The sequence below is a fragment of the Saccopteryx bilineata genome, chromosome 2 (assembly GCF_036850765.1).
Source record: "Saccopteryx bilineata isolate mSacBil1 chromosome 2, mSacBil1_pri_phased_curated, whole genome shotgun sequence".
NCBI lineage: Eukaryota > Metazoa > Chordata > Mammalia > Chiroptera > Emballonuridae > Saccopteryx > Saccopteryx bilineata.
This window is the reverse complement of record NC_089491.1, coordinates 193,241,358-193,313,446: the sequence shown is the minus strand read 5'-3', so window position 1 is coordinate 193,313,446 and position 72,089 is coordinate 193,241,358. Positions and strand designations below refer to the sequence as shown.

At 41.7% G+C, this 72,089-nt stretch overlaps 1 protein-coding gene across 2 annotated transcripts; it reads right to left on the bottom strand.

Annotated features, from left to right (window-relative positions):
* Positions 1-15,281: 15,281 nt before the first annotated feature.
* Positions 15,282-62,419, bottom strand: FGF9 (fibroblast growth factor 9). Of its 2 annotated transcripts, XM_066259030.1 has the most exons (5): positions 62,225-62,419; positions 61,842-62,123; positions 61,309-61,600; positions 51,889-51,992; positions 15,282-18,777 (listed from the first exon to the last, which is right to left on the bottom strand). In XM_066259030.1, the coding sequence occupies exons 2-5, from the start codon at positions 61,863-61,865 to the stop codon at positions 18,532-18,534; spliced, it is 666 nt and encodes a 221-aa protein (XP_066115127.1). In that variant the 5' UTR covers positions 61,866-62,123; positions 62,225-62,419; the 3' UTR covers positions 15,282-18,531. The 2 variants fall into 2 exon arrangements, with proteins under 2 accessions (XP_066115127.1, XP_066115125.1); XM_066259028.1 differs by having other exon boundaries at positions 61,842-62,419.
* Positions 62,420-72,089: the final 9,670 nt, after the last annotated feature.

The window sequence follows — 72,089 nt, the reverse complement described above, 5'->3', positions numbered from 1 at the left end:
TGGAAAAGGCAACACACAGACAGTTAAAGATGAGTGTTGCCAGAGATTTGAGGGGAGGAAGAAATAAATTATCAGAACACAGGGGATTTTTAGGGCAGTGAAACTATTTTGTTTAAAATCACAATAATAGGTACATGTTATTACACATTTGTCTAAACTCATAAAATGCACAGCACCAAGAGCAAACCATAGTGTAAATTATGAACTTTGGGTAATTATGTCAATATAGGGTCATCAATTGTAACAAATACACAACTCTAATAGGGGACATTGATAATGGGGAGACTATGCATATGTGTAAATGGAGAATATGGAAAATTTCTGAACCTTTCTCTCAACTTTGCTGTTAAGTTAAAATGGCTCTAAAAAAATTAAGTTTTTTTTTTAAAATAGAGAGAGATAAAAATAATAAATTAAGCATGTCAGATCTCTTTTACAATGATTCTGTTGCCAAATGCATTTTCTTTCTGGGTGTTTGCTTTTCAAGATAAAATAGAGAGTAAGAAAGATAATTTTTAATTAGGTAGCTATCTATGTACAGGTCTATTTATGGACTCTGTGTTCAGTTTCATCTATCGATTTGTCTATCTTTATGCTAGTTCCCATCTTATCTACTGTAGCTTTCAAATAGTGTCAGTCATTTAATCTTATTCCTTTTAAGAATTGTTTTGGTCATTCTAGATCTTCTGCATTTTCGTATGAATTTTAGAATTAGTGTGTTAGTTTCTTTAAAAAATTTTAAAGCCTGCAAGATTTGGATTGCAATTGCCTTGCATCAATAGGTCAATATAAAGGAAATTTTTATCTTCATAGTACATCAACATGGTATATCTCACCATTTATTTAGATCTTTTATTTGTCTCAGCTGTGTTACATTTTCTGCAGTGTGTTGAACTTGGACACCCTTTGTCATATTTGTCCCTAAATATTATTATCCTATTAAACATTTTTATTTTGATATCTGATTCTCCATTGAGAATAGGCAAAACTAGATCTCATGAAATGCCAACTGTGACTCCTGTGCTAAGAGCCACAGGAAATATTGTCACTGGGACAGAAGAACAGACTTGGGTTGTAATAGCTGTGGGAGAACTTGCCATCTTTCCCAGCCTGCTAATGAACTTCAAAACTAATCTTCAGAAGGAAGCCACACAGACAACATCAAACACAACACCACAGCTGGCTACCAGGACAGGATACAGCAGTTGTGAATTGTGGATTAGTCCCATTCCTCACTGCTGGTCTCTCCAAGGCAGACTTTAAGACAAAGAAAGAAGCTGCATGGGCCATGACCAACTCTACAAGTGGTGGAACAGTTGAACAGACTGTATCTCTCATTCATGTGGCACATAGAACCACTGATGAACATTTTAACGGCGAAAGATCCCAAAATTAATTTGGTGTCTCTGGATGCTGTTTTGAGTATCTTTCAGGCTGCTGAGAAACCAGAGGAAACTAAGAAACTTAGTATACTGATTAAAGAACATGGCGGTTTGGACAAAACAGAAGCTCTACAAAACCATAAAAAGGAGTCTGTGTACAAAGCTTCATTAAATTTTATTCAGAAGTATTTCTCCATGGAGGAAGAGGAAGATCATAATGTTATGTCAGAAACTACCGCTGATGACTACGCGTTCCAAGTTCAGGATGGTACTCCTGCGATCTTTAACTTTTAGGTTATAGAGCTGAGACATAAGAAGTTGTTTGTTGCGTACCATGTTGGTGTAAGTTTGTGTTTCTGTTTCTCTACTAAGAACTCTTTTTAAATGTGATTTGTTATTGTAGCCCTTTTACAATGAAACTATAATTGAACAGTTCCAAGTTATTCACACTGTATAAAGCTTCCCTTCCAATGGATTTCTTATTTCTATATGGAATCATGTCTTCCAGTATCCTGTAAATAAAGATTAAATCTCACACACACACACACACACACACACACACACACAAAGAATAGGTAGAAATACAATTGATTTTTGTATACTGCATATTTTTTATCTTATAGCTGTATAATAATTAGTTTAATAACTACTTCATGGCTGGGCAACAAATTCATACTTGTCATTTAAATAAAACAATAATGAACACCTTTGGGTAGAAGCTTTAAAAATGTTTACCTATTTTAATTCAATAAACCATTTTTTTTTTTGGTGTATAATTTAAAGAGAAAAATCCAAAATGAAGTCAGATATTTATGTGATATTTGAATTCAAACTTTTTTGTCTGCATGTGTGTCATTGATTTTGCATATTTGTATTGATATTGTACTGCACTTTAGAAATGTGACTCCACTGTCTCCATACTTACATTGTTTCTGACAAGAAATCCACTGTCAATCTTAATGTCATTTCTCTGTATGTAATGTGTGTAACTGGTTGTTTTTAAGATTTTTTTTTCTTATCACTGGTTCTCAGCAATATAATTAGGATGTAGCCTAGTGTAGGTTTTTTGCCATTTTTTAATGTTTTATTGAGCATCTTGGATACGTGTTTTTATAATGTTTATCAAATTTTGAAACTCTGGCTATTATTTATTCAAATATCCTTTGTCTCCTCCCTCTCTGTCCTCTTTCGTAAGGACTCCAATCAACATGGATATTGTTTTTGAAGTTTTCCCACAGCTCAGTGATGTGCTGTTCAATTTCTTGAATTCCTCTTTCTCTCTGTCTTCCACTGTAGATGGTTTCTATTGCTAAATTTTTGACTGCATGCATCTTTTCTTTTCCAGTGCTACATGGCCATTAATCACATTCAATGAATTTTTTCACCTCACGATCTGTGCATTTCATCTCTAGAAGTCAAATTTGAATATGTTTTTGTAACTTCAGTGCTGCAAGCTTTTTTTGAAATTATAGTAACTACTTCAATGTACTTTTCTGCTCATTCTAACATCTTTATCAGTTTGGGGTCAGGTTGAATTGAATAAATTTTTTTCTCCTACTTACAGGTTATATTTTCCTGCTTCTTTACATGTCTGGTGATTTTTGACTGAATGTCAAATATTGTGTTTTTATCTTGCTGTGTGCTGAATTTTTCCTCTATGTTTGTTTTGTTTTGTTTTTGTTTGTTTGTTTGTTTTACAGAAACAGAGAGAGAGTCAGAGAGAGGGATAGATAGGGACAGACAGGAACGAAGAGAAATGAGAAGCACCAATCATCAGTTTTTTGTTGCAACACCTTAGTTGTTCATTGATTGCTTTCTTATATGTGCCTTGACCGCAGGCCTTCAGCAGACCAAGTAACGCCTTGCTTGAGCCAGCGACCTTGGATCCAAGCTGATGAGCTTTTTTTTTTTTTTTTTTTTTTGCTCAAGCCAGATGAGCCCACACTCAAGCTGGTGACCTTGGGGTCTTGAACCTGGGTCCTTCTGTATCCCAGTCTGATGCTCTATCCATTGCACCACTGCCTGGTCAGGCTGTGCTGAATATTTTTTATTCTGAATATATTTTATTGGTCTTATGTTTCCTTGAAAATAGTTTGATACATTTTGGTGTTTCTTTTAAAATGTGTTAAGTAATATTGGAACTGTGTTTAGTCTGAGGCTAATTGTGCTCCACCCACTACTCTATGAATCTTGAGGTTTTCTAGTCTGCTTGGTAGGAAAAGGCACTATTTATGACTCTGTGAATTTCAAGTGCTTTCATGGGGCTCCCTCCCTGTCTTCAGGCAGTGTCTTTACCTTCATGTACTAATTGGTACAAAACCCCTTTCTAGAGAGCATTAACTAATCAAATATATTTATAAAGTGTTCATACATTTGTCACATGCTCCTTAACATAATTCCCTGAGCGTTCTCAGAACCACTGGGTGTGATTCCCAAATAAGATAGTCTCATGACAAGCTATCACATGTTTCTGAGATAAAAATAGTCACACAGGAATTCTGAAACTTAACTACTGTTCTAAACTAAAAATATAGACTAAACATTATAAAACATGCCCAAAAGTTATGTTAAATAACTTTATATTGACTTCATGCATGTTTTATTTTTTTAGAGATATTTTTCAATTCAAAATAAAACCAAGAAGTTCTTTGGGAACGATTTACACACCCAGTTGAATGAGAACCAAAAGATCTCCAAATGACAGTAGTTCATTATTTAAATTACTTGCTTTAAAGAGATGGCATTTTGCTTTAAACGCATCCTAGTCCACTTCTTCAGAAAGAAGTGGTATTTTATATAAGGCGGACAAAAAGAAAAGCTTATGATAATTACTTTGTGACACTTTCACATGAGATAAGCACAAGTCAAGGTCAATATATGTTAATACTGTATATAAAGACAAATTTCAACAATTATGTTTCTACCGTCATAATCCCAGAAATATAGTATATATCAATAACTGCTGAATAAATTAATGAGTTTCAATAAAAAGTTTCCTCCACTTGAATTTTGCTCAGGTTCTAAATCATCTATTGGGTATTATATAAACATGTTGAAAATCATCAGTTTGTCTAAGAATAAAACTTAACTCTTCAAGTAGTGAGTTTTTTCCATGCTTGCTGACCCCTGCAAGTGAGTTGTTTTTTTTTTTAATGAAATTAGTTCCAGTTAGTTTTATTAACTTAAAATCATGTTTGTTTTATAACCAATTTATGGAAACAAGAAGAACATACATTTGTCTTTTTTAATGTTGCCTTACACATTTTTAAAATAAAATTTTTTGTACAATTGTACTCTGGATGGTCAGGAGACATGAGGACATCCATGAATGTTTGTAATACTCAAAGGGTTAATAGTTGATCAACTGTAAAAGGTTTGTTTTTGAAAATAAATAAAGCACCAAATGTGACCCATGACTGCAAAAAATAACTTTTATTTATCCAAAACTACAATAATAGATGTTATTTCTATTGTATTTTTATTTTTTCTATAATCTGAGATTCTACTACTTGAATATAAAAAATATGGCCAAGTACCTTTAGCAATCAGTTAATTAGGGCACAGAACAACCCATTTGAGGGTCAGTTTGACAATTTTAAGTTGCTAATGCATTTAGGAACACATTCAGGACCATGTGGAACACAGATGGGGCCATCGCTCATAGGTATGGGCTACATGTGACTGCACTGTATTTTCAGGCAGGTTAATCCCCATACTTCAACAGAAAGCATTGTTAATACAACTATTCTGCTTAAAAAAACTATATTTTAACAAAAATACCTGGAAGCAAATAAAATTTTTGAGATGGGGTAGTAGAATTCAGCCTTCCTGCACAAGAAATATGTCAGGAATAGGAAGAAACAGGAAGCAGATATATGTGCACATTAGAATCACCACAAAATTTAAAATTGCTTCTCTAAATCATATTTTCAGGCAAAATGGCCTGATTTCTAATTTTGTGCCCACTTACCAAAGATTCTTTCATGGCTCAAATCTATCTTCAGATGGCATTACAGATACCAGGTGAATGGCAGCACCAGGGAATTCTGTCCTTTGGTTCTATCCAACCAGGGACAATCATGATGTGTCTCCTGAAGGATGGAGAGCTTCTTATCCTGCCAGAATGCCTGCCCTGCTTTGAGTCCTGCTCTCATTCAATCAATCCTCATTTCCTAAGTTTACAATCATGAAACTCTTCTGGGGAAACTCAGAACCAACCATCCATCACACTCTGTCAGTTCCACTCATTCTGTAACATGAGCCTAAATATCTCTATTCCATAATTGTGGGATCAGAGAAGGGAGACTCAAGAGGGTGGGAAGTCACAGTACCCCAATAACTAGAAAAGGATATCAAAGCAAGCCACATGGAAGCCACAAGCTGATTAAGTACAGGTGTGTAATTCTGGGGATGACAAACAAAATGAAAAGTTTTATACTTCTAATTCAGTGGTGGGATTCAGCTGGTTCTCACCAATTCAGCAGAACCAATGCCTAATTTTTTGTTGAGTTTGGCAAACCAGTTGTTAAAATGGCAGTTGTAATCAGGGTTCTCTCTAGATGGGCACCTGGGCAGCTGCCCAATGTGGAAATCACAAATTTACATTCCTTACTCTTTTTTAACATTCATCTGCACAACAGCATATTCTAAGCACCTGAAGTAATGTTCATTCCGTCCATAGGTGAAAAAAAATTGCAAGTGAGAACGCCAATCAAGAAGCAATACGGAAACATATTAAATAAGTTTATTGTTCTTTTCAGGTGTTATTTAATATTTCTCATTAATAGTTTAAAACTCTTATAACAATCTAGTTTTGTGTACCTCTTTTATTGTTCTTATTTAAGTATTAAATGCACGAAAAAATAAACTACCTTTTGGTATATCGGTTTTTTATACTTAAAACAGTCATTAGGGCAGAGAACTGGTTGTTAAATTATTTGAATCCCACCACTGCTCTAAATCACATGCATAATTTCCTCTCTCCTGTATTGAAACCATGGTTATATGTTCACTTCTTTGTCAGTGGGGTGGATTCTATATGGGATGAGGTATTTTCCAAAGCTTCATTAGTTCTTTTAGTATCACTAAGTTCTGACACCCTTAAGATACCACAAATCTACAACTGACTAACTCTTGGAATTCCATTGCCTTTTTCTTTGAATTTTCCCCAAGGAAAGAAAAATGGAGTAGCCTCCATTCTGTCTACTCAGTTACTGCCAGTAGACAGAGTTCATCTATTTAATCATCAAATTTGAGAACTTTTTTTAAATGCTGTCCTCTTAAAAAAACAGAATTTGAATGGGGCTGCATCTGACTGAATTCGTATATCCTTGCATATAATTGTAAGTCAAATTCATAGTTGAAGACATGGGAAGTTTACAGAAAATTGCCAGCATTGCCCTAATTGCCTTGTAATGTGGACATCCGAGTCCCACAGTATCTTAAACAGGTACTGTATGCTTATAAAATCATAGCCTAAAACCCAGCCCAATATTTAAGTAACAAGATCAGAATATCTTCTGTCCTCCTCTTTGCTATATATCCTCAGCTGTTCTCCATGTTGTGTGTGATTGCTCAACACCCATTTATTGAAAGAATAAAATGGTTGTTTAAAAAAAAACAGGTTTAATATTTTCATCTCTCTTATTTTCTTATGTTTTAACTGCTATTACATTGTGAATTTTGTCTATGACAGGAGCTAAATGTGAGGAAAAACATTAAAGGGAGTAATATTTACAAAAATGAACAATCCGCATCTCTGGATAGACACTAAGAATAACAAGAATCATTTCAGTCATGGCCTCAATAAATCCAGGGCGACAGAGCTGGTCTAAATCGTAGATGGTGTCGATTACCACATAAGCCACTGCCCCTGGACAGAGGCAGGACACCTAATGAATGCTGGACAATGGGGCTCGGTCATAGTCATCCAGGAAACATGAAAAAAAAAACTGTGAGGAGCCCAATTCTCCAAGTACAAATTCCTCTCTTAGAGCTCTCTTAGGGACCTCCTACAGACAGCTGCACCTCGCCTTGGACCTGCAACTCTGTATCAGGTGCAGCTTCAGTGCCACAGCCCCTAGCTCCTCGTCACTGTCTTCTTCATGAGCTACCAAGATGTCGGTTTCTTTAAACTCTGTGTGTGCCATCAGGACTGGGCATGTTATTATGCTAGTGCTAGCTCCACACAATAAAACAAAAAAAGGAAGAAGGAATTGGGAAATAGAAAAATAAGACAAAATGAGCAAAAAAGAAGGGAGAGAGGGACAAAGGGAAAACTTGGTCAACCACAGAGAAAATGGATGTTCAGAGTATGGCTTCCTTCAGAAAAATCAGTTGTAACTGTAACACAGGGGTCCCCAAACTTTTTACACAGGGGGCCAGTTCACTGTCCCTCAGACTGTTGGACGGCAAGACTATAAAAAAAACTATGAACAGATCCCTATGCACACTGCACATATTTTAAAGTAAAAAAAACAAAACGAGAACAAATACAATATTTAAAATAAAGAACAAGTAAATTTAAATCAACAAACTGACCAGTATTTCAATGGGAACTATGCTCCACTCACTGACCACCAATGAAAGAGGTGCCCCTTCCGGAAGTACCGCGGGGGCCAGATAAATGGCCTCAGGGGGCCACATGTGGCCCACAGGCCGTAGTTTGGGGACCCCTACTCTAACATATTCATAGACTAGTAAAAGCCTTCCTTTTATTAGTAAGAAAAAAAATCCCACAACACTACTACCAGCCCTATACATACAATCAGAGCCAGAGGTACAGCAAGGTACAGTTCACAGGATGTTTTGCAACAACCAAAAAAATGTTTAGAAAGAAAGCCAACATGAGTATTTTTAAAAATAGGTTTCTACAAGCAGGGCCAGACACACAGTATAATGCTTGTCCTTCCCTTGTGAGCAGGGTCATGCACACTGTCATCCTGCTTGTCCTCCCCCTATGTGAGCTGGGCTATGCACACTGTTATCCTGCTTGTCCTTCCCTGTGTGAGCTGGGCTATGCACACTGTCATCCTGCTTGTCCTCCCCCTGTGTGAGCTGAACTATGCACACTGTCATCCTGCTTGTCCTTCCCTGTGTGAGCTGGGCTATGCACACTGTCATCCTGCTTGTCCTCCCCCTGTGTGAGCTGAACTATGCACACTGTCATCCTGCTTGTCCTCCCCCTGTGTGAGCTGGGCTATGCACACTGTCATCCTGCTTGTCCTCCCCCTATGTGAGCTGGGCTATGCACACTGTCATCCTGCTTGTCCTCCCCCTGTGTGAGCTGAGCTATGCACACTGTCATCCTGCTTGTCCTCCCCCTGTGTGAGCTGGGCCATGCACACTGTCATCCTGCTTGTCCTCCCCCTGTGTGAGCTGGGCCATGCACACTGTCATCCTGCTTGTCTTTCCCCTGTGTGAGCTGGGACATGCACACTGTCATCCTGCTTGTCCTCCCCCTGTGTGAGCTGGGACATGTACACTGTCATCCTGCTTGTCTTTCCCCTGTATAAAAAAGGCACAATGAGTTGCTCAGCTTAAGGTCCTCATTACACTTCTTCAAAGTCATTAGTTTCCAGTATTAACTGTTCCTGGCTATGTCCACTAGTGACCATGGAAATTTAAACAAAACCATAAACACAGTTAGAAGGATCTTCAAAGAAGAAGGAAAAAAAGCAAGAGCAGGTTGCAAACCAATGTGAAAAAATGCTACTGAGATGTCAGTATGCCTACACATTTTTTTAAAGTTAAAAGCTAGTTTTTTAAATGTTTTCCAAGATATAATCTGGAATATAGTGGGAGATTACGAGGAATTCTAGGAATTTTCTCTTTTACTATTAACAAATGCTTGTCCTTCCCCTGTGTGACAAACAAAATAGCAGAGAGGCATCTCTTGTCTGCTTCCTGGCTCCCTGGTGGCCACTATGACAATCGCCCAACCTGAGGGCTGGGTGTCCATCCCCCTAATGATTGTGCTTGCAGCGAGGCAAGGGGAAGACCACACACAAGGAATACTCATCTCACTTTCTTTCCAAATGCAATTGCATAAGAAACTATTTCTTATCGTGGCATGTTTCTCCCTGTGAAAAAATGTTACATCAGAAATTCTGTAGGTCCTGGCTGGTTGGCTCAGTGAATAGAGCATTGGCCCAGCATGCGGACGTCCTGAGTTTCATCCCCAGTCAGGGCACACATAAGGAGTGACCATCTGCTTCTCTTCCATGGCTCAATTGGTTCGAACATTGGCCCAGAGCACTGAGGATAGCTCAGTTGATTCAAGCATCAGCCCCAGACACTGGTTGCCAGGTGGATCCTAGTCAGGAAGTCTGTCTATCTCCTGTCCTCTCACTTTAATAAAAAGAAAGGAAAGGAAAGGGGAAGGGAAAGGGAAAGGGAAAGGGAAAGGGAATGGGAAAGGGAAAGGGGAAGGGGAAGAGGAAGGGGAAGAGGAAGAGGAAAGAGGAAAGGGGAAAGGGGAAGGGAAGGAAAGAAGGAGGGAAGGAGGGAGGAAGAAATTATGCTAGATGATGGGTGTTAACTGCCATAACTCTGATCATTTCACAATATATATATATAAGTGAAACCATTATGCTGTACACCTTACATTTATAAAAGAATGTGTGTCAAGTCCATCTCAATAAAACTGGAAGTAGTTCTTCTAAAGACCTCAGAGCAGGTAGCTACTAGATAAAAAGCAGAAATCACATGCTAAGGCACTACTCATGCCTTTGTAACCAACCTGTTGTGGCCAGGGTTCATTCTACAAACCTGAGTCCCAGAATTTGGGGCTATATACTGAAGGTGGTAGGCACAGTTTATTCTTATAATTCCTCCCTGTTCCACTTTTAACAAAAAAATAATCAATTTTAAAGTGTGAAATGTTGGGAGGTTCAAGAAGGTAGCATCCAAGTCAAAGGATGCTGACCGTCCTCCCTTGTGAGCAAACTCAAATACACACATGCATAGGCAACATTACTTCTATTAAGACGACTGAGCACTGAATGGACAGCTTCTGACAATGTACAAGAGAAAAAGACCACATGGAGATGCTGGGGGCCACAGGAGCCCTCCGGCATTGTTTATGTCCATCTCCATGTCCATAGGGTGGACGGGATTCTATGCAGGTGCTCTGGCCTGCCTGCAAGGTAGCTGCAGTGTGTTCCTGAACACATTGTCTGAGCCCCTTTTGGCCCAAATGCAGGGAACAGGCAGAATCAACAGGGCATTACTATACATATTTGGCCTCTCCACCTAGAGCTACTCCAGCTAAACAGACCAGTGCCTCAGGTTCCTTAAGCACTTGCTTGACTCCTACCTACCTGCACGATGCCAAAACCACCCAGCACATGGTCTACACCAAGACCACCTCCATATAGGCCAATTGTTCAGCACTGGAAGAGAGAACTATCCTTTCTAATTCATACAAACTATGAAAAAAATATATATCATAGAACATCAAACAAAACTTAAAAACAAAGTTTAGGAATTCAAAAAATATATAGGAATATTATTCAAATGAAGAAACAAGAAAAGTTCCTGGAGGGTGGGGTGACTGGGGGGTAGACCCTAAGGATATGGAGGGAAAAGTAATTTGCCTGGTAAAGAATTCAAAGAAATGGCCATAAGGATGCTCACCAAATTGAAGAGTGCAATTCAAGAACTGAGGGATAAGTTCAGCAAAGATTTAGTAAAAGAAAGAACCTAGCAGACCTGAAGAATATAAGAATATAAGAGTGAAAAACACATTAGAAGGAATCAACAGCAGATTATCAAACACAGAGTAATAAATAAGAAACCTAGAATACAGACTAGTGTAAATCAATTAATCATAACAGCATAAAGAAAAAAAAGAATTTTTAAAAGTGAGGATAGTTTAAGGAACATCTGGGATAAATAACATCAAGCAATAAAACATTCGCATTATAGGGATTCCAGAAGGAGAGAAAAGAGAAAAGGAACAGAAACTCTATCTAAGGAAATAATGGCTAAATATTGTTCTAACCTGGGAAAAAAAAACCAGACATCTGGATCCAGGAAACCCAGAGTGTTCTAAACAAAATGAACCCAAAGACATCTTACCAAGACATGCTGTAGTTAAAATGGTAACACTTAAAGATAAAGAGACCATCTTTAAAAGAAAAATAAGTTATGTACAAAGGAAACCCTGGAAGACTATCTAAGCTGATATCTCATCAGCAACTTTACCATCTAGAACAAGGGTCTCAAACTCAACTCAGCATGTGGGCCGCAGAGCAAGATCACAGCCGTTCGGCGGGCTGCACTAGGTCTACAAAAGGCAACTGTTATGCAACACTTTTCTCACTGCAGTTGAAAACAAAAAAAAATCAGTACAACAAGCACAATCGTACATGCAGTTTACTCAGTGTCACAAAACTACCAGAAACTGTAGTTCGTATCACAACTGCTGTTAACTAAGCTAATATCTAGCTAGGATGCTAGAGAAATGAAAAATACAAGTAGGCCCCTAGGCTTACTTAATTTTATCCAAAATATTTTGAACTTCGTGGATTAGTCTGCGGGCCGCACAAAATTGTTCGGCGGGCCGCGAGTTTGAGACCTCTGATCTAGAAGGAGTAGCAAGACATCTTTAAAGTCCTCAGTGAAAGGACCCTATAACCCTACAAGGATAACCCAGCAAGGTTATCCTTCAGAACTGACAGGAAGATAAAGATTTTCCGGGACAAGCAAAAACGAAAGGACTTGATCACCATTAAGTCAGCTTTTTGAGAAATAATAAAGGGTCCTCTTTCAGTAGAAAAGGGAAGGCATGGCCCTGGCCGGTTGGCTCAGTGGTAGAGCGTCGGCCTGGCGTGCAGAAATCCCGGGTTCAATTCCCGGCCAGGGCACACAGGAGAAGCGCCCATCTGCTTCTCCACCCCTCCGCCTCTCCTTCTTCTCTGTCTCTCTCTTCCCCTCCCGCAGCCGAGGCTCCATTGGAGCAAAGATGGCCCGGGCGCTGGGGATGGATCCTTGGCCTCTGCCCCAGGTGCTAGAGTGGCTCTGGTCGCAACAGAGCACGCCCCGGAGGGGCAGAGCATCGCCCCCTGGTGGGCAGAGCTGTCGCCCCCTGGTGGGCATGATGGGTGGATCCCAGTCGGGTGCATGCGGGAGTCTGTCTCTCCCCGTTTCCAGCTTCAGGAAAAAAAAAAGAAAAGAAAAAGAAAAGGGAAGGCCATAATCAGAAATTTTTTTAAAATATGAGGGCCCTGGTCGGTTGGCTCAGAGGTAGAGCATTGGCCCGGTGTGTGAATGTCCCAGGTTCGATTCCTGATCAGGGCACACAGGAGAACCACCCATCTTCTTCTCTACCCTTCTCCCTATCCCTTCTCTCTCTCTCTCTCTCTTCCCCTCCCACAGCCAAGGCTCCACTGGAGCAAGATGGTGCAGGCACTAAAGATAGCTCCATGGCCTCTGTCCCAGGTGCTAAAATGGCTCAGGTTGCAACAAAGCAACAGCCCCAGATGGGTAGAGCATCACCCCCTAATGGCCTTTCCCCAGTTGGATCCTGGTTGGGTGCATGCAGCAGTCTGTCTCTCTGCTTCTCACTTAAGAAAAAAAACAAATATATATATATATGAAATATATATAAATATGAAATATATATTATATATATGAAAGAAAAAATCCAAACATTCAATAAATACAGCAATCTGACATTTAAAAACTACAAAAGTTAGAAGAAAAAAAGTATCAAATGTAACCCAAACTACAATAAGTAGTTAGATATATAACACAAAAAAAATCTAAAATATAACATCAATACCATAAAGCTTGAAGGGGGAGTAAAAATGTGGTCCTTATAGAATATATAAATTTAAACACCTATTCGCTTAAAATAGACTGCTATAGACAAAGAATGATATACACAAACCTCATAGCAACCACAAACCAAAAACCTACAAAAGATGTACAAAGAACAGAGAGAAAGGAACCTAAACAAAACACTAAAGAAAAACAACAAACTATAAGGAAAGAGATGAAGAAATGAACTGAGAACTACAGAAACAACCTAAAAACAATTAACAAAATAGTAATAAGTACATACTTACCAATAATTCCTCTAAATGTAAATGGATGAAAGGCTTCAATCGGAAGACATACTTGCAAATAATACATTTGATAAAGGGTTAATATTCAAAATATATAAAGAACTCATATGACAACACCAAAAAAATTAAACAATCCAATTGAAAAAATGGGCAGAGGATGTAAGCAGACACTTCTCCAAAGAGGACATACATTGACCAATGGACCTATGAAAATATGCTCAACATCACTAATCATCAGGAAAATGCAAATTAAAACCACTATTGAGACATTATCTCAAACCTGTCAGAATGGCTATCATCAATAAATCAACAACCAGTACTGGTGAGAATGTAGAGAAAAGGGAATCCTCATGCACTGTGGGAATGCAGATTGGTGCAAACACTCTGGAAGACAGTATGGAGATTCCTCAAAAAATTTAAAATAGAACTACTTAATGACCCAGCAATTCCACTTCTGGGTATTTATCCAAAGAAACCTAAAATGCTGATTTGAAAAAATATATATGTACCTCTATGTTCATTGCAGCATTATTTACAATAACCAAGCTGTAGAAGGAGCCCAAGTGCCCATCTATAGATGAGAGGATAAAGAAAATGTAGTGCATATATGCAATGAAATATGACTGAAAGTTATAAAAAAGAATGAAATCTTGCCATTTGTGACAACATGGATGGACCCGGAGATTATTATGTTAAGTGAAATGTCAGAGAAAGACAAATACCGTATGATTTCATTTATAGTGGAATCTAAAAAACAACAACAAAATAAATGAATAAACAAAACAGAAACAGACTCATAGATATAGAGGACAAGCTGATGGTTGCCAAAGTGGAGGAGTGGGGGACGGAAATAAAAAATAAAAATTAAATTAAGCAATGTAGCCTGACCAGGGCGGTGGTGCAATGAATAGAGCGTCGGACTGGGACCTGGAGGACCCAGGTTTGAGACCCCCAAGCTCTCCAGCTTGAGCGCAAGCTCATCTGGTTTGAGCAAAGCTCACCAGCTTGGACCCAAGGTCACTGGCTTGAGCAAGGGGTCACTCAATCTGCTGTAGCCCCCCCCTTGTCAAGGCACATATGAGAAAGCAATCAATGAACGGCTGAGGTGTCACAACAAAAAACTGATGATTGATGCTTCTCATCTCTCTCCGTTCCTGTCTATCCCTCTCTCTGACTCTCTCTCTGACTCTGAAAAAAAAAAAAAAAAATTAAGCAATGTATGTCCTAAATTGTGTAGGAGTACTTTGAGGCTCAAGGAATATGTTCTAAAATTTCATGGTAATGCCCAGATATTATGCTACCACACCACAGTTTGCTCTCAGAAGTTTTACGAAAACTCAAAATGATTGAAGTGGCAAAAAATATAAATAAATTTTTAAATAAAATGCTCAATGTCTATGGACACACGTGGGTATTATATAACATGTATGACACACATACAGACACATGCCCTCGAGAGGTGACTTGTAGCCAACACATTTTCTGAATCCATCTGGCATATCCCACACCACCACTACCACCACCACTGCACTACTCTTTTATTCAAGTGACAGAAAACAGTGGATCTAAATACAATACGGCGTATCAAGGTCAAATGATTCAGCAAACAGAATTTGACCTCAAACAATGTGACTTTGTCCATTCACCCATCCACGTAGATGTGCACACTTTGTCCTTGCTGCGACTCCAACAATGTCTGTCCCGGAAGGTTACCTGTTTCTCCATCTATCGCTTACAGAAAGAAAAGGCTTCCATTTATGTTTGCACCTCCCCCTCCGTCCCTACCCCTACCCCTTCAACACACACGCAACAGCTGTAAGAGCAAGAAGAGCATGTTTTTAAAATTCCATTGGTAGGCACATAACTTGAAGCAGCTCCAAAATGGACATCAAGTAAAAAAAATACCAGTTTTCCAAAGTCTGTAATTATGTATTTACACAAATTACATAATCCTGTATGTATTTACATACAATTACAGATTATCAAGGAGATCACAGCAAGGTTGTAGTGTTCATGAGATGAGACAGAATTAAAACACCATACACCAAATCCATTCATTAATCTTCACAACAGGACCTGGTGGGGACAGGTTCCCCAATCTGGCACATCCTTCTACACTGCCTGGGATAGTCACATGACACATGACAAACAGGAGAGTGATTCAGTCTTGCCTTTTAAGTCTTTAACCACGGTGCATGTGATGGCACCAGTAACATAGTGGTGGGCTGTCCAAGCATCTGTTTGTGAAAACTGGGACCACCCACTCCACAGTAGCTCAGGGCTGCCGTCCAAAGGGTTCTGGGTCTCTTAGGACAAGAACCAGATGTAAACCCATGCACTGGGAATAATTCGGTCTGTCCCAACAGGACAATGCCCACTAATCGCCTGAGCCAGCTCCCCACTCAGAACACTTATTTACATAAATTGCATAAGTCAATATTTATTTATTTACAGACCATTACAGTTTGTTGTATTCATTGCCAAAAACATATAACATCTTTTTTCTTTAAAAAAAAAAAAAAACAGAACCAAAAAAAAGTAACTCCAAATGTAGACATTAAAGTAGCATTTTTCTAGGAATGCATGGAGCTTTCATCTTTTTCACAAATTGTTTTCTTTCTTTTGGACTAATTAGCACCTCATGCTACTTTAAGATTATTTTTGGTTATCTCCCAAAATTAATTTCTTTTTTCAGTGCCAATTACCGTACCTATAACTTCCTAGAAACTTGAATCTTCCCTGTGGTCAGATGTTTAAATGTTTTTCAGTCAAAAATATTCAATGTCATTTGGAAAAACTAAAGTCTGAATATGTGCACATTTTAGCAGCAGCAAAGGGTTAAAGTAATAAATAAGGCTATTACATCTTGGGGTTAAATGCAGTTTCTCTTTAGAAAGTTAAAAGAAAAACAAAAAAATAAATGAAGAGAACATTCTGACCTTTATCATAAATCAACTATCTTACATTGCTTCGGTCCCCTCCCCCGAAAATATTTCTTAATTCCAAATGTTGGACTTCATTTTCCCTTAATGCTCATGAGCCGGAGGGCTCTGCTGTCAAGGGCCACATGTGCTCATGGCAGTAAGTCATGGGCTTCTACTTCAGAACTTTAACTCACCAGTGACATACTTTTATTTTTCATAGAAATGTGCATCAGAGCAAAACAAATGTTGGAATATTAAATTTTAAAATTAACTACACAAATCCCAAAACACATTTTTCACTATCACTTTCCATTTTTCAATGTAACTGACTAGAAACTCTTCTCTGTGGTATGAGAATTTGTTATAAATTCCTTTTTCTTAAATATTGCTTTAAGAATTTGGCTCTTTTCTCCTTAGATATAGTAAGGAATAGTCCCCCTTGCCCAAGGGCAAGTTCCAAAATTATTGCTACTAAAGAAATAGTTTTTCTTATGCTTTTTAGCATAAAATGTTTTATAAAAGCCTTGTAAAAGATATTCTATATAAACTTCTCAAAAAAATTAGGGGATATTTTATCGCTTCATATTAATTTGGAAATATCCCTTAATCTTTGTGAGCAGTACAGTAACCTCCCCTCTAAAAAAGCTGAGTGCTCGTGAAGACCTTTTGAAAAACAAAACACAGTCAACAAGTGTAATGCCTTCCCCCTTATTGTTATAATTGATGAAGATTTGAGTTTGATTTGCAAGTTTTACTTGAACGGTCTATTACCACATACTATGACAGTTCACACCAAAAGCAATTTTCTATAAAAGATATTACAATGACCCCTACGGTACTTGTATAATTTCATATTTGATAACCAAATGCACAAATAAAAACTTTGTGAGAATGATCCCACTAATCTGGTTCAGGTGTTCCTTTTTTTAGGAAAAAAAAAATCTGAGCTATGTAAGCTTCCCCCCCACCATTTTTGAGAATTCTAAATCAACACAATGTTTGATGTTCACTCTGCTGGTGTGCAGACCAATTTAAGTAAGAGCATGGCTACCACTTGGCTTTGATATATTCTGCAACAGATTTAGACAAGTTGGAGGTCCACCGACCCTCGTATTTTCCAACCATGACATTACGAGGATGGCATCAGAACACTTATGAGAGAGTAAATAGTACGGACACGGAATAAAGTTTGAGACCCAGTTTATCTTTAATCCTCTGGGATAAGCTATGAAACAAGCAGTCTGAAGAGTGAATACTCAGTGTCATGAATGATGTGCATAAGTTTACAATAATATGGGCACAAAAAGAGATTGTCGCCTTCCGTACATTATTAAGGGTCATCAGAACTTCTCATATCCATGCAAAGTTATATTAACCTTGCATGAAATTCACCACAGGTTCGTAGCTGACTTTCCCATTTAATGCTTACAGAGCCTAAAGCTTCCAAAATGCCTATCTGGCCTGTACATATTTCATTAAAAATAAACTCTATATAATAAATAAATATATAAAATAAATAAAATGTTGCCTTTGGAATTTCTATAAATAAATTTAACTTTTTTTTATATACTAAGAGGTCTTTGCTTTCAATTCACTGGGACGGCACCAGCGAGAATTAACTGAAAAGGTCTCTTAAGTAAGACTGCACCCTCCATGCCCTCTGAAAATGCAGTGTACCCTCACACAGGCCACCAACCAAGAACTCAATGAGCCGAAGTGTATTCACTGTGCTGAGATGGGCTAAAAGACAACAGATTGGACATGTGAGAGTGTGTCTGTTCCCAGCACGCATCGGGCCATTGTCCTCTTACTTTGCTCCTGTCTTCCATTCCCTGCTGCGTGCGTGCACACGGATGCACATGCACACACACACGCACACACACTCACACACACACACATACCCTTGTCTGCTCACCTTTGCACAATAAATCGAGTGGGCATAGGCAGGATCCCCGCCGAAAACAGGCCTGTAAGTGCAAGACAAAACTAGCATGTCCCCATCCAAGCCTCCATCCTTATGTTATGCATGCGACAAAGTTTGGCAACAGTGGAGCGGATGGGATGACACAGCTAATCAATTAAGAACCCACTGCACAGAACCTTTATAGTGGTTACTTTTTTTTAAGGGCTCAAGTGAAGAGATGTGGTCTTTCGTCAACTTTGGCTGAGAATATCCTTATATAGTTCAGGTACTTTGTCGGGGTCCACTGGTCTCGGTAAAAAATGTGTGAATTTCTGATGCCGTTTAGTCCTCGTTCCTTCTCTTGGGGTCCCATCTTTGTTTAACGCAACATAGTATCGCCTTCCAGTGTCCACGTGTTTATAGAGATTGGAAGAGTACGTGTTATACCAGTTTTCTTCAAACTGTTCTCTGAATACACACTCTTGGGTTAGTTTTTCCTGTTTAAAAAAAAAAGTAAATAAGTTTTGGGGTTTTTTTGCAAAATTAGCGACTTTCTGTATTTAAAACAATATTCAAATGTGACCCACAATATAATTCTGGCAAGAAAATGGTGATTCTAACCCACTATAATCATTTTAACACATCTTGCAAAAACTGTATAACTATAAATTTAACACACATTCTCATTTTTTCTTTCAGAACAACTGAAGCACAGAAGCTTCCAAGTGTCTTCTAGTTAAGACTTTTCCTCCCACCAATTATCAGAATGGTTCAGACAGGCAAAGGACAACTAACAAGATGAGCAATTCTCTTTCTTACTATAGCAATTCGGGCAGTGACCATCCCAGAAAAAGTCAAAGGGTCAGGTAGACTGTTTCACCTTTTCTATATTTTCCATAAACTCCTTGCTACATAGACCAGCATCGCCAGTAATGTCAGGTGTTGTCTGTTCACTTATTCATCCATAAGTGTGGTTTTCAAACCTCAGTCTACACAGGAGTCACCTCAGACACTTTTTACTAATAAAATGCAGATTTCCAATCCCCGACCCTTTAAATTCTGGTCCAGAAAGTCTGGAAATACGCACTCATGACAACCTTTGGGGCAACTCTGATGCAGATATTCCTGGGTTCACATTTTAAGATATAATGCTTTTGCTCATAAATGAAGTCAAAACAAAATGTTCTAGCCCTCCCATTTCCCTGAACTTTGATGGAAGAAGATCCACCCCCCAAACTTAAAAAGCCATATTCCCAGGCGAACATGGCTACCAGGAGAGGGCTGTCCTCATTCCTATATTCCTAAAGCAAAAGGTCCAACATTTTCATAAATGTGGTGTACTTCTCTCCTACCCCCTCCCCCATAGTCTGGGGCCCCTGAACTGCCTGTCATGGTCATGGTTTGTGACCAGAAACAACATGCATGGTACATCCCAGAGCCGTGAATGGTGCTCCATGCACAACCTCAAGTTGCTCACCTGGCACCTGGAGATAAAGGGCAACAGGCTGAATGGCCTCTCTGCTCTCTCACCCTAAACTGACACTTTTAAAATCAATACCCTCCTAGGTAGCACTTCTAAAAAAGTAAACACAAAAATGAGCCCTGGCCAGTAGCTCAAAGGTAGAGCATCCGCCTGGCATGTAGATGTCCTAGGTTCAATTCCCAGTCAGGGCACACAAGGGAAGCAACCATCTGCTTCTCGTTCCCTTCCTTTCCCCCTTTTCTCTCTCCCCCTCCCACAGTCAGTGGTTCAATTGGTTCAAGCATGGCCCTGGGCACTGAGGATAGCTTCACTGAAGGGCATCAGTCTCTAAAAATAGCTTGGTACTCAAGCATTGGCCCCAGCTGGATTTGCCAGGTAGATTGCAGTGGGGGTGCATGTGAGTCTGCCTCACTATCTCCCCTCCTCTCACCTAAAAAACAAATAGAAAAAAACACAAAAATGGCTTTTTAAAGTTTCCCCCTTTCTCTTACCCATCTGGCACTTAAATATACAAGAAAACAAATACAGGTCCACACCTGAGTTAAAACAGCAGAACAGATCAAGACATTTAACATGCTTCCTATTCTATCACCCAAGCCCAGAGGGCAGATAACAAAGTTTACATCCCCAAAATGCAGACATCCACTTCATGTGTACACACCTGAGAACAATACTTAGGACACTGAGGTCACAGGTATCAGCTGGGCAGAATCTATTCTCACCATCTACTGCGGAGTAAGTCAAGAGAGCCAAGAAGGGGAGGAAGGTAGGGAGCCTGACAAAACCAGCAGTCCTACTAAGGGCACTTTCTTGTCTCCTTTAACTAACTGAAGGCTTTAAAACCCACTCAAAAGCACACAGGTTCCTGCATTTCCTGACGGGTGCACCTCCAGGTGATCAGAAAGCAATAGGTTAGGTCTGTAACAAAATGTTATCTCACTGGAAAGTTTCTGCTAAGTGAGGGGGACCAGGGGAAAACAAAACCTGAGAACACCTGGCAAGGACAGACATGATGAGAATGTTGAGCTGTTGATGCTGAGTGGATGGGGACAGATGGGTGACAGGAAACAAAAAATGATCCACACCCCCCTCCGCAAGACCATTCCCATGTGGGATGCCAGACATTGTGCCCTACAGGAAGGGGCCCTTTGCCTTCTCTGCACATAAACTGGAGGCATATTCTTCTGAGGCGACAGCCCCCTGCACCTTCTGCACTAGGGAAGTGAGGCTGAACTTCTATCAAAACTGGCGAATAAAAATTGTATTCAAGACATGACTATTTCCATCCTTTCTTCCATCTGTATGGTAAATATTGTCTTCCCAGACAAGATTGTTCATGGAAAAGTTGTCTGGTTTGGGTTTGCAGTGATAATTCAATTTCCTAAACAGAGTTTGTTCACTTTTTCTTAACGTCATCAAGTGGACCAAACTAGATAGGAGTGTATGATGAACCTTTTGTTCTTCAAAGGACGTGGATCTTTCTCCTTCTCACATCATGTGAGACAGACATTTTTAAAGAACGGAACTCTCCCTCCTCCTTCTGGAACATGAGCTGGGCACTTGCTTGTGCACAAGTCACATTTAGCTGTGCACACCAGCCTGTCCTGCATGAGGAACACGCACTGATAACCGCAGCAGGAGACAGCTGGCATGCCCAATAGCTCCAGAGTCAGAGGTCCATGCAGACCCCAGCTCCGCCCCTCCTCACTGGCCATGGGCATTACAAGTACATATTAGCCTCCCACATCTCAGGAGCCCACCCTGAAATAAGAAATAAGGATCAAGAGAGACAACTGTCACGCAGCAAATGTTACCAGTCACACAGGAAACTCTCCAGAGACAGAGCTTAAGTTAATAACATGGCCACTCAGAGCTCAAACAAGCCATAAGGAGACAGCTGGTGCAAGTTTCCCCATCAAACATGTTTGAAGTGATCAGCCCCCCCATCTATGTCACAGGATCTTGTAACAGTAATGAAGCCACTAGAAGTCTCTGAGGTCCCCCTGGTGACGCAGGCCCCTCTGTTCTCCAAGGGTCACTAAGCAGTGTGATTCCTCCAGACCCCGCACAACAGTCTGGGGTGGGGGGGCACTGGGGCTGCGCAGCCACTCTTCCTAACCTGCTTCCTTCTTTCTTTACCTCAAAAATGTAACTTTTTAAAAACACTATTTTGCAGGAGGAATGTGTATGGATGAAAGGAAAACCAATCATGAACAAAATTCTACCATGGTAGTGATACCACAATCTAACAATGAACACATTTATGTTCAGTATTTAGGAAGAAAAGATTCTCATTTTACATGTTCTGGGTCTTGCTGTTTAGTTTTAAAAAAAGATTTTTTTTTAAGTTGAATAAGCTAAGAACTTGAATAGACCTTTTCACTACTCAGTGAAGAAGTATTATATTTCCCCAAGCAGGCTAGGTTAGCATTGTTTATATACACACACAATATAACTTTCTAGACAACCCAGAAAATATTCCATTTCAAAAAGTATAATCTAAGGCCAGCATTTGTTGTAATGGTTAAGAGTTTAAATGTCTAATACGTGGTCAGGCTGGGACTTCCCTTCAAGAGTTGAATGGGGTTGTGTGGACATTGCATCGCAAAACCACTGGGGCCTTTCAGCTTCTGTAGTATTACCGCTGGTGTAATGCTACGCAGGTAAGCTTATATACCTTAAAATGTTTAATAATCATTAAAAATTAAAGACCCCGTGACTTTGCTGTACCATGTATCTGCTTTTAAATAATTTCTTCCTCTTACTGGGGATTATGTTAATGCGTGATTTTTGTTTTACACAGATCAATAAAAGCAGCAAGATTTACAGAATAAATCTCTTTATACTTAAACTTTAGTACTTAATAATAAAATATTTAATTGAGATAGTTAGAAATGTAATGCATTTGTACTCCAAAGTGATTCTTCTAAGTTAAAAATAAATAAGTAAACAAAAGCAAACTGAAACAGCAAAAAATGTTAACCTATATTCTTATAAAAATATATGCAGAGGAGAAAAATTTCTGCCTTCAAATAAACTATACACTTTAGAATGATAGAAGTCAGATGTTTAAAAACTCACCAGATGTTTCCAATATAGACAGTTTATAGAGTATTCCACTATAATGTGATCAATTCTTGTTTTATGGTATTTCCATGTTTCAACTTTTTCAGATTACTTTCCTATAGCTGTTTATGGCATACCTATCTTTGAACTGTGGGACTATATCACTAGGCTTGGGTGAAGAATGTGGATTTAATTCAAAAGTCTACTAAAGCCTTTGCTTTGGAACAAAATCTGGTGAATCTTAGCAACTATGAAAACTTCTTCATTTTGTGTCATCAAACTTTGAGGGTAGAGGAAAACAAATTAAAATAATGTGAAAATTACAGTACACTTCCAGAGAATGTTTAGAGATGTTAGAAGAATAAACTCATACAGACAATAATCTAAAATATTAGACAATTCAAAACCATGTCATCCACATGGGCTTTGCCATGCTCAGTTCATATTTGGAGCCAGCTAAAAACTGAAATCAGAATTTTTCAAAATCTGAGACTCAGTCCCATTGAAAATGAATAAACTTTATCATGATGCTATTTTAAAACATATATGTATAAATACATATAATACATATATGACTGACCAGGCAGTGGCACAGTAGATAGAGTGTCAGACTAGGACTCAGAGGACCCAGGTTTGAAACTCAGAGGTCGCCAGCTTGAGTGTAGACTCATCCAGCTTGAGCGTTCAATGCTTTATAAATTAATGATCTGACATAATAACTAGCTCCCTTATGTGCTGTGTGTCAGGCATGGCATTTCAATCTCCCTGAACCACAACTACCCATGCTTGTGTAGTCCTCCTCATTGATAAACTAGCAGTAGCATCTTAATGGGAGTTGTCACAGGGATCAGGGTGGTTGAATATAACAACTAAGGGACCATTAATAAGGAGACAGACAGGTCTTTGAATTCTTCTCTCCTGGAAAGACAAACAGATAGCAATAACACAGAAAGAAAACAGGCAAGCAGCACTATTACTTGTTTTATTAACTCCTCAGCTGTAAGAAATGATGACAGCCTGGCCAGGTGGTGACACAGTGGATAGAGCATTGGACTGGGACGCAGAGGACCCAGGTTCGAAACCCCTAGGTCATCGGCTTGAACGCGGGCTCATTTGGCTTGAGTGTGGGCTCACCAGCTTGAGCATGGGGTCACTGACTTGAGCATGGGATCATAGACATGACCCCATGGTCACTGGCTTGAACCCAAAGGTCAATGGCTTGAGCAAGGGGTCACTTGCTCTGCTGTAGCCCTGGTCAAGGCACATATGAGAAAGCAATCAATGAACAACTAAGGTGCCACAACAAAAAATTTATCCTTTTCATTTTTCTCCCTTCCTGTCTATCTGTCCCTATCTGTCCCTCTCTCTGTCTCTGTCACAAAAAAAGAAAAAAAGAAAGAAAGAGAGAGAGAGAGAAAGAGAGAGAGAGAGAGAGAAAGGAAAGAAAGAAAGAAAGAAAGAAAGAAAGAAAGAAAGAAAAGAAAGAAAAGAAAGAAAGAAAGAAAGAGAGAGAGAAAGAACATATTGCCACTTACAACAACATGGATGGGCCGTGACAACATTATACTGAGTGAAATAAGTATATTAGAAAAAGCTGACCCTTGCTGGTTGGTTCAGTGATAAGAGCATCAGCCCAGGATATGGATGTCCCAGGTTCGATTCCCAGGAGAATACACAGGAGAATCGACCATCTGCTTCTCTACCCCTTCCCCCTCTTCCTTCTCTTCTGCTTTCTCTTCCCCTTCCACAGCCAGGGCTCTATTAGAGCAAAGTTGGCCTGGGTGCTGAGGATGGCTCCATGGCTTCGCCTTAGGTACTAAAATGGCCCCAGCTGTGATGGAGCAATGGCCCCAAATGGGCAGAGCATTACCCCATAGTGGGCTTGCCGTGTAGATTCCGGTCGGGTGCATGCAGGAGTCTGTCTCTCTGCCTCCCTGTTACTCACTTATGGAAAAAAATAAAAGAAAAAGCTAAGAACTGTATGATTTCATACATAGGTGGGATATAAAACAGACGATAGACATAGATAAAAGAGAGGTGATTATCAGGGGAAGGAGGTTGTGGGGGAGGCGGGCAGGGGAGGAGGGGCATAAAGAGGGACAAAGGTCATCCAAACAGAGAATCAATAAAGATATAGTGGCCTTAAACGAAATACTACAACACCTGGATATGACAGACATCTACAGGACACTTCATCCCAAAGCAACAGAGTATACATTTTTCTCTAGTGTACATGGAACATTCTCAAGAATTGACCATATGTTGGGCCACAAAGACAATATCAGCAAATTTAGAAAAATTGAAATTGTACCAAGCATATTTTCTGATCATAAAGCCTTGAAACTAGAATTCAACTGCAAAAAAGAGGGGGAAAAACCCACAAAAATGTGGAAACTAAACAACATACTTCTAAAAAATGAATGGGTCAAAGGAGAAATAAGCGCAGAGATCAAAAGATATATACAGACAAATGAAAATGACAATACGACATATCAGAATCTCTGGGATGCAGCAAAAGCAGTAATAAGAGGAAAGTTCATATCACTTCAGGCCTATATGAACAAACAAGAGAGAGCCGAAGTAAACCACTTAACTTCACACCTTAAGGAACTAGAAAAAGAAGAACAAAGACAACCCAAAACCAGCCGAAGAAAGGAGATAATAAAAATCAGAGCAGAAATAAATGAAATAGAGAACAGAAAAACTATAGAAAAAATCAATAAAACAAGGAGCTGGTTCTTTGAAAAGATCAACAAAATTCACAAACCCTTGGCAAGACTCACCAAGAAAAAAAGGCACAGGACTCAAATAAATAAAATACAAAATGAAAGAGGAGAGATCACCACAGACATCATAGAAATACAAAGAATTATTGTAGAATACTATGAAAAATTATATGCCACCAAATACAACAATCTAGAAGAAATGGATAAATTCCTAGAACAATACAACCTTCCTAGACTGAGTCATGAAGAAGCAGAAAGCCTAAACAGACCAATCAGCAGGGAGGAAATAGAAAAAACTATTAAAAACCTCCCCAAAAATAAAAGTCCAGGCCTAGACGGTTATACTAGTGAATTCTATCAAACATTCAAAGAAGACTTGGTTCCTATTCTACTCAAAGTCTTCCAAAAAATTGAAGAAGAAGCAATACTTCCAAACACATTTTATGAGGCCAACATAACCCTCATACCAAAACCTGGCAAGGATGGCACAAAGAAAGAAAACTACAGACCAATATCTCTAATGAATACAGATGCTAAAATACTAAACAAAATACTGGCAAACCGAATACAACAACATATTAAAAAAATAATACATCATGATCAAGTGGGATTCATCCCAGAATCTCAAGGATGGTTCAACATACGCAAAACGGTTAACGTAATACACCATATCAACAAAACAAAGAACAAAAACCACATGATCTTATCAATAGATGCAGAAAAGGCTTTTGATAAAATACAACACAATTTTATGTTTAAGACTCTCAACAAAATGGGTATAGAAGGAAAATATCTCAACATGATAAAGGCCATATATGATAAACCATCAGCCAACATCATATTAAACGGCATAAAACTGAGGACTTTCTACCTTAAATCAGGAACAAGACAGGGTTGTCCACTCTCTCCACTCTTATTTAACGTGGTGCTAGAAGTTCTGGCCAGAGCAATCAGACAAGACAAAGAAATAAAAGGCATCCATATCAGAAAAGAAGAAGTAAAGGTATCACTTTTTGCTGATGATATGATCCTATACATCGAAAACCCGAAGGACTCCACAAAAAGATTATTAGAAACTATAAACCAATACAGTAAGGTCGCAGGATACAAAATTAACATACAAAAGTCCATAGCCTTTCTATATGCCAACAATGAAATATTAGAAAACGAACTCAAAAAAATAATCCCCTTCACGATTGCAACAAAAAAAATAAAATACCTAGGAATAAACATAACAAAGAAGGTAAAGGACCTATATAATGAAAATTACAAAGCATTGTTAAGGGAAATTGAAAAAGATACAATGAGATGGAAAAATATTCCTTGTTCTTGGATAGGAAGAATAAATATAATCAAAATGGCCATATTACCCAAAGCAATATACAAATTTAATGCAATTCCCATCAAAATTCCTATGAGATTTTTTAAAGAAATGGAACAAAAAATCATCAGATTTATATGGAACTATAAAAAACCCCGAATAGCCAAAACAATCCTAAAGAAAAAGAATGAAGCTGGGGGCATTGCAATACCTGACTTTAAACTATATTATAGGGCCACGATAATCAAAACAGCATGGTATTGGCAGAAAAATAGACACTCAGACCAATGGAACAGAATAGAAAGCCCAGAAATAAAACCACATATATATGGTCAAATAATCTTTGATAAAGGGGCCAACAACACACAATGGAGAAAAGAAAGCCTCTTCAACAAATGGTGTTGGGAAAACTGGAAAGCCACATGCAAAAGAATGAAACTCGACTACAGCCTGTCCCCGTGTACTAAAATTAATTCAAAATGGATCAAAGACCTAAATATAAGACCTGATACAATAAAGTACATAGAAGAAGACATAGGTACTAAAATCATGGACCTGGGTTTTAAAGAACATTTTATGAACTTGACTCCAATGGCAAGAGAAGTGAAGGCAAAGATAAATGAATGGGACTACATCAGAATAAAAAGTTTTTGCTCAGCAAGAGAAACTGATAGCAAAATAAACAGACAGCCAACTAAATGGGAAATGATATTTTCAAACAACAGCTCAGATAAGGGCCTAATATCCAAAATTTACAAAGAATTCATAAAACTCAACAACAAACAAACAAACAATCCAATAAAAAAATGGGAAGAGGACATGAACAGACACTTCTCCCAGGAAGAGATACAAATGGCCAACAGATATATGAAAAGATGCTCAGCTTCATTAGTTATTAGAGAAATGCAAATCAAAACTACAATGAGATACCACCTCACCCCTGTTAGATTAGCTATTATCAACAAGACGGGTAATAGCAAGTGTTGGAGAGGCTGTGGAGAAAAAGGAACCCTCATACACTGTTGGTGGGAATGTAAAATAGTACAACCATTATGGAGGAAAGTATGGTGGTTCCTCAAAAAACTGCAAATAGAACTATCTTATGACCCAGCAATCCCTCTACTGGGTATATACCCCAAAACCTCAGAATCATTGATACATAAAGACACATGTAGCCCCATGTTCATTGCAGCACTGTTCACAGTGGCCAAGACATGGAAACAACCAAAAAGCCCTCCAATAGAAGACTGGATAAAGAAGATGTGGCACATATACACTATGGAATACTACTCAGCCATAAGAAATGATGACATCAGATCATTTACAGCAAAATGGTGGGATCTTGATAACATTATACGGAGTGAAATAAGTAAATCTGAAAAAAAACAAGAACTACATGATTCCATACATTGGTGGAACATAAAAACGAGACTAAGAGACATGGACATGAGAGTGGTGGTTACCAGGGGTGGGGGGGAAGGAGGACGCAGGAGGGAGGGAGGGAGAGAGTTACGGGGAGGGGGAGGGGCACAGAGAAAACTAGACAGAGGGTGAAAGAGGACAATCTGACTCTGGGTGAGGGGTATGCAACATAATTTAATGACAAGATAACCTAGACATGTTTTCTTTGAATATATGTACCCTGAGTTCTCCAATCAGATACAAAGAACAAAAAAAAAACAGAGCCACAAGTAAAAGCTCCAAGAAGAACACAATAAAACCAAATTTAAACTGTGACAACAACAAAAAGAAAGAGGGGGAGAAGACAGAGATTAACAGTAGCAAAGGACGATGGAGTGCAAAAGTACTCACAAAATAGTTCGCTACAATGAACAGGGTAGGGACCCTTTTCATTACTCAAAGGTAACCACCATTGAAAAAACCACCACAGAAGCACATGAGATAAAAAAGATAGCAACAGAGGAAAGATGTATGGAATACAACCAAATAAAAACAAAAGATAGAAAAACGAAAGAGAAGGATCAAACAAGACACAAAACTAACATAAAGCAAGATATAAAATGGCAATAGGGAACTCACAAGTATCAATAATTACACTAAATGTAAATGGATTAAACTCACCAATAAAAAGGCACAGAGTAGCAGAATGGATTAAAAAAGAAAATCCAACTGTATGCTGCCTACAGGAAACTCATCTAAGTAACAAGGATAAAAACAAATTCAAAGTGAAAGGCTGGAAAACAATACTCGAAGCAAATAACATCCAAAAAAAAGCAGGTGTAGCAATACTCATATCGGATAATGCTGACTACAAGACAGGAAAAGTACTTAGAGACAAAAATGGCCATTTCATAATGGCTAAGGGGACACTGAATCAAGAAGACATAACAATTCTTAATATATATGCACCAAACCAAGGAGCACCAAAATATATAAGACAGCTACTTATTGATCTTAAAACAAAAACTGACAAAAATACAATCATACTTGGAGACCTCAATACACCGCTGACGGTTCTAGATCGGTCATCCAAACAGAGAATCAACAAAGACATAGTGGCCTTAAACAAAACACTAGAGCACCTGGATATGATAGACATCTACAGGACATTTCATCCCAAAGTGACTGAGTATACATTTTTCTCCAGTGTACATGGATCATTCTCAAGAATTGACCATATGTTGGGCCACAAAAACAATATCAGCAAATTCAGAAAAATTGAAGTTGTACCAAGCATATTTTCTGATCATAAAGCCTTGAAACTAGAATTCAACTGCAAAAAAGAGGAAAAAAATCCCACAAAAATGTGGAAACTAAACAACATACTTTTAAAAAATGAATGGGTCAAAGAAGAAATAAGTGCAGAGATCAAAAGATATATACAGACTAATGAAAATGACAATACGACATATCAGAATCTATGGGATGCAGCAAAAGCAGTGATAAGAGGGAAGTTCATATCACTTCAGGCATATATGAACAAACAAGAGAGAGCCCAAGTGAACCACTTAACTTCCCACCTTAAGGAACTAGAAAAAGAAGAACAAAGACAACCCAAAACCAGCCGAAGAAAGGAGATAATAAAAATCAGAGCAGAAATAAATGAATTAGAGAACAGAAAAACTATAGAAAAAATTAATAGAACAAGGAGCTGGTTCTTTGAAAAGATCAACAAAATTGACAAACCCTTGGCAAGACTTACCAAGGAAAAAAGAGAAAGAACTCATATAAACAAAATCCAAAATGAAAGAGGAGAAATCACCACGGACACCGTAGCTATACAAAGAATTATTGTAGAATACTATGAAAAACTTTATGCCACTAAATTCAACAACCTAGAAGAAATGGATAAATTCCTAGAACAATACAACCTTCCTAGACTGAGTCAAGAAGAAGCAGAAAGCCTAAACAGACCTATCAGTAGAGAAGAAATAGAAAAAACCATTAAAAACCTCCCCAAAAATAAAAGTCCAGGCCCTGACGGCTATACCAGCGAATTTTATCAAACATTCAAAGAAGACTTGGTTCCTATTCTACTCAAAGTCTTCCAAAAAATTGAAGAAGAAGCAATACTTCCAAACACATTTTATGAGGCCAACATAACCCTCATACCAAAACCAGGCAAGGATGGCACAAAAAAAGAAAACTACAGACCAATATCTCTAATGAATACAGATGCTAAAATACTAAACAAAATACTAGCAAATCGAATACAACAACATATTAAAAAAATAATACATCATGATCAAGTGGGATTCATCCCAGAATCTCAAGGATGGTTCAACATACGTAAAACGGTTAATGTAATACACCATATCAACAAAACAAAGAACAAAAACCACATGATCTTATCAATAGACGCAGAAAAGGCTTTCGATAAAATACAACACAATTTTATGTTTAAGACTCTCAACAAAATGGGTATAGAAGGAAAATATCTCAACATGATAAAGGCCATATATGATAAACCATCAGCTAACATCATATTAAATGGCACTAAACTGAAGGCTTTCCCCCTTAAATCAGGAACAAGACAGGGTTGTCCACTCTCTCCACTCTTATTTAATGTGGTACTAGAGGTTCTAGCCAGAGCAATCAGACAAGACAAAGAAATAAAAGGCATCCATATCGGAAAAGAAGAAGTAAAGGTATCACTTTTTGCAGATGATATGATCCTATACATCGAAAACCCCAAAGAATCCACAAAAAGACTACTAGAAACAATAAGCCAATACAGTAAGGTCGCAGGATACAAAATTAACATACAGAAGTCAATAGCCTTTCTATATGCCAACAATGAAACAACTGAGAAGGAACTCAAAAGAATAATCCCCTTCACGATTGCAACAAAAAAAATAAAATACTTAGGAATAAACATAACAAAGAATGTAAAGGACTTATATAATGAAAACTATAAACCATTGTTAAGGGAAATCGAAAAAGATATAATGAGATGGAAGAATATACCTTGTTCTTGGCTAGGAAGAATAAATATAATCAAGATGGCTATATTACCCAAAGCAATATACAAATTTAATGCAATTCCCATCAAAATTCCAATGACATTTTTTAAAGAAATAGAGCAAAAAATCATCAGATTTATATGGAACTATAAAAAACCCCGAATAGCCAAAGCAATCCTAAAGAAAAAGAATGAAGCTGGGGGCATAACAATACCTGACTTCAAACTCTATTATAGGGTCACGACAATCAAAACAGCATGGTATTGGCAGAAAAATAGACACTCAGACCAATGGAACAGAATAGAAAGTCCAGAAATAAAACCACATATATATAGTCAAATAATTTTTGATAAAGGGGCCAACAACACACAATGGAGAAAAGAAAGCCTCTTCAATAAATGGTGCTGGGAAAACTGGAAAGCCACATGCAAAAGAATGAAACTGGACTACAGTCTCTCCCCCTGTACAAAAATTAACTCAATAATGGATCAAAGATCTAAACATAAGACCTGAAACAATTAAGTACATAGAAGAAGACATAGGTACTCAACTCATGGACCTGGGTTTTAAAGAGCATTTTATGAATTTGACTCCAATGGCAAGAGAAGTGAAGGCAAAAATTAATGAATGGGACTACATCAGACTAAGAAGTTTTTGCTCAGCAAGGGAAACTGATAACAAAATAAACAGAAAGCCAACTAAATGGGAAATGATATTTTCAAACAACAGCTCAGATAAGGGCCTAATATCCAAAATATACAAAGAACTCATAAAACTCAACAACAAACAAACAAACAATCCAATAAAAAAATGGGAAGAGGATATGAATAGACACTTCTCCCAGGAAGAAATACAAATGGCCAACAGATATATGAAAAGATGCTCATCTTCTTTAGCTATTAGAGAAATGCAAATCAAAACGGCAATGAGATACCACCTCACACCTGTTCGATTAGCTGTTATTAGCAAGTCAGGTAATAGCAAATGTTGGAGAGGCTGTGGAGAAAAAGGAACCCTCATACACTGTTGGTGGGAATGTAAAGTAGTACAACCATTATGGAAGAAAGTATGGTGGTTCCTCAAAAAACTGAAAATAGAACTACCTTATGACCCAGCAATCCCTCTACTGGGTATATATCCCCAAAACTCAGAAACATTGATACGTAAAGACACATGCAGCCCCATGTTTATTGCAGCATTGTTCACAGTGGCCAGGACATGGAAACAACCAAAAAGCCCATCAATAGATGACTGGATAAAGAAGATGTGGCACATATACACTATGGAATACTACTCAGCCATAAGAAATGATGACTTCGGAACATTTACAGCAAAATGGTGGGATCTTGATAACATGATACGAAGCGAAATAAGTAAATCAGAAAAAAACAGGAACTGTATTATTCCATACGTAGGTGGGACATAATAGTGAAACTAAGAGACATTGATAAGAGTGTGGTGGTTACGGGGGGGAGGGGGGAATGGGAGAGGGATAGGGGGTGGGAGGGGCACAAAGAAAACAAGATAGAAGGTGACAGAGGATAATCTGACTTTTGGTGGTGGGTATGCAACATAATTGAACGACAAGATAACCTGGACTTGTTATCTTTGAATATATGTATCCTGATTTATTGATGTCACCCCATTAAAAAAATAAAATTATAAAAAAAAAAAAAAAAAAAAAAAAAAAAATATGTACCCTGAATTATTTTTTTTTAATTTTTATTTATTTATTCATTTTAGAGAGGAGAGAGAGAGGGGGAGAGAGAGAAAGAGAGAGAGAGAGATGGGGGGAGGAGCTGGAAGCATCAACTCCCATATGTGCCTTGACCAGGCAAGCCCAGGGTTTCAAACCGGCGACCTCAGCATTCCAGGTCGATGCTTTATCCACTGCGCCACCACAGGTCAGGCTGTACCCTGAATTATTAATGTCATCCCATTAACATTAATAAAAATTTATTAAAAAAAAAAAGAGGGACAAATATACAGCAATGGAAAATGATTTGACTTTGGATGATAAGTATGCAACATAATCAACAGTTCAAAGGCTGTAGAAATATTTACCTGAAACCTATGTACAAGGGGTCCTTGGGTTACAACACAGTTCCATTCCTATGACAGCGACATAACTCAAATTTTGCTATAAGTCGAAACCTAGCCTAATACAAACGGAACACTTGCGCTGTTAACAGTCCAAAATGGCGAAGGTGAGCGTACAGGGACCGCCAGCTCCTTTACTCATATTTTGCACTACTGCATGTTCTTCCACCACATACAAACTAGTTCTCCCAAATAGACCATAAGTACAATGCTAATGGCATAAGCTGAAACACTTACATCTCAGTTTTTTTAAGTTTTTATGGGAGTAAGCATCATAAACTCGAAATATCATATATCGAGACTGTTGTAACCCGACAACTTATTGTTCAATGTCACCCCGCTAAATTTAATTTTCTAAATAAAATTTAAAAAAAAAGAAGTAGCAACTCTGGTTCTGATCAGAACCCCTGTGCCTTCAACATAACTCACCATAAGCCCCACTTTTCAAAACCTCTATAAAATCCCCAATATTCCAGATGGGCCTGCTGTCAGAGCCATGATCCTGGCCATCAGGACTGCCACCAGAGTTGTGGGAACAACTGAATCAACTGTGTCAATGTAAATAACAAGAAGCAATGAGGTAGAAACATCTTCATTTGTCTCCTCAAAATATATAGAAAGTTAAGAGTTCCTATCATATCAACTTCTCTCCTACCAAACCAAACCTAACAAAAACAAAACAACAATATTAAAAAATCAGAAAATACCTTCCCCTCCAGAAGCTGCTGGCTTAGGTATCTGGAGACCCAAAGTTGAGGCACGCTCTGAATGCGACAGCCCCCGCAAACATCTGTGGCGCTGTGCACTCACCGGCCCTGTGGCACCGTCATTGACATCAAGGACAGACCTGTACACTGCCACAGGACAGGCTAGACAACTAGGGGCCTTCCTAAGAAGCTGCCTACAGACACAGACATTTGTTCAGCAAATTGTATTAGCTTATAGACTTCCTACATGTTTTCACAGGCAGTGAAAAACCTGCCAAAGGGGGGAAGAAAACCATGCTGAGCATAGAACAGAATTCAAATCAGAGAAGTGTGATACTCACCTTAAGAAATGTTTTCACACATGTAAATGTATAGACAATGCAAATGTAATTCTTCCACAAAGCACATGACAGAAAAACTTTACAGAGTTTCTTTTAGGATCTTAGAGCACCCTATTAAAAGGAAATCATATGTTGCCCTGGCCAGTAGCTCAGCAGATAGAGCATTGGCCCGACGTTTGGACATCCTGGGTTCAATCTCCAGTCAGGGCACATAGGCGAAGCAATCATCTGCTTCTCTTCTCCTCCCTCTCCCCCTTCTCTCCCTCTTTGCCTCCCACAGCCAGTGGCTGGATTGGTTCAAGTGTGGCTCCGGGTGCCGAGGATAGCTCCATTGGAGCTCATCAAACTCAAACACTAAAAATAGCTCAGAACTCAAGCATCATCCCCAGATGGGATTGCTCAGTGGATCCTAAGGTGCTGCAACTACAAGTTAATGCTTCTCATCTCTTTCTCTTCCTGTTTGTCTCTCTCTCTCTCTCTCTCTCTCTCTCTCTCTCTCTCTCCCTTGTGCTTAAATAAATAAATAAATAAATAAAATAACAATATTAACCCAAAGACAATTTTTTTCGAAGACCTCAGTAATTCTCACCATCTTCTTAGTAAAGGAGTATCAACCTTCCACAAACACACACACACAGCCTGGTCACTGGGGGTGGGCTGATTAACAATCCTAGACTTCAACCCCCTTCTCTGGAAAATAAAGACTTAAACCAAGAAATGTCTAAGGTCTCTTTCAGTATAAGGTTCTAATGATTCGGTTTTAGAATGTCAAAATATGGAGAGCAGAGCTACCCATAACCACTCTAGAAGGGCACTCTGCACAGGAAATGGATAAAGAAACTTCAGTAGTGTTGGAATCAAACAAAATGTGTTGTGTCAGTTATGCACAGCAGGGGGCTGGAGCAGCCTATGGGAAATGGAGCCAAGGGAATGAGGTTGCTCCTTCAGGAAGAAAGAAGGACAGAGAAGAAGATGCTGCTTTGGCACAAGGCTCCCCTTCTCTCTCCTCCCTGGGAGATCATTAGGGCCATCCACTCCTGAAAGGTGTCTTGCCTACCACCTCTTCGCATTTGGGACCTGCCATTGTCCTTTTCCTAGTTGGCTGCTGTCAACACAGCCCATTAACAAATGTGTGCCTGACAACAAACCCTACCTCATGAGCTACCCTTACAAGAACTTACTTGAAAGAAACACCAAATCTTTAAGAAAACAAAAGGTTGGCAATATCAGAGAGCTCTCAAACCTGAGGGGAGAGCTGGACACTGGCACAAGGCACATAAAATGCACCACCAACAAGAAATCACACCGGAACTCGTGAAATTCTCAAATACCCTCAGCCAGTGTTGACGGCCACTCTGCACCCCCTTCTGCCCACCACCCATGGAGAAAGCCAAATAAAATTGCAGGCAGATAGAGTTGGTATCTAACATCCTCCCTACTCTGCAGGTCTCCAACTCCTAGCACCAACTGTATTTCTATCAGCTCAAATCAGTCTGGACCCAAATTCTTCCGCCTGACCCCCAATGTGTGACCTGGAGGGTCATAAATGACCCTGGTCTCCTAGAAAATGACAAGGGCTGCCACTCTTTCCTCTGTACAATATCTCAGTGACTATGTCTAATTCTCTCAGGGCCCCTCTCTCTGCTGGAGCATAACAGCCCACTTCCCATACCAATCAGGGCTGATACCACTGTCTAATAACTCCCTCCTCTGAGACACAAAGCTCACATGATGACATGCGCCCTTTTCTTAAACAGCCTTAACCCTGAAGAGCCTATGCTGATGGCAGATATTTCAGGTGCTGGGGACAGCCTAGCGAGTTCAATGACATGTGAACATTAATAATAATAACAATGGCCCTGGCCGGTTGGCTCAGTGGTAGAGCGTCGGCCTGGCGTGCGGGAGTCCCGGGTTCAATTCCCAGCCAGGGCACATAGGAGAAGCACCCATCTGCTTCTCCACCCCTCCCCCTCTCCTTCCTCTCTGTCTCTCTCTTCCCCTCCCGCAGCCTAGGCTCCATTGGAGCAAAGTTTGCCCGGCCGCTGAGGATGGCTCTGTGGCCTCTGCCTCAGGCGCTAGAATGGCTCTGGTTGAGGCAGAGCGACGCCCCCAGATGGGCAGAGCATCGCCCCCTGGTGGGCATGCCGGGTGGATCCCAGTCGGGCGCATGCGGGAGTCTGTCTGACTGCCTCCCTGTTTCCAACCTCAGAAAAATTTTTTAAAAAATAAATAAATAATAATAATAATAACAATCACTAAATAAATTAAATCCCAAAAGAAGACATTTCTTTAACTTGGAAAATAATCTAAGTGTCCATAAATAGATGACTGAATAAAGAAGATGTGGTGCATATATATACACACACAAAGAAATACTACTCAGCCATAAAAATGATGGAATACTGCCATTTGCAATAATATGGGTGGATCTTGAAAATATCATGCTGAGTGAATGTCAGACTACAAAAAAGACAAGAACCATATGATTTCACTCTTTTGTAGGACATTAAATAGAAAGCATCAAATGAACAACCAAACTCACAGACACAGACAACAGAGAGAAGGGAGAGGTAGTAAAGGGTAAAGTGGTCAAATATATGGTGATGGAAAGAGATGAGGCTTTGGGTGATGTCACACAATGCAATATACAGAAGATGTGTTATAGAATTGTACATCTGAAACTTAAATAACGGTATTAACCAATGTCACCCAATATAATTTAAAATAAATAAATAAAATTAATATTGATAAATAAAACTTTATGGTTAACACTTTATAATTCAAGGGTTGCCATTTTTTGACTGGAAGAAAAATTTTTGTTTGTTTTTATAGAATGTCATAAATGTTTATCTCAGAATTCAAACTGGCATGAAACATCATTCCCGTGCCTCTCCTGCCCAGTAAGGAGTCCCAGAGGTTGCACGGGACAGCTTTCCCATTTTTGCCACAGTCACCCAGGAGGAATACAAAGGCAAAAGCCAGTACTGAGCAGCCATGGTGAGCTGAATACCCTGCCTGCTAAGCCGCTTTACAGATACCATCTCTCTGTGTATATGGCAACACCACAAGGTGCCTTCATCAGCCCAGTTACCTAGTTAAGACTCAGCAGGTTTGAGCAGACTGCCCAAGAGTGCACAGCTAGTGGGCGACAGAGCTAGGATTGTGAGCCTTGTGTTGCCACCACTCGACGCTTCAACGTCAAGTTCAACCAGGTTAAAATGCAAGTATGGGCTTGACTACTCCATCAAAACAGAGCAAACTGAAAATCAACTTGGAAGATAGAGAGAGAAACCATACAAGCCAAGAGAAAACAACAGTGCCTGAAACACAACAGCTCGTATGGAAAATGGAGGGAGGGTGAGAAGAATGTAGAGCAGTGCTGGTCAGCCTGGTCCCTCTCGCCCACTAGTGGGCGTTCCAGCTTTCATGGTGGGCAGTAGCGGAGCAACCAAAGTATAAATAAAAAGATAGGTTTAACTACAGTAAGTTGTTTTATAAAGATTTATTCTGCCAAACTTAGCAAAAATCCAACATAAAGTACTTGGTAAGTAATTATTATTATATGCTTTAACTTGCCGTAACTCTGCTTTATAAATTTTATAAAGTAAAGTTACTTCCCTACTTTATAAATCACCATTACTGTGGAATTGGTGGGCAGTTAGAAAATTTTACTACTAACAGAGATACAAAAGTGGGCAGTGGGTATAAAAAGGTTGACTACCCCTGGTGTAGAGGAAGGGAAGGAAGGGACGGGAGGAAAAGGAGGGGAGAGGAGGACCAGGAGAATACAAAAAAACCTGGAGTGGAGAGGAAACAGCAATTATGTGAGAGTGCACAGTGCGATGTGGCAGCTAAATAGGCAAAGATTATTCTACTCCAGCAAGGCAAACACAAGATGCCTCACAGGGACAGAGGTGTCTTCGGCATGATTCTGGCAAGTCTGTTCTTGGAATACGGCAGTGAGCTCTGAGTACCTCATCATAAGGGAAAGGCAAATCACATTGGAGATTCAATGAAGAATTACAACAGCAAAAAGGAAGAAGAAGGAGGAGGAGGAGGAGGAGGAGGAGGAGGAGGAGGAGGATGAGGATGAGGAAGGAAGGAAGGAAGGAAGGAAGGAAGGAAGGAAGGAAGGAAGGAAGGAAGGAAGGAAAGAAAGAAAGAAAAAAAGAAAAAAAGAAAGAAAGAAAGAGAAAGTAAGAAAGGAGAGGATCAACTTAGGTCAGGATTTGAAGCACATATAGAGAGCACTAAGGAAGATAGCTCTATGCCTGTTTCCCACCTAGCGCTGTCACCTTTCTGACATTGGGGAAGCCCTCTGAAACAGACAGTTCAGGAACGCCTACCAACGGTGTTCTCAGTACCTGTTGAGATGTGGCTGAGGCCACCAGGTCAACAGCTGCTCATCGTGGGAGGTGAGGATGAGGAGGCCAGGCCATTGCGGAAATTGTCTCCAGATCAGTTACTCCCACTTGGCCCTAAAGGCGCTCAAGGGCACCTCCCAGGCCAGGACACAGCAACTTAGCAGCACCATTCCTAATGGCAAATGAGAAGGGAGGAGCCTCCCAAAGTCAGCAGTGTAGCCTCCAGCAGCAGCTGGGAGAGACAGCAGCAAAGGCAGGACTGTGACAGGCAGTGGAAGTAAAGATGACAAATTCGGGAAACATCTAGCAGCCCATTTCCAAACCCTGTAGCAAAGTTGCATTCTTTCCTGAGAACACCTGCCTGTGTTCCCACTGTGAAAGACCCTGACATTCTTTTCCACCCCTAGAACTGAGCTCCCTCCTTAAAGCCCTCCAAACCCCTTTTTGTATAAATTCTATGGTAAATTTATCGTACTGAATGATAACTCTTGGTTTGCATAGCTGACTCCCCAACAAAGTTACCAGTTCATCTTGAATCACATAAGGAGGCATCATTTGCATTTTTTAAGTCTAGTCAATTCCCATTATCATGATGGTTCTGTTCCAGAGACCCCACAAACATGGAACTAGCAAATACCAAACCACTGCTCCTGAGGGAAACACAGCCCTAGCTTCCTGTCAGTCTCTCACCACAACATCTTGCCAGATAATCAATACATAGCCCTGTTTTGTGTGTGTTTCTGTTTAGGTTAATGTTGTTTCAATGATAATAAATGCACAGGCGACAGTACTGCAACTTGTGCCTGAAAGGATAAATGTGTTTGCTCCATGAGACACATGACAGCCTCCTTGTACTCAGGAACAGACAGCACTCAGCACAACACTGGGGGGGGGGCAGGGGTGTTCAAGCCACAAAGTCACCAACAGAAACACAAAAACGTGGCATTGACTTGATCCTAAAAAGGACGCTTGCTTATCAGAGAGCTGGAACAAGAAGGTAGAGGTCACCTTCCTAGAGGTCATTTTTGGCTTCTCTGTGCATGTTTGCAAATGACCAAAAAAGTACCACAGGAAACATTTTAGGGTTAGTAGATGAAATGGCAATACACAATCAGCAACTAATGGGGATCAACTGTGTGTCTAGCACCTACTACCTGGCACATGTTAGTAAGAGACAACATCAGTCATGTTTGTGGACTTGGCGAAAGCAAGCAAGCATTGGTGTGCTAGTGAGTGAATAAAGGAGTGAGTGTACTGGTGAGTGACTAAAGGAGTGTTCAAGTGAAAGACAGTGAATGTGTCCATGAGTGTAAAAGTGAGTGTGCAAGTGAGTCAAAGAGTGTGCAAGTGAGTGAATGGAAGGGTGAGTGAATGAAGAGTGTGTGTGTGGCTGACTGGAGAGTGAAAGTGAGTGTGCCAGTGAGTGTAAGAGTGTACAAATGAGTTAGCAAGTTTCAGAGTGACTGAGTATGCAAGTGAATGAAGGGGTGAGTGTGCAAATGAAGACTAAGTATGCAAGCGAGTGAGCAAGTACTTGGGTGTGAGCAAGCATGCGTGGGTGACAGAGTGACTGGAGATCACATCCCCTCCTGGATCAGGTTCGCAACAGCATTAATGGGAGGGACTGGGGAGCTCTGCAATTCGAGGGCCACGGGCCCTGGCTGGAGAGCTCAGTTGCAGTTTCAATCCCTGGTCAGGACCCATACAAGAATCAACAAATCAGTGTTTCTTTCTCTCTTTCTCTCTCTCTCCCTCCCTCCCTTCCTGTTTAAATTAATCAATAAAAAAAGAAAAGTCCACAAAATCGGCTGAGCTGAGGAGCGTGTAGGCTCTATGTGACCAACAGTCTATTCTGAGAAAAGGGTGACTTAAGTGGTGAGGTGGAGGTAGGTGAGGAGAGGTGGTCCCAGGAGCTCAGCAGTGCAGATAATCAGAGGAAGCAGAAGCAGAGAGCACCAAGGGGCAGGGAGCTGGGGCCGGCTGCTTCACACATTGTTTTCTATGGGTGGGACTATGTCCAGCAACTCACAAGGTCACTGGATGTCGAGCGTGCAGCGAGGCTCAAAACAGGAAACCAGGGGTCTGCACAGCTAGTAAACTTTATAAAGGAAATGTCACCTAACAGACTGTTCTTTTCAAATGTATACATGATCGGCTCTGTAACTAAGTCACTTAAAATGTCACATGGATTCACAGGAGTTTTTGTCATAAGGTATTTTTTAACCAAAAGACACTAGTTCAATTACTATTGTGTGGGACTCCCTGAAACTCTATCAAAAAGGGAGCCTTACGTGCAAAATGATCAGGAACTACACTGGTCTCTGTGTCCCCTCCTCTAGCCTCAGGTACCTATTCATAAACTAGCTACTGTGAGCGACATCTGCTTGCTCTTCTTTTTACAGAAAACGAGAAATAGGTAATCTGGGATCCCACTGACAACGCAGTCACACAGTCAATATTTACAAAGTGCTGCCTGATCAGGCAGTGGCACAGTGGATAGAGCATCAACCTGGCACGTTGAGTACCAGGTTTGAAACCTGGGGTCGTCAGCTTGAGTGAAGGCGGTTGGAGCTTGAGCACAGGCTCACCAGCTTGAGTGCGGGGTCGCTGGCTTAAGTGTAGGATCAAAGACATGACCCCAAGGTCGCTGGCTTGAACCCAAAGGTCACTGGTTTGAGCAAGGGGTCACTGGTTTGGCTGGAGCCCCCCAGTCAAAGCAATCAATGAACAACTGAGGTGTCACAACTATGAGTTGATGCTTCTCACCTCTCTCCTTTCCTGTCTGTCCCTGTCTGTCTGTCACTCTTTTGTGCAAAAACAAAAAATATTTACTCAGTGCCATTGGCATGCAAGACAAGATTTAAGAACTGGGACGTTAAGTTCCACGGGAAATGAGAGTGAGCATGGCCCTCCCTTTGCAGAACTACCTTTCAGGAAGGTAGTTTTTCTATTAGGGACAGAGAAGAACGTGGTGCCCACCAAGTTTCCACTGCAAGAAAGAGCTTTCCTAAGTGCCTGACTTAGGGCTTCCCCAAACCACTCCCACGCCTTCCCCAGGCAGCAGCCTTCTGAGCAGGCAGCAGTGCAGAACCTGAAAGGTGACAACAGCACAAGCATGAAGGGGGAAGAACAGGGGTCACATGTACACGTTGTGCCCACCTAGAGGGTATTTCTGCTGCAGGACTCCAGATACTGAAGAAAGACACCCCTGAGCATGTTACCTGCTGCCGAGAGAATCCTCCTGCCACCAAAGGGCATGAAGGGCACCCACAGAGCCGTTAGTTATTAAAACTATTTCCTTTTGCTGAGCCTGTAAGCTCATCAGACCTGTGTCCTATGACTTTGGCCATTATTGACCTGGACATGTTAAACATGCCTCAGTCAGTACATGTAGCTACCCCACTAAACAACATAAAGTTAGTGAAAATCAAGTACATTATCTAAAAGATGATGTCCACTAAATAATGGCCAGCGGTATTGATGCTAAAGACGAGTAAACAAACCACCAAACAAAAACCAGGCCACTAGAAAGACAAAAATTGTCCCAAATCATTTCTGTGAAGGAAGTACTAAAATCCTGCTCTAATACGTGGTTAATTTGGCAAAAAATAATAATAATTTTTTATTCAAAAAAATGTATGTCCACTCTTATATGTATATATTGGACATGGTTTACTAATTCAGCCACGTTCAAATCGTAATTTGTCATTTACTATCTGTGTGGCCTCAGTTAATTCACTAGGCACTACACAGTCACTTTCCTCATCTCTAAAACAAGGACACTGTATGAACAAAATCAAATTATATGGTAGAAGACGCTCTTCTAAGGTGTTGCCCTCTTCATCATCAGAGATTACTTAATCCTTTGGTAGTCGGCAATGTTATAGAACAGTGCTGTTACCCAACATTTGTGCTTAAAATCAGTGTCCTCTGAGCACGCCTGCTGTCCAGCAAACAAACGGCCCTCTCCATTTCCTGTATATGAATTCCATTCTGCAGAGACTCTGTGCACAGAACGTGCCCGGACATCTACTACTGTCAAAGTCATCTGAAGGGACACCCACTATGACACCTGACATACCGCTAAGTCTGGAGTGCATGCCATGTGCCCTGGGTCCTGTACCACCAACACAGAGCTTATTCTGCTCAGAGGCAGATTTAACAGCAGGTGCACACGTCCTGGGCCCTGACTTCTGAAGGGTCCCACAAAACCTCAACTTCACGCTTTTTTCTAATGACACCAAGTTTGGTTTCATATGTGCAATTTTAACATTAATAATACAAAAAAACATTAATAGTACATAACATTTTTTTTAATTTAAAAATATAGTTAACATGTATTTTTATTTTCCCTGTCTCTCTCTTTTTCTAAGGGGTCTAATGTTTACTTCTGCACCCGGGGCCTCAATTCCGCTGGTTCCAAGGTCATAGACAGTTGCCACTGCAGAGCACCTAACAGAAGCTACACTTCCCAAAGGGCTCCGTGGCTATACTGCCTGCAGGACACCATAAGCCCTCCTCACTAGGGCTTCCTACCCACCACATGGTGTCCAAAATCAGCCTCTGCAGATCCCAGGAAGACAAAAGACCTAATCTGGGGGCTACAAGGTTTCTACAAGAGCATTTTCACTAGGCCTTCTCATTTCATGAACAAATTAATGGATAGCTTTAAGGCTATCCTAGACACCCCCCCAGATGACCTCCCATCACCAGATACGGCCATCCACGAGGTCAACTGGACTTAAACTTGATTTCAGGGATGACAGGAAAAGGAAACAATATACAGGGAACATCAGTGAAGACCAGAAGATATCATCTGGCCCCCTAGTCACTCAAACAGGAAGTCCCTCTAACAAAATGTTTTCCTGAGGTGCCCGGGGCCAGGTATGCTGGGCCCCAGCATGACAGGCACCCAACCATGTGGTAGCACCTTATTCCCCATAGATAACAGCAACCTCCTCACCAAACCAATCATGCCAATTTGGCTTTTATTGGTCTAATAGGTTAGTGCAGATTTCAATATAGGTTTTGAATTGCCATTGCCAAAGAGGTAGAAGGAGTTTGTGTTTGCCATATTCAAACAATGTAATAAAATCATTTCAGTCAATTTGGGGTTCTAAGGATCTGAGATATTTTTCCTCTTAAAGGGGTGGATATCACCCAGGGTTCCCTTCCCCCCAACATTGCAGAAACACTGCTCAAGGAGCTGGTGGGCTCATGTACCTCTAGCCAGTAAAAACAACCACCTCAACTAATAAATTTTTTTCTAAGACTACACATTTTGCAAATGCAGTCAAAACCCACTAAACTTTGGTTACTGGTAACATGAATTTCCATAAACAGGGACCAACTACATCTCTGGAAATGTCACCAACAGCCCACTAGCAAGCATCTATTTGACAAGCATCTCTGTTGAAATAGTGGTCAGGTTCCTTGAAGAATTAGAGTCCCTATTCTACCACCTACGAGTTCTAGGCTTTGAGCAAGTCACTCAACCTCTCTCTTTCCATTTTACTAGTTAAATGAGATCACTTCTATAGAAACACCGAGCTCTGTTAAGTGGACAACCACATACTAGGTCACATATGAACACATGAAACTCGAATACAGCAGGACCCTGCACACGTGGAGGCCATGACAGGCTGAGTCTCTGGGTCAACAAACCATGTGCCAACCGCCCATCTGTGCACTGCTGGGCCGCCAAGAAATGGAAAGATTATAGAGACAGAGACTCTGACTCCAGAAAAAAAAAAAAGAAAGAAAGAAAAAAAATCCAGTGGGAAAGACTGAGGAATTCAGGTTTCTGGACAGAATATAGTGCAACAAAAGGGACACAGACCAGGAATCTGCATTGTCCTTTTATGTCATACTTTCTAACAGCATTATAGTGTTAGTAAATGTGCTGCCCTTTCTTAGTAAAAAGGTCAAACATTTTGCACTAAATGCAAGTTTTTTGAAGGAAATTGATTTTTTCTTGGTGTTTTTTTTAATGAGATATTTATGAGTCAATTATTCTTGAAGTGTCTTGATAACACTCAGCTAATTTAGATTAAGTCCCTAACAGTAACTATTTGAGCCTTACTTATAGTCCCTTTGATAAGAATAAAAGTGGCAAATTTACAAGACATGGAAACAACCAAAGTACCCCTCTCAATAGAGGACTGCATAAAGAAGATGTAGTACATACAGACAATGGAATACTACTCAGCCATAAGAAATGATGACATATTGTCACTTATGACAATGTGGATGGACCTTAAGAACATTATACTGAGTAAAATAAGTAAATCAGCAAAAGCTAAGAACTATGTGATTTCACACATAGGTGGGATATAAAACTGAGACTCGTGGACATAGTAAAAGTGAAGTGGTTACCAAGGGGAGGGAGTTGTGGGGGAGGGAGGAAGGAAGTAAAGAGGAACAAATGCACAGTGATGAAAAGAATTTGATGTTGGGTGATGGGTATGCAGCACAGTCAGCTGCTTAAAGGCTATAGAGATATTCACTGAAACCCTATGCACTCTTGTAGATCAATGTTATCCCATTAAATTTAATTTCTAAATTTTAAAAAAAAATGTAAACATACTCTAATATTTTAATCCTCTGGCCAACTGTGCACCTGTTTGAATGAGTATGTGTGTGTGTGTGTGAGTGTGTGTGTGTGTGTGTGTGAGAGAGAGAGAGAGAGAGAGAGAGAGAGAGAGAGAGAGAGAAATCTAACAACCTCCCTAAATTCACCAAGGTAAGATATCCTAATCTTTAAATTTTAAGGCTTCTGTGCCCTAAAGTTTAGGCCGGGCCTAAACTGTCTAACACTCCTTTTCTGAGACTCCTATTCACCCCTCAAGATGCAGTTTAAGTGTTACCACCCAAGTTCCCCAAGCAGTTTTACTCAAATACTCTTCTGGGCACCTAAGACACTTCTGCATTCCTCTACTAGAATGTCTTTCACATTGCACTGAACTAATAATTAGTGTATTTCTTCTACCAAATTTTGAGATACTTGTTGCATCATTATGCACTTAAAAGACAGTAGGTATGTTTGTAAATAAATGAACAAAATGAGTGAATGGATGATTAACATAAGATACAATAATCCAACTCCTCCCCAGAGCTAGAAATATTCAGATTTTCCTTAAATCACACATCATGGCCCACAGTAGCGATATAGCTTTCCCTACTTCCACATTCTAATAGGAAAATGAAACTCTATGTATATTTTTCTGACACAATATCCCGATTCACCTATGACCTTTTAAATCTATTCCCAAGGTAAACCTAGAAGCAAAAGAACTACATAAATAAAGACAAAAAACAACCCCAAATGTCCAATCACATTTTTAATTAATTTTTTCTACATTTACATTTACTTCATACAAGTGAACTGCTATTTGTCCAGATCTCCTATTTACCTTCTTTCACATGAGATCAGATGTGTCAAGGTTTCCCCAATATTTAGAAACAAAAGCTCCACTTGAGTTTATTGAGCATGACACAATTGCATACAGGTGAAAATTCTTTGAGCTACAATTCTTAGTTTCATAGAGAATAATTACCCATTTCTTCCTTTCCTTTTTTGAGACTGATCACAATGAAATACGATATTTGGGTCACTATGCATGTGACCCAAAGGTCAATGGACAATGCAGTCCCTGGCCACAGAACAGCATGGATGTCACCCTCATTCTTCCTTTTGCATGCATCAGGTACAGACCACATAAAAAGCAACCTGGCTGCCCACAGAGCTGCCCCTCAGCTCTATGTGTAGGAGGGAAATGTGCCCACAGAACATCACAGGTCAGACAAACAAAACTTTTAAGTGAACCTGAAGAAGCCAGACCATAAGTCCCTGAGATGCTGAGTGGAAAGAGACATCCCAGACAGCTAAGCCAAGCTTTTCATCTTATAGATGAGAGCAAGGACCAACACCTCACTAGCGGCAAACAGAATGAGAACCTAGGTCTCCTCAGTCCTGTTCAAGTGCTCTTATGACCACACTTCCTTTGTCTGAGGCTCAGCCATATCCCCCTGGGCCTGGAAACACCAGGGATGACATGTCACCATCAAATCCAGCGTGGCACTGTTAGATAGCGACTCTTCCTTCCAGGAGAGCCCTAAGTATACATTGACCACAAAACGAGGGCCACACCTATATGTGTAATGAAACATAAGAAGAAAAGCACAATATTTTGTTCCTTTCGATCCAACAAGCATTTATTGAGCACCTATAGTGTACAGGGCCATGGTTACATGTTAGGCAACATTAGGGAATATAGAAATACAATTAGCAGCCCTGACCAGTTGGCTCAGTGGTAGAGCATCAGCCTGGCGTGTGGAAGTTCTGGGTTCGATTCCTGGCCAGGACATGCAGGAGAGGCACCTATCTGCTTCCCCACCCCACTCCCTCTCCTTCCTTTCTATCTCTCTCTTCGCCTCCCGCAACCGAGGCTCCATTGGAGCAAAGTTGGCCCAGGCACTAGAATGGCTCTAGTTACAATGGAGCAATGCCCCAGATGGGCAGAGCATCACCCCCTAGGGGGCTTGCCAGGAGGATCTCAGTTGGGTGCCTGTGGGAGTCTGTCTCTCTGCCTCTCCACTTCTCACTTCAGAAAAATATAAAAATAATAAATAAATAAATAAATAAATAAATAAATGAAATACAATTAGCTACACTGCATACTGCACTGTTACTTGAGTGGCCCTGGAAACGCAGGCAGTGCTACAGGGGCCCAAAGGAAAACACCAGAACTGCTAACCCAAGTAATAGGTTTGAGTTAGGAGGTGCGGTGAAGGTTTTGCAGAAAAGGCAATTACCTTTATCGAATCTTAAAGAAAGAACGCTGCTTCACCAGGCAGGGAGGAGAGAGATGTGCCGGGGCAGGGGCTAACCTGATCACATGTACAAATCAGACAGATTAGCAAGAAGACAACTCTGAGTCCAGGGGAAGGAGGGAAAGTGCAGGGATGGGCACAGCATCCGGGACAGCACTGACAGCATCGCTGAGGAATGCAGGCCCTGACCTTCAAAGGCCAGTGCTGGGAGGGGTCTGAGCAGAAAAGGACACTGGCCTCTGGGTTTTGGATGTAATTCTCCCATTCATGTGGAGAATGAATTGGAGACAGAAGAGGCAGAAGCCACCTAAGATACTTTCCCACAAAGGAAAACACAGTGTGGAAACATGTTCCTTGACACACTTTTTTCCAAGCAGGGGACACACATAAGAAGGTATGCATTTCTCAAGAACAGAAGGAAAAAGAGCGTTTTTTACCTCAATTGTTCCCTTCGCTGTGACAGGGACTATCAGCTAGCCCTGTAGCTGTTTTGCCATGTGGCTGGGAGCGATGGAAGTGAGAAGCCCTATCCTCCATGGGCTCCAAAAGCCCTAAGCGCAGTAGGTGGGAGTCACAGAAAACCTGCCACCATGGGGTCTCCAGCTTTCTACCCCTGGCCACCTTTTCAGGTGCTCCTGTCCCTGGTATTCACTGAGCGCCCAAGCCCTCACTCTGTCCTCAGCCCGTGTTACAGATAGGGCCACCCAGGCAGAAGGGCAGCTGGATGAGAGGACAGGGAGGTGAGGAAGCCACTGGAAGATTCCAGAAGAGACAAGGACAACAAACGAGAGGACCCTGTGCTGAAGACACACTTCCATCTGCTCATAGTCAACCTGCAAACCAGGGGCTGCACGTGATCATCTCATCTGAAAGACAGGTCCTCTCTCTACGGGGGATGGGGTGGGGGCGAGGGACTTCTGGAGGGGTGTGCAAGGCAGTTCCCAGAGCAGGGGACAAACAGTCTGGGCCTCATTTGTGCTGACTTGATTGATCAGCGCATCATTGAAAAATATTTACCTTAATTCATGCTTTATAAACTAACACACCTATGAACTATATCTTACATAAACAATTGTGAAACAATTTAATAGGCATTGTTGAAATCCATACCCAAAAACATTTTTTTGGGCCCTGGCCGGTTGGCTCAGCGGTAGAGCATTGGCCTGGCGTGTGGGGGACCCAGGTTCGATTCCCGGCCAGGGCACATAGGAGAAGCGCCCATTTGCTTCTCCACTCTCCACCCTCCTTCCTCTCTGTCTCTCTCTTCCCCTCCCGCAGCCAAGGCTCCATTGGAGCAAAGATGGCCTGGGCACTGGGGATGGCTCCTTGGCCTCTGCCCCAGGCGCTAGAGTGGCTCTGGTCGCGGCAGAGCATCGCCCCTTGGTGGGCAGAGCATCGCCCCCTGGTGGGCGTGCCGGGTGGATCCCGGTCGGGCGCATGCGGGAGTCTGTCTGTCTCTCCCCGTTTCCAGCTTCAGAAAAATAAAAATTAAAAATTAAAAAAAAAAACAAAACATTTTTTTGGTGGTGGTATATGATTTTAAAAGTTTGGAGATCACTGTGATAAACCACAGTTCCTGCCACCCAACAAAGGTCAGACTGTGTGTCCTACAAACAAAAAGCACATTCAACTGTGACAGATTTAAATCCACATTATATACTTGAAAGTGAAAAAAAAAATTGAGGCAGGACAAAAAGAGAATATCACTTTATAATTAAATATTGAAAAGCTTCCTTAGATCTTGTATCTTTGCACTTAAAGTGTTCACAAAAAGTATTTTAGGAAATAAATAACTTTATCAAAATCAAAAACTGTGTTTTAAAAGCTAAACTGAATCCTCTGCTTAAAAACACAAATTAGGCCCTGGCCAGTTGGTTCAATGGATAGAGTGTTGACCCAGCATGCGGACGTTTGGGGTTCGATCCCCAGTCAGGGCACACAGGAGAAGCAATTATCTGCTTCTCTCCCCCTCTCTCTCCCCCATCTCCCCCTCTTCCCCTCTCATAGCCAGCGGCTCGATTGGCCAGAGCATATCAGCCTCAGGCACTGAGGATAGCTCAGTTGTTTCAAGCATCAGCCCCAGACAGGGGTTGCTGGGTAGATCCCAATTGGGGTACATGTGGAAGTCTGTCTATCTCCACTCCTCTCACTTAAAAAAATATTTAGCCTGACCAGGCAGTGGCACAGTGGATAGAGCATTGGATTAAAACACAGAGAACACAGGTTCAAAACCCCGAGGTTACCAACTTGAGCACGGGATCATCCGGCTTGAGCATGAGCTCACCAGTTTGAGTGGGGTCACTGGCTTCAGCACGGGATCACAGACAAGACCCCACCGTCGCTGGCTTGAGCCCAAAGGTCGCTAGCTAGAACCAAAGGTTGCTGGCTTGGGCAAGGGGTCATTCACGCTGCTCTAGTCCCCCGGTCAAGGCACATATGAGAAAGCAATCATTGAACAACTAAGGTGCCACACGAAGAATTGGTGCTTCTCACCCTTCCTGTCTTTCTGTCCCTATCTGTCCCTCTTTCTGACTCTCTGTCTCTGTCAAAAAAAAAATTTTTTTTTTAATAATCTATTCTCTCCAGGAAGCACTTTTTTAAAAAAAGACTTAAACATCTAACAAAATCAACCAACTCTGATTCAAATTTTACCAGGATAGGAAAACCAGCCTTGTGCCATTAAAAATGGCGTGTACTAGGCCCTAGCTGGTTGGCTCAGTAGTAGAGTGTCGGCCTGGCGTGCAGGAGTCCCGGGTTCGATTCCCAGCCAGGGCACACAGGAGAAGTGCCCATCTGCTTCTCCACCCCTCCCCCTCTCCTTCCTTTCTTTCTCTCTCTTCCCCTCCCATAACCCTCCCGTAACGGAGGCTCCATTGGAGCAAAGATGGCCCGGGGCGCTGGGGATGGCTCCTTGGCCTCTGCCCCAGGCGACAGAGCAACGCCCCGGAGGGGCAGAGCATTGCCCCCTGGTGGGCAGAGCGTTGCCCCCTGGTGGGCGTGGATCCCAGTTGGGCGCATGCGGGAGTCTGTCTGACTGTCTCTCCCCATTTCCAGCTTCAGAGAAATACAAAAAAAAAAAAAGAAAGAAAAAAAAATGGCGTGTACTACATTCAAAGTACATAGGCCATATTTTATCATCATCTGGAGTTTTTGGGTGAAAGTTTGATACTATTTCCAACCCTTGTACACACACACATACATCTTTATCAGTATGTGGACAGAAAAGGAGCTATCTACAGAAAATTTCTCCTAGTTCTACATGCATGTGCCCTTCATTTCTGTCGAGAGAGGACTACAGAACTTCTCCCACTCTGGGTTTCTGTTCATTTTCAACCTTTTGTAGATTCTAATCCAAGTTCTCATATGGCAGGGAATGTAGACTAAAATTCCCACATGACCATCCATAAGGGGAATGAAAAACTAAAGGTTGACTTCACTACAAGTTTTGTGTTGAAAACTCATGTATATAGTATAGAGTAGTTCATAATCTATTATTCATATTCATGTGCTTAGCAAAAATGTATTAAATACCCACTGTCTTGTGTTTTAGATGCTGTGCCAGCACCAGTAAAAAGATATAAAGCTGCCACCTCTGAAACCGAAGCAGAATCAGAGACTCTGTCTGGTACACTACTGTCCTTAGAACAGTGCCTGGCACCTGGCAGCTCCCATCAATACTGCCCTCCCCCAAGCAGCCCACCACCCATGGAGATGAGAAGTGAGGGGAAAAAAGAAACTCAATCCTTGTAAAGAATTATAATATATTTATACTCTCATTCACATACAAGGATCTCTGACGACAATTTCTATCTCCATTCTGTCCCCACAATGAAAATCTCATGTAGTGCAAAGAAAGGGTTTGTATCCCTACCTGGTCTATTTTTAGTTTTAATTACAATGCTTAGCAAAGCTTGGGAGAAGATAATTTTGACTCATTTTGAAAATAACTACCAATCCGTATAAGACGATGATATTTTTCACACGTAAATATTTTTTTTACATGCTTGATAACAAAAATGGTTTGGCATAGGAATAATGCATTTTCTTAGAAATTTTAATCCTAATGATAATCCAGGACTGATATCTATTAATAAAAACAAGATGATATGCTTCAAGAGAAAAAGCAAAAGCTTACACTCTCCTCCCCAAGAGACTGGGTCTCATCTGGGCTATTAAGAACCAAGAGAAAGTGCATTCAAGCCAACGTGAGACATGAAGGTTGGGATGTCTTTTCCTGTACTTACTGATCCATACAGCTCCCCCTTCTCATTCATGCCGAGGTAGAGTCCACTGTCCACACCTCGAATGCTGACCAGGCCCACGGCTATGCTGATAAATTCCAGAATGCCTGAGAGACAAAGGGCAGAGGGTGAAGGACAGGTCAGCGCACAGAGAAATTGCCTTGAAGTCTCAGCATCACTACAGGTTTCAGGAAGGACCAAGCCTGCTCCCAGCTGGACAATCTCACACTCCTCAAGGAAGTGTCTTCTCTTAAAAACTGCTTCAAAGAACTGACTCTTACGACAACGGCACAAAACATACATATCAACATGATGCACAACGTTTTAAAAATAAAGAGCTAGCATTTACATAACATGCTGGGAAGGGATATGACATAAAACCAGTGTGCATGTTTTAATTAACCTAAAAAAGCATAATTAAGAGAACAATCATGCAGTTTTACTTCCAGTTGATAAAAGTGAAATTGAGCATTTCTGTTTGGAAAATTTCCCTTCAGGGAAGGGCCTTATGTACCCCAAAGTAAGAGTATGAGGTGCTAACTTGGTTTACACAGAAAGTTGTCAGTTCACTATGGTATAACTGTATTGCACTTAATCTAGAACACTAAAATAGCCTACACACATCCCAAATATCTCTGCCTAAACAAAGTATTTATTTTTGCTGTAATTATCTAAGCCTCATGGAGGTAGTTAAGTAATTAGGATAACACAATATTCTTGGGGAGAAAAATGCAGGTTCCAAAAAAATACTCTTAACTTAAAATAGTCATGAATAAACCATACCCCCAAAACAAATCAACATAATGATCTTTTTTATATCCTTCTTTGTACTCACTTACCTCACTAAGAGTAACAACACCTAAGTTGGGCATAAATCCAGAATTTTGTGACCATAGAACAGCAGCTTCCATTTCTCTAACTATATTATATTGTTGTTTTAACATGATTACCCAAAAGGATATTTGGGGCAATTCTAGTATCACTTGTGCTTACCTGTTTTTCTAAATTTTGTTAAAAGTGTTAGACTTTGTAAAAACCTCGCAATAGTGCATACCAAATATTGAGGGGGTTTTTAAATCTTCAAATGTTGAAAAATTTTAGTTTAGAAAAAAACAAGAATAACATTGGCCTATAGTTAGTCTCATGTGACTAATGAAAAAGCACACTTACATGGATTTTTTTTAAACAGTTAATTTTTCAAGTCCTAAAATAGGCTGTGCTGCAATGAAAAGAGGACATGACAATCGCATGGTGACAAAAGGAGGTTAGACTCTGGGTGGGAGCACACAGCACAGTGTACAGGTGATATGTTACAGGGCTATACACCTGATATCTATAGAAAGTTATTAACCAGCATCACCCTAATGAAGTCAATTTAAAAACAAACACATGAACTAAATGAATATAATAAGCAAAGGGTTGCAAGGCAATGTGAAAGACCAGAGATACTTCTTAATAAAGGGCTATTCCTAATTATTTTATAAACACAGAATGCAACGAATATCTTGTGTCTACAATTCACAGATTATTTTTCTGGACCTGCAAAACTATTTATTTTCATTGAATGAGAAATATGGTGTGGAAAAATAGAAAGAAAAATTAAAAATTATATTTTGGATCTGATACTCTGTGACTCTATCATGAAAGATACACCAAAAATAAACAAGTTTATTAATAGACTTTCCTACCTCACAAAGCAAATGGAAAGATAAATAAGGCAATATTTCCATGAGACTCATTTCACCCTTATTGATGCAATCAGTTTGTTTTATTGTACTATTTCTAACTTTTATGGTTGAAAATAATTTAAATTATAGCATTTAATTACTTTTAGGAGTCACATACGTTTGAATCTCTTTTAGCTACTTGAAAACACAGCACAATATATGTCACAGTTATCTTAAAATTAGTGTCAGGAACTCATTAATGTCCAATTGCCCAATAAAATAAAAGACAAGAAACATTCTGTCCCCTTGGAAGGCTGGCCAATTAGGGAAACAGGGAAAGGCTTAATCACAAAACTAAAAAATACTTATCTTAAAAAGGTATCTAGTGACCTTTCCTCTTGCCCTAGACAGGAGGCAGCTCTGAGAACTAATAATGAATATTGGCCAATGGTGATCATCAGGCCCAATAGGGTGTATGTGACCTCACAAAACCATGTGAGAATAATAACAATGACAATCTAACAGACCACTTGAGAATTTAGTCCAGGGGTCTCCAACTCGCGGCCCGCCGAACAATTTTGTGCGGTCCGCAGACTAATCCACGGGCTTACTTAATTTTATCCAAAATATTTTGAACTTCATGGATTAGTCTGTGGGCTGCACAAAATTGTTCAGCGGGCCACATGCGGCCCGCGGGCCGCGAGTTTGAGACCCCTGATTTAGTCTGTGCCAAATGAGAGGCCTTTTCTCATTCAATCCTCAGACTAGACCCATTCATTACAATATTTTAATCCCCAGTTTACAAGTGGGGACACTGAGGTTTAAGGGTATTAAATAACTTGCCCCCAAACAACCAGATTCCAAAACCTCTCTACTCATCTATTACACACATTTTACCATTGGTTTTACCTTTTTTTTTTCATGGATCCATGATTTCTGTATCATTTTTATATCTTTATTCCATGACTAGTGACTAGAAGATGCTGCCTAGGTCAAACTCCAAAGACTCCATGGGCAGAACAAGGAGCAGCAGAAGCACTGAGTACAGGTGAGTCACTGGGACTGTGTCTCTCCTCACACAGCCCTTGGGAAGGTAGGTATGTCTCATGTGTGTAGACCAGTGGTTTTCAACCTTTTTACACTTAGGAACCAGTGACCTAGCTGGCCAGAAATGGAAACAAGCAACTGATAAAGTTTTATCTTACCACACATAACAGGGGCCACACAGCACAAGCTGGTGCTTGATTTCTGAACTCCACATGTACGACACATTGAATATTACATCAGTTTGCCCAAATGCTTTTTGCCTATTGTGCATGATTTGTAAATGCTCTGGATGGTGCAAAAAGTAGTTCAAACAAGCCTGCAAGTTCCAAAGATATCTAAGACAACTTCAGTAGTATTTTCATTGATGATATAGGCTGATAAGTGGCCATCACCCTGAGCATAAGCAGGTGGGGGTCTATAATCTTCATATGACCTCAGGGTGATTAACTCTTTCCCCAACCGGCACAAAATTTCTGGTGGACTGGCAGTTGAAAAACACTGGTGTAGAGTATTTGCTCAAATCATTTATGTGTACATAACTTCCATTAAAGTACTTAAGGTCTGAGGTTATTATTACATACTCTGAAAATGAAACTATTAAGGTACCTATCTTGTTTCTTTTCTCTCAAGATAACTAATTCATTGCTTTGACTTATTCAATCAACAAACTGTTAGTAACTATTGTAAGCCAAGCACCAGGCCATCTGTTTAGTATAAAAGGATGAGTAAGATACAGCCCAGGCCCTATAACCTCAAAGGCCTCATTGCATGGCAGGAAGGATGAATAAGCAGGTGAATATAATAGCAATGTGGTAAATGCAATGAGAGCAGCTGTTTAGGGAATGGTCAGTGTTCAGAGATGGGGCTAGGAAGGGAAGTCAGAGGGGCTTCCTTAAAGAAATAGGACCTAGGACAAGCCTCTGAGGCGCTTACCATGTGAAAAAGAACTGCCTATCTAGTGACCCAGGTGGGAAAGATTTTATGACCTTAAACACCATCCATATCTCTGCAGCTCCTCAGAAAGTAAATGCCTCAAAAAAACAACCCAGCTTTTCATGAGGTCACCTCAGCACTCTGAGAGCCAGTGGAACACCCAAACATTTGAGTCACAGCCACTCCCCCAGGTCAGAAACACCTGGCCACCTGGCAACAAGATCTATATACACACACACAAGCCAGACTGGAATCCTTACCATTAATTTATAGTGCTATCTTGTCCCCAGTGAACCCTATAACCTCAGCCAGGTCAATTTACCTGTCTATTGGCCTCAGCCAGAGCCAAAAATGAGTGCAGCCCTTACCCCTGTTATCTGTTTGTATGTGTATGCAGCACATAGCAGGCTCAGGAAAAGGTCTCTGTATAGAAACATTAAAATACTTAATGATCAACAGGAGAGAAGGAAAAGGAGAAAAAATCAAGGAATAGAAGGAGACCCTGGCTGGTTGGCTCAGTGGTAGAGCATCAGCCCGGTGTGTGGATGTCCTGGGTTCAATCCCCAGTCAGGACACACAGGAAAAGCAACCCTCTGCTTCTCCACCCCTCCCCCTCTCTCACTTCTCTCTCTCTCTCTTTTCCCCTTCTACAGCCATGGCTTAATTGGAGCTAGCTGGCCCCAAGCACTGAGGATGACTCCATGGCCTCAGCCTCAGGCACTAAAAAGAGCTCAGTTGTTGAGCAACTGAGCAATGCACCGGATGGGCAGAGCATCTCCCTCTAGTGAGCTTGCAGGATGGATCACAGTTGGGGTGTGTACCGGAGACTGCCTCTCTGCCTCTCCACCTCTCACTGAATAAAAAGAATAGAGAGAGAAGAGAAGGAAGGGAGGGAAGGAGGGAGGAAATGATAGCATTGTACCTTTGTACTTAAAATTAAAACTGTGACCCTCCCATGTACATCATGGTGGCCTGTCTCTCCTCTTAGTTATACATCTGCAAGTAATGAGTACTGATGGAGATACATGGGAAGCACAGGTCCATGCTTAGTGTCTCTAGGCAATTTCCTTTCACAGCAGTCAAGAGTTCCCAATGAGGATGAGCTCCCTGGGTTCCAGAGGGTCTTATGCTGTCCAAGGTCATCCCTGGTCCACAAGAGGTCAGGTCAGTTCCTGGGACCATTTCAGGAAAAATATCACACCAGACATTCACCCTTGGCTCCAGACTCAGTAGGTAATCGTGATCAGCCCAGAACTCTGTGTGAATGGACAATTAACCAAAAGCTGGCCCAGTTCCCAAGAGCCTGCATTGGGCCTCACCTCCAAGGCCATAACAAGGCCAGTCCTGGGCAGTGGAAGGGTGGGCAGAGCCTGCTTCACTACAGCCCATGTTAAACAGCCCTCTAGCCTAAAAGGCCCAACACTTAACAGAGATGCATTCTTCAGAGGACAAGAATGTGTGCAGACTGTGGAGAGAAGCATGACATGAGGCTTTTGAAAACAGATGAAGCCCCCCAGCACCACCCATACTACAGAGAGTTCTCTGCTCAGCCAGTAGCCCACACCAGGGCTTCCCAGTCATTCATCTCAGGGCCTACATCCCAGAAAGTTCAGTCAGCCGCAACTCAAGCAAATCCCAAAGTTATTTAAGAAATGACTGAGTGGCAGTTATAATCCCACCAATTTTTCAAGAATCTTGGCCAATCCTGAAAACCACTCCTTAAATAAGTCTTTCCCTTAGTGATATGTTGAAGAGGCAGATAAACAGAATTTTTTTTAAGTGCAAAAACCCTGGAAATAAGATTGCTTTAACCTCTTTCTTTTTTTAATCATGCTAATGTTTTTTCCCTCTAGTACCAACTTCCACCTGACACCTGGCTCCTTTGAAGTATAGCCCCAGTTCGGGTGTTTATCCGGGGTCCTTGTAGGGCCACCATGCCAGGCCACAAGGCACAGTCAGAGAAGCGGCCATCTGTCTGCCACGGCCAGTGTCAACCACTCAGGCTTGCTTCCCTGTGCAAGTAAAATAGAGGATGGGGCCCAATGCTCACTTTCTTACTCTTCTCTGTGACCATTTTCTCAAGTGATATTCTGGTTTTTTGTTTGTTTCTTTGTTTGTTTGTTTGTTTGTTTGCCTAGCAAGTGCTTTAAAGAGAAAAAAAAAAGATAGGAAATAAAATGTCCGGCTCCCCCAGCCTGGACTCCGCAGACATAATCCCTAATTCCTTATCTCCACACCACTGCCCCCAAAGAGAGGAACATAGCGCTCCTCGAAGATCTCCCCTAAATTGTCACCGCAGCAGCCACTGCTGGGATAATGGTGAGATCCCAACCCCCATGTCCCCTGCACTGCCGATGCTTTGTCACCGCCAGGCTCGTCCTAAACCGCAGTCACCTGCGGGGAGGGGGAAGGTCACTTGCTAGCACATTTATCCAAGTGGAAGATGCACCTTCTCTATTTATAAAGGTATACACCAGCCCACCCTTGCCCCATGGCTACTCTTTTTCTAGCGGCTGGGAGGAGGCACTGAGGGTAAAGACGCTGTACCCTGAAGGGAGTGGGACCAAGGCTCAAAGAGGTGGTAAGCGGGTGCCAGGTGTGACGTGCTGCCGCAGCCGCCCACCCGCCGTGGGGTCCTAGCGCCGCTGGGCTCCTCGGGCGGGGCTGCGCAACCTGGCAGGAGGCGCTGCTCGCACCACCGCGCTGCAGAGGTTGCTAATATTGGGTCCTGCCGCAGCGGTAGCAGCGGGAGACCGCAACACTGCTGTCACCCCAGAGGCCGTTCTCACTGCAATCCGATGGAAGATTTAAATAACCCTCTCTCCCTGCCCCATTGCGCAACACCACTCACTCAGTTCCATCCAAGCCAACGAGAGAGAGAGAGAGAGAGAGAGAGAGAGAGAGAGAGAGAGAGAGAGAGGCACTGCTGAGGGCCAGGCGCGCCCTTCCCCCGCCAGCGGCTCCTGCCGACCCTCCGGCTCCCAGCTCCGCGCCCTCCACCAGGACCCCTGCCCTCTGCGGCCTCCGCTCCCCGCCTCCCATACACAATACCCCTGCCAAACGGGTCAACAGTGCCCAGTGAATCTAAAAAGTAGAGATGTCATTTCCTTGGCGACACCTTTCTCCAACCTCTAAGATGGGGGATGAGGGGGAGTGTCAAGGTCTAGTGTTTTTTGTTGTTGTTTTAAGGTCTTTATTCAGCCGCTGCACCAGCAGTCCTTGTCAGCAGACCTCAGAACGCGTTTCTGGGTCCTCGCCACCCTCGTGGTCCCCACCTTTCCTCCTCTGCATCTTCTTCTCCCAGTGGCCGTTCCTGTATTTCTAATGGCCCGACTGCATGCAGTAAATATATTACCCTAAAAGTAACTGCACTAAAATAATAATAAAAGGCTGGGAGTGTCGGGGAGCCCCACCGGCACATCCCATACTCTCTTCACACCGGGCCAAGGGGCCCCTCCAACACCTGGCTAGCCAGTTCATACAATGCAGCCCGCCCTGTCCCGCCGGTGTACCCCCGCGGCGCCCCGGGCTCCCCACGCAGGAGGCTGGCCCACCCGGGCGCTGGAACGCTGGCCGTAAGCTGGGCTCCGGGAAACAGTTAACAATAGCTCTCCGCCGTTCCGCCCGCCTCTGCTGGCCTTTGTCCCCCACCCTTTTCCTAGTGCTCCGGCCTTGCAGGGCTGGGGCCCGACCCACCTCCGGACCACCGCGGAGCCCAGCGACTCTCCGAGCCCGGCCTGTGTGCTTCCAAAAGAGGTTGAAAGATCCGAGACAGGACGGGGGAGGTCCGGTTCCGATCTCCAGCCAGTCCTTAATCCTGCCACCAACACTTTCGCTGCGGCGCGCGCCTCCAGCGGTTCCCACACCAAAAATCACCGCGCAATCAGGGCGGCAACTGTGAGCCCCGCGGACCCACCTCACACACACACACACACACACACACACACACACACAAAGAAACAAAGGGGTTCAACATGGGCCAAAAACCTGGTTCCCCATAAGAGCTCGAGCCACGGCTCGCAGCGCCCAGACAAGAGTCCAAAGTCCCCGCACACCGCAGGGCGCACCAGCCAGAGAGAGTGCCGGACGTGGAGCGCGTTAGGACCGCGCGGAGCTGGCCCGGCGACCGTCGAAAGCGCCACCGGCTGAGGCTAAGGAGCCGACACCTGCCGAACGAGAGCGCGAGGACTTCGCTTGACTGGCCGGCGCTCGGAGTAGCCTGCCCCAGCCGCTCGCCCCAGCAGGCGTGGCCCGACACAGGGCTGCCGCTGCGACCCTGACACTCTTGTGGTCCCACCCACTGAACCCATCGCCCGTGTCCTCCCGTCCTCGCGCGAACGTTGGGCACGGTGGCAACCCCTACAGCACCCCAAGGCAACTTATAAAGTTTTGTCTTCGCTGTTCAACTACCGGAGCTGCGTCCGCTTGCGGGGGAAGGGTTGCGGGGGGGGGGGATATATTTTGACTGAACAACGGCAAAGCCAAGACTTTTTGGGTTTTGTTTGTTTTAAGACGGCCAGGAATATATGCAGTAGTAGGTTTAGCTTGGGGCTGAGGCTCGGGTGGGGTTGGGGACAAAGGGAGAAAATACTAGGCCATCCCATCCCAGGCCTGAATCCTGCTAGCCGTCTGGCTTCATCTACAGCCCCTGAACCTAAAACAGATAGTTTAGATTGTGGTCAACATCTGGCACGAAAGCTTGAGGGAGAAAATCACCGCGGGACTTTGTTTTTTACGACCCACTTTAAGTGTTGTCAGGTGGGTCCACTCAGAAGTTAACTCCTTCCAACAGTCTGGTTGCCCAAACTGGCGCTTTTATTTCTTGTTTTAATTTTTTTCCTCTTTTGTGTATGGGAAAAAAACCCAGAGTCTCCGACCACCACCTGGACTGTGCTGGCTGTTGGGCTCAGGGTGGCCCAGAGGGCATGTGTGTGCAGGCAGAAAGGGTGGGTCACCAGCCCTCCGGGTCTGCAGCCTCCATGCTGAGTCACAAGTACCCTCCTGGGGGAGTGAAACCCTCAGAATTGAATGCTCTTTAGAATTAACTAGCAGCTTTTGCACTCGCGTAGACACACCAGTAAACCACTCAGGAATCCCATGCAGGCAGTAAACCACTATGGAAATTGCAGAGCACCGGTGGTAACTTGATGGCTAGAAGGACAAGAGCGCCCAGTGAGCAACCTGCCCCTTACCAAATCTAGTATGTGACTTCAATCCTCCCAATAGAGCACTCAACCAGCAAGCCTCACCCAAGGGGTTCAGACCCTCACAGTGGTAATCAATAAATTCCATTTACAATTCAAGCAGGATACTTGTTTGAGGAAAGAGGGAAAGGGCAAAAACTTCATTGGGGCGCCAGATTATAACAACCCCTGCCTTCAGGAAAATGCCCTCTTAAATTCTCAGTAGTTACTGATTAAAGATTTCAATTCCTGGATTGGTCCATCCAAAAATAAAGAAAAAACAAAACCTTCCTAAACCCAATCTTCCCAGGTATCTGCTACAAAGGAAGGAAGGATTTGTGTGATATTTATAAAGCATGTCCTTCTTTAAAAAAAAAAAAAAAGCCTTTCACTATAGAGTTGCATCAGTGCCAGCCGCAGACCTGCAATTCCGGAGGCCTTTTCTTATTTTTTTTTTTCTTTTTTTGGCTTGCAAGACAGAGGCAGAAAGAGAGAGAAACCCTTCCCGAACCCCCGTCCAGCCACCCCCTTCTTGGTAGTTATAATCCCGACCAGTCACGGTGAGGACACCAGGGTGTTAATGGTATACCTACCGAATCGGCTGTGGTCTTTCCTGGTTCCCTGGATAGTACCATTGGGGAAGATTTCCAAATGAAATCCAGTCCTGCAGTAGAGCTGCCTCCGCCTGAGAATTCCCTTTAAATGATCCAAGTCCGTGACTGCCGGTCCCCGGGGAAGCCCCCCTGCTTCGGACTGACCCAGGTGGTCACTTAGCAAGACCGGGCTGTCCACCGGCGGCAACACGGGCACATTCCCAAACGGTACTGCATCCTGCACACCGAAATAGTTCCCAACTTCACCTAAGGGAGCCATCAGAAGGCTGGGCTGTGGAGCACAGGGATAAACAATAATGATGGTGCCAACCCGGGAGATCTTAGGCGAGGTATATCCAACTCCCCTCCCTTACTGCGGTTGCAGAGAGAGAGCGAGAGAGAGAGAAAGAGAGGGGGGAAATGTTCTTTTCTTCAATCCATGAAATGCATAAATAAAAGTAATCTGCCGTTTCACTAGCACAGGTTCAAGGTCAAACCACTAACAGCCTAAGAAACCAGAGCCGTATACTCACACACTGACATACTGATAAACACATCTATGTATCTCTATGGATAGGGCCCCGGCTCCTAGCAGGCAGGAAGGTCTGCATCCCAGCCGGTCGTCATACGGGTATAATAATTCCGTAGTTTCTCCATTTGGTTCCAGATCAGAATGACCATAGCAACTTCAATGCCTAGGCGTTATTATAGGATTTTTAAGATGCACGGGCTACGTCAGAATCCACGGGTCCTGACTCCGGGAAAGGCATGCGCCGTTTTTACTCTAACCGACTCTGCAGACATCAGCAGGAATCCTTCCAGGGTGGAAAAAAAAAAAAAAAAATCTCACGTTCGTGGCCGCTACGCTCTCCCCTCCCGGTCCCCCCTCCCCCCCAAAAAAAATCAATAATAATACAATAAAACAAAAAAGAAGAAAACTTTAGGCATCCAAAGCCGGAATCCAGAGTGCGGCAGCTCGGCGGAGGTCCATTGGTTCAGCGCGGACGGGCGGCGGCGAGCGAGGGAGCTGCGTCCGGAGATCGCGTGCGCCCTGCGGCCGCGAACAGGTGTTGCCGCCCGGGCTCCAGCCTGGTGACGGGCGGAGCGCTAGTCCTGCGCAGCCCCGCCGGCGCGCAGAGTGGCGCAGCGGCGGCATTGGGCCGGGTTTAAGGTAGCGCCGCACCGCCCGCGCGTCCCGCGGTCCTAGCGCCTGCCCCTCCGCGACGCGCTGCGGCAGGCCCAGGGCAGCCAGCTAGGCGCGACCTCCTGGGAACGCCGGGGGACCCCGCGTTACAAAGACGCCCAAACTGAGGCAGGGGACGCAAGCCCCGAGACTCTCAAGGTCTCCTGCAGAACAGGGTCCCGGACTCCGATGCCTGGCTCGGTGTACTGATGAAGATTCACACTGGAGTGGAAAAGTAGTTTTGCGTGAATTCTAATGTTGAGTTAAAAATACAACTTTAGTTGAGAGTTGGAGGGAAGTAGGGCTAATGTAATGACACTGAATGGACATGGCCGTTTCTCCTTCATTCCCCTGCCCAGGGAACGATACTGCAGGTGAGACGGGCGAACGCGACCCCAACCCTTGTCACACGCACACACACGCACTCACAGGCACACATGCAAATGTGCCTCGGGTCGACTTTGACCGGTTTTTCCGCGGGGCATCTCCGGTGGGCGCTGTTCAGGTCCCGCCCGCGCAGTCCCAGCGGCTGCAGTACAGGCGGCGGGGGGCGCCCAAGACCCGCCTTCGCCCCCGAATTGGATCTGCGCGCGTTCGCGGAGAATCAGGGCGGGGAGAGCTCCAAAGGGTCCCTCCGTTCCTAGACCACACTACTCCGGGCGAGCTGGGACTAGGAGAGGCTAATACAGTGTCCCCTCTACCTCCGGAGCCCGAGGGAGGGCTAGGGGCATTGGGCTTCCCGCTCCACCAGGGGAATAATGTGGAAGCCTGGGCTCCAGAGCCGGGCTCAGGTTCCTGCTCGCGGCCGAGGGCCTCGGCGCCCTGCCTGCGCCGGGACAAAGCAACCCGCCGCTCTGGGCCGCGAGGGGCCCTGTGGCGTCAGACTAGGCGCGCTCCGCATGAGTCCCCGCGGTGGTTCCCCACCACACACGCCGCACACACGTACACACACACGCCCCGCAGCCGCCTGCGGGCCCTTCTTCCCGCTCCTCTTTGTTCACATTGTCCTAGAAAGGGCCCGACTCTCGGGTCAGGATGAAGAAACTTAGCGAGACTTGAGCGCAGCCCTAGACTGCGGAGAGTGCAGTAAGAAGCAAAGTCTGAGCCGAGACTGGACCCCTGCGGCGGGAACAGGAATCGGAGGCTCTTTAGGGGAGAAGTCGGGCCCGCCTTAACAGCAGCCTGGGGCTAGAGGGGAAGGGCCAGGCTGGCCCCCTCGGACAGAAGGTTGTAGAGATGAAAGGCGACGATGAATTTGCAGATTCTCGGGCGACCTCACCCTGGTCCCGCGTGTAAGACGTTCTCGGGCGGGCAAGGAACAAGAACAGGGACGAGGTGACCCTCCATTCTTCCCATTCCCACACCCATTTGCCGCAGTCTCGGGTCATGGGGTGTCCGGCGCTGCCTCTATGTGTCCTGCTCACGTGTTTGTGAAGCACCAGCTCCCCGCCCAGCGGTATTTCCAGCACTCACATCCCACACTGTGGGCTTTCACATTAACTTCTCCGTGGTGGATACAAGAAGCTAGGGAGCAAGTGGCATTTCTCATAAACCACCCGAGTAGGCCACACTCATTTCGGGAGCAGCCAGCAACGCTGGGTTAAGCATGGGTATGCCTCAACCATTTGGGTACAACGCGCCTGGTGGTTAATTTTTACGAACCCTAATGATGTATGAGAGACAAACAGAGATGAAGAGGGGGAGAAGCTTGATCAGGGAGACAGCAGAGCAGTACGTGGACATTTCCACTGAAGGCAGGACTGGGGCATCTCCAACCAGCTGTCTCCACCACATTCCTTCCATCTGAATTTAGACTGTCAGCCAATGAGCAGAGACCTTTTCCGCAGAGGAACCCTGAAGACTCGTGACTGTCACTTTAAAAAACAATGCAGCAATGGGAAAGCAACTAAGTAGCTGATAGAGCATTCTCCCACTTAAAGACAACCTCCCCTGGGCATCCTTCTTCTACTGCAGTTGACTTAGTGCACATTCCATCTGCATCCCTAACTCCAACTGCAGGAAGGCTTCCCTGCTTTCTTGCCGCATTAATTTACTCATCCGGTTTCTGTCCCTGCTTTCCTGTTACAGTCATAGAAACAAGGTCCTTCCTTTCATTGCACACATCACATTTCTTGGGAGCTCACCCCACTGGGTAGGGCTGACTTCTTCACAATTCCCTCCAAGCTCTGCTATGATTATCAGGAGCTCCTATGTACATGCCTATAGTGTGTTTTACAACTATTCTTCAATCAGTATATAGATGTTATGCTCAAGACTGAGGCCTGGCTTTCTAGAGACATGTGGTGTGACTGACATAATAACACCTGCCTTCAAAGATTGTTGTTAAGAATAAAAGAAAAAGATGCACATAAAACAGGCAGCACACAACAGACACTTAAAAACATGGTTGCTATTATTACACTAGTCCTAACATTAACATAGCTCTGCAGGAATTTCTGTACACGGTGTATTCAGCAAATACTATTCTTTACCGCAACTCCCAGACTTTCTTAAGCTATCCTTAAAATATTTTAATCCTTCCTGTTTTCCCTTCTTCCAGTTTGTCCTTTGTTTTTTTCTGCTGGCAATTTAATACTTAAGCCCAGATGGTAATAAATGACAAGGGAAGTAGAGAGATGTGAAGAGGAATGAGCACCAGCATACGCCCATCCGTAGATCTGGACCTGGCGGCTTCCTGGACTACCACCCTGTGATTTTGAGCCCTTCCCTCACAGACCTAAGGGGCAGCTGGAAGACACATTTATGGTACAAGTACATATAAATGGCCTGTAGGCTATGGAGTCCCTTCCAGTTTGTTTGTTTGTTTATTTGTTTGTTTGTTTTTGACAGAGAGAGAGTCAGAGAAAGGGACAGACAAGAATGGAGAGAGATGAGAAGCATCAATTCTTTGTTGCAGCACATTAGTTGTTCATTGATTGCTTTCTCATATGTGCCTTGGTCAGGGGCTACAGCAGAGCAGGTGACCCCTTGCTTAAGCCGTTGACTTTGGGCTTCAAGCCAGTAACCTTTGGGCTCAAGCCAGCAACCATGGGGTCATGTCTATGATCCCATGCTCAAGCCAGCGACCCCATGCTCAAGCCAGATGAGCGTGCGCTCAAGCCGCCAACCTCAGGGTTTTAAACCTGGGTTCTTTGTGTCCCAGTCCAATGCTCTACTCCCTGGTCAGGATCAAGTTCCTTCCAGTTTAAGGTGACAATTTGAAAAAGTGCTCTGTTCACTCCCACTGCTTTGTTCATTAGCATGTGTCTCCTCCTCTGACACATCCAGTCACCATTGAACCCTTTTACTCTTTTCCTACAGCAACAAGGTATAACTGGGCCTCGGCCTTCCAGTCTCCATTCCTCCATTCCCCAACCCCTACTCTGCACCTCTCAGTCCAGGACTGTTGTCTGGGAACTGAGGAGTGTGGCTGGAGGAAAGGTATTTGGAAAGGTTGACATCTCATGCACTAGATTTAAGCTTTAACAGTAAGACCACAGAACTACTGTAGCCAGCATTTACTCACTGCTGACCACATTCCAGGAACTCTACTAAGCATCTTTTTGCTTTATCTTTTTAATCCTCAAAACTGCCTTATGAGGTAGGTCCTTTATAATCCCATTTGACACAGGAGGAAACTGGCTTATAAAAATTAAGTACCTTGCCTACTGCCACAGGACTAATCAATGGTGCAGCCAAGTTCATAGACTTCAGATCCCCATTGTGTAACACTACCCTCTGTTACAATGGGCATATACTTTTAAATTTTTATAAATAGCATGTTTCCATAAAATAAATATATAATATAAACATAAATATATATATACACACACACAACCAGTTAAGATGCATAACGAAGGAATCAAGACCCCAGTTATAATAAGGGAAAGAAGAAAACAAAGATAAAGTTGCTAGGAACAAAATTAATAAAAGTGTACAAGATCTATATGAAGAAATACGTTTAAAGCTCTCTAGAGACACTAAAGAAGATTTGGAACAAACAAAGAAATACAATGTTCTTAGAGTTGAAAGAATTCAACTTTATAAATATGCACTAATTTCTAAATTAACATAAAAACAACGTGAACACAATAAAAATACCAACAAGTTTTTAATTAAGAAACTGCTTAATTTTATATGAAAAATTAAATGACAAAATAACATTTAAAATTGATAAGAAAAAATAAAGAGGTATCTAGGCATACAATATTTTTAAAGATAAAGCTATACTAATTAAAATAGTAGTATTATCATATTAATTATTCACATTAGCATATGAAAAAGAGATAAAGCAAGAACAGAAAAGAATTACAGAAATAAACCCAAATACATATTGGAATTTTTTTTGTGTGTGTGACAGAGAGAGATAGAGAGGGGGCAGATAGGGACAGACAGGAAGGAAAACAGATGAATAGCATCAATTCTTCATTGCAGCACCTTAGTTGTTCATTGATTGCTTTCTCATATGTGCTGAGGAGGGGGGGGGCTACAGCAGAGCATATGACCCCTTGCCCAAGACAGCAACCTTGGGCTTCAAGCCAGCAACCTTTGGGCTCAAGCCAGCTGCCATAAGGCCATGTCTATGATCCCACGCTCAAGCCAGCAACCATGGGGTCATGTCTACAATTCCACACTCAAGCCAGCGACCCCGCACTCAAGCCAAGAATCTCAGATTTTTGAAACTGGGTCCTCTGCATTCCAGTCCAATGCTCTTATCTACTGTACCACCACCTGCTCAGGCCCTATTTGAATTTAATACATGATAACCAATCAATAAGGGGGAAAATGAACTAGTAAATGGTTTTGAAACAACTGAATAGACAACTGGGGGTGGGGGGAATAGTACCTAATCTTCTCACTTTCCTTGAGTTTAAAATATAAATGGAGCAAATATTCAAATATAAAAAATAAATCACAACAAGTACTAAAAGAAACAATGGCAGAATTTGTTTACAAACTGAGTTGTGAAGGCCTTACTACAAGAAGACCTCAGAGATACTGTGGATTTGGTTCCAGGCCACCATAATAAAGCGAGTATTGCAATAAAGTAAGTCACAGGAACTTTTTGGTTTCCCAGTGCCTATAAAACTTATGTTTACACTACACTGTAGTCTATTAAATGTGCAATAGCATTATGTCTAAAAAACAATGTCTATAACTTAATTAAAAATAGTTTATTGCTAAAAAATGCTAACCACCTTCTGAGCCTTCAGTGAGTCATAGTCTTTTTGCTGGTGGAGGGTCCTGTCTTCAATGGATAAAAAACAGATTATATGAGAAACACAGTTGAGCAAAACACAGTAAAATGAGCTTTACCTGTAATTGTACAACAGAATTCAAATGTCTAAAATGCAGTAATGATAAATTCAAACACACACACACATTTATTTAACTGCATTGGAGAACAACACAAATTCAAAAGATAAGGGACAAAATATAAAACTGTGCATCTCACATCAAAATAAAGAACTAATTTCATTAATATAAGATTTCAGTTTCCAGTATGACACATAAAGAGTTTGGAAGTCCTCGTTCCTGTGCAAGAAGTAGTTTGAACAAACTTAGATCTATCAAAGAATTGAGGCCAGAGGGCAGACTGCTATCCTGACAGCTGGAGTGACTGACAGACGACCCGGAGAATCACAGTTTACTATGCTAGATTAGACAGCTACAGCTGGCACCAGGGTCAGCAGGAACGCTTTAACTGTAACTGATGGACTGCTGGGAGCTCAGTGTGTCCAAGCTTGAGATTTAAACATTCCAAAGAGGCTCTCCCAAGATGTACCTCCAGAAGCTCTGCCAGGTTCTCAATGAAAAAAATCCGAGACTATGCTGTACACCTGGAATTAACACAAGGTGCTACTGAATGTAAAGTGTAATTGAAAAAAATTTTTTAAAGAAAATATGAGAAAAATCTCTTTCTGCTTCCTTCAGGAGTAGGGGAAATGTAAGCATTTTTGAAATATGCCCAGAGTGCTTTGTTCTCCTTAACAAAGTCATTTCTCAAGAGAAATGATTTCACCACCAGCACCTAACGAAATGGTGAGAAGGGAAAAATCCAATACTAGTCCCCTCTGGCCCTCAGTGTGGATGAAGGAAGCTCCCAGTGAAGGCAGGCTCGTTAAGAGACTGAGAGGTAGTCAAGGGACTACATAACACTTCCACTGTCCCCACACCTTAGCATCATGTCCATAGAGCTATTGTGTCATAACAGGAATTGGAGCTGAAAGAATCAAAAGACTCAGACTCTATTTAAGGAGTCTTGAGGGAAATCGAGAGACAACAGGGAAGACAAAAACAAGGACACAGGAAGAAATCTCAGCCCTTGACCCCACAGCTACTGTAAACAGTAAAAATAGCCTAACTTATAGCCAGATAAAGGCCTATTTTCCCCAGTAATTTTTACCTAATACATCACACATTCAGCTTTCAATAAAAAAAATACAAGGCATGCTAAAGGTAAACAAACACACATACACAGTTTAAAGAGACAAAGCAAGCATCAGAACCACTCTCAGATGTAGTAGAAATTTTGGAATTCTCATACCTTGAGTTTGAAAAAACCATGATGAGTATGCTAAGGACTCTAAAGGAAAAAGTGGACAGCACAATTGCAAATGGTTTGTGTAAACAGATTAAGACTAAAGATTCTAAAGGAAAAGCTAGAAATTAAAAACATTATAACAACAAAGGAGAATGCCTTTGATGGGCTCATCAGTGGGCTGGACACAGCCAAGGAAAGAACCAGTGAGCCTGACCATACATCAATAGGAACTTCTCACACTGAAATGCAAAGATTTTGGGTGATGGGCACCCAATGCAATGAATAGTTCACATTACTATGGAGATGTGCACCTGAAACCTATGTGTTCCTATGGACCAATGTCACCCATTAAATTTAATGTCTAAATTTAAAAAAAAAAGAAATGGTATAAAAACACACACACACACACAAAGAAAGAAATAGAACAGCATATCCAAGAACTGTGGGATAGTACTAAAAGATGTAACACACAAAATGGGACTATCAGGAGGAAGAAAGAGCAGGAAAAAAAAAAAAGAAAAATTTTAGAAGTGATAATGGTTGAGAATTTTTCAAAATTGATGACAGATTCTAAGCCACAGATATAGGAAACCCAGAGAATACTATGCAGGATAATTACAAAAAATATACACTGTATATCACATTCAACACATTTCATGTCTACAATGTAGACAACCAAAGACAAAGAAAAAATCTTGAAAAATGTCAGAGGGGAAAAAATAAAAAATCTTAACTTTAGAGCAGGGGTCGGGAACCTCTGGCTCGTGAGCCAGATGTGGCTCTTTTGATGGCTGCATCTGGCTCTCAGACAAATCTTTAATAAAAAAATAACGTTAAAAATATAAAACATTCTCATGTATTACAATCCATTTCCTACCACTCATGTTCATGGTTGCAGGTGGCTGGAGCCAATCACAGCTGTCCTCTGGGACAACACCAAATTTTTATTGGATAATGCATAACGTACATGGGTCGTTGTATGGCTCTCATGGAATTACATTTTAAAATATGTGGTGTTCATGGCTCTCTCAGCCAAAAAGTTTCCTGACCCCTACTTTAGAGGAATAAGGGTAAGAATGATATCAAAATTTTCTTCAGAAATAATGCAAGCAAGAAAAGAGTGGAATCACATTTATATTATAGTGTTGAAAGAAAAATATATATACTAACAATAGAATAAGACAGTTTATAAAAAAGGAAATGCAAATGGTTCTTAAACATTAGTAAATATGCTAAATTCCATGGTAAAAAGTAAATAATAAAACTGTACTGATATACCATTTTTTACATATAAATTTGACAAATATTTACAAACACTATAAAACACTATGTTCAAGTTTGGTGCTCTTATATATTACTGTTGAGATAAAATTGGCACAGTCTTTATTAAGGGTACTTTGGTTACATTTACTAAATTTACAAATACACATTTCCTCTGACATAGCAGTATCCCTTCTGGAAACTTAAATAATTAAATATTTATGCATATAGTTATAATAATGTATAAAAGATTCCTCGCTGAAGCACTCTTTGTAGTTAACAAAATATTGGAAACAGCCCATGTCTCCACTGAGAATGACTCACTATATGAATTATAATAAACCCATAAAATAGAATCTTAAGTAGCTTGTTAAAGGAAAAAAATATAGGAAAGCTTTTTTTATATTGTTATAAACTAATCTCCAAAGAACATCACTAAGGAAAAAATATACTGCTCACAAAAAGTAGGGGATCAGGGAACATGCCACTACTCCCGTACTTTCAGCCTCTTGTGTAGTGCATTTCACCAATGAAATAAAAATTGGCTTTGCATCCCATTTGCATAGTCAAACAACTTTCTTTGACTTGTCTTTTGCTTTTCTGATGTTCTTGTTTAATTTAAAAAAATCAAATGCTTTTTTATATCACTTCATATTCATTTTGAAATATCCTCTAATTTTTGTGAGTACAATTCTGAACAACTAATACTGTATTTCCCCATATATAAGACACGCCCTTTTTCAAAAAATTTGGGATCTAAAAACTGGGTGCATCTTATACAGTGGTTGTAGATTTTTTTACTTGCATTTCTCGCTTTTTCTTTTTTTTTTTTTTAATAAATTTTTATTAATGGTAATGGGATGACATTAATAAATCAGGGTACATATATTCAAAGAAAACATGTCTAGGTTATTTTGTCATCAAATTATGTTGCAAACCCCTCGCCCAAAGTCAGATTGTCCTCCGTCACCCTCTATCTAGTTCTCTGTGCCCCTCCCCCTCCCCCTAACTCTCTCCCTCCCACCCTCCCATGTCCTCCCTCCCCCCCCACCCTTGGTAACCACCACACTCTTGTCCATGTCTCTTAGTCTCATTTTTATGTTTCACCAATGTATGGAATCATGTAGTTCTTGTTTTTTTCTGATTTGCTTATTTCACTCCTTATAATGTTATCAAGATCCCACCATTTTGCTGTAAATGATCTGATGTCATCATTTCTTATGGCTGAGTAGTATTCCATAGTGTATATGTGCCACATCTTCTTTATCCAGTCTTCTATTGAAGGGCTTTTTGGTTGTTTCCATGTCTTGGCCACTGTGAACAGTGCTGCAATGAACATGGGGCTACATGTGTCTTCACGTATCAATGTTTCTGAGGTTTTGGGGTATATACCCAGTAGAGGGATTGCTGGGTCATAAGGTAGTTCTATTTGCAGTTTTTTGAGGAACCACCATACTTTCCTCCATAATGGTTGTACTACTTTACAGTCCCACCAACAGTGAATGAGGGTTCCTTTTTCTCCTCAGCCTCTCCAACATTTGCTATTACCCGTCTTGTTGATAATAGCTAATCTAACAGGAGTGAGGTGGTATCTCATTGTAGTTTTGATTTGCATTTCTCTAATAACTAATGAAGCTGAGCATCTTTTCATATATCTGTTGGCCATTTGTATCTCTTCCTGGGAGAAGTGTCTGTTCATGTCCTCTTCCCATTTTTTTATTGGATTGTTTGTTTGTTTGTTGTTGAGTTTTATGAGTTCTTTGTAAATTTTGGATATTAGGCCCTTATCTGAGC

Bases quoted from the DNA above. Each gene is read 5' to 3' on its own strand.
- FGF9 (XM_066259028.1), bottom strand. From the start codon at position 61,865: ATGTGTTTATCAGTATGTCAGTGT. The intron at 51,993-61,308 runs GTAGGTATACCA...TTTGTCTCTCAG, and splicing joins GAAAGACCACAGCCGATTCG to GCATTCTGGAATTTATCAGC. The intron at 18,778-51,888 runs GTAAGTACAGGA...TTTTTTAAACAG, and splicing joins AGGGGGAGCTGTATGGATCA to GAAAAACTAACCCAAGAGTG.